The sequence below is a fragment of the Protopterus annectens genome, chromosome 3.part1 (assembly GCF_019279795.1).
Source record: "Protopterus annectens isolate FY-2018-M chromosome 3.part1, PAN1.0, whole genome shotgun sequence".
Taxonomy (NCBI): domain Eukaryota; kingdom Metazoa; phylum Chordata; order Ceratodontiformes; family Protopteridae; genus Protopterus; species Protopterus annectens.
The window spans coordinates 531,813,449-531,885,537 of record NC_056732.1 but is presented as its reverse complement, the minus strand read 5'-3'; positions in this window follow the sequence as shown (position 1 = coordinate 531,885,537).

The following is a 72,089-nucleotide window of genomic DNA, read 5'->3' as shown; positions in this document are numbered from 1 at the left end:
AGACTCATACAAGACAGATCTCCTATAGTGGCTTTGGTCTGACCATGTGATCGGACGACCTTTTGTGCCACAACAAACTGTAGCTACACTGACCACGGATGCCTCCCAGGTAGGGGGAAGCATTATCTGGGAAGGACTGTACAAGGCACATGGCAAGAACAAGAGGCCCATCTGCACATGAATGTTCTAGAGATTAGAGCAGTGCTTCTCGCATTGCAGGCACTCCAGGACTCTCTTCCATTAGGAACAGTTACTATCCAGTCAAACAATATGTCGGTAGTCTGGTACATAAACAAACAAGGAAGAACCAGATCATACCCCCTTTGTTGAGAGGTGCTGAGAGTATGGAAATGGGCAATATCTTCCCAACGTTTTCTAGTAGCAATGCATATCCTGGGGAAATCCAACGTGATAGCGGGCAAGTTCAGCAGGGCGATTTTAATGCCTCATGAGTGGTCTCTGAACCAAAACATAATGGAGGAGATTTTCTGAAAAATAGTGCCAGCCTTTCTGTGATCTTTTTGCCACTCCCATGAATACCTAATGCAGGAACTACTTTACCCTAACCCCCCCTCTGGGTTAGATACCGAGAGACACACTTGTTCACAATTGGCCCTCGGGACATCTGTATGCATTTCCCTCCTTTCCCCTCATACCCAAAGTCATCCAGAAAACAAAATCCTTGGGAAGCAGGCTGATTCTCATTGCCCCACACTGGCCTTGTCAGATTTGGTTCCTCTTTCTCTGGCCTTACCTACAGGAGAAACTGTGGGTAATGGACCCAGTTCCAGACCTTCTGACTCACATGTCAAGAACTCTTCATCCTGCTCTCCAAACCCTCAGTTTGACAGCATGGCTACTCCACTTCCAAACTTAGGCTTCAAGACTTCACACCAGCAGTAATACACATTTTGGTATCCCACAATGCTTCTACCAGAAAGTTATGTGCTAGTAAATGGTAGGGGTTCTCCTACTGGGCACAAGCAATAAACATTGATCCCTTCTCTGCCCCAGTCAGTTCAGTTTTGAAATTTCTTGCAGAACTTTTTCAGCAAGGCACCACAGCAGCTGCAATTTCAGTCCAACTAGCTACAATATCTAATTTCCACATTGGTGAATATACTCCTAACCTTATGTCACACAAATTGTGTAAAGCATTTTTAAAAGGCACTTGTTTATTGAGACCTCCCATAAAAGAACCTCTCTCTCCATGGGATTTGAATGTTGTCCTGACTCACCCAACATTACCTCCTTTTGAGCTCTCATCTTGTGATATGAAGTTCCTCTCTTGGAAAACTATTCTCCTAATAGCCATTACATCTGCAAGAAGAGTCTCAGAGTTGCAAGCTCCATCAATCAAGCCACTATATTTGATTTTCCATAAGGATAGCATATCTCTATGTACTAATTCATCCTTTGTGCCAAAAGTATGTTCAAAGACCAATCTAAATCAGTCTATTGAGCTTTCAGTGTTTCTTCCCAATCATAGCAACAAGGCAGAGTACAAACTTCACCAACTGGATGTGCATAGACAACTGAGATTTTATCTGCATAGAACTAAAGATTTCAGGAAAACAGATCAATTGTTCATTTCCTTTTCTGAAGCAAAAAAGGGCATGCCAGTTTAAAAAATTACGCTTTCAAATTGGCTCTCAAATTCCATTACCTTGATATACACCTCAGATAACAGGAATTTACTATTCAAAGTTAGAGGCAACTCGACTAGAGCATTAGCAACATCCTCTGCTTACCTAGCCAGATTGTCAATGGACAGTATTTGTGCCGCTGCTATGTGTGCAAGCCCCCATACATTTATTACTCATTAGAAAGTTGATTTGGCCTCCAGGGACAGGGCTTCCTTTGGTTCCACTGTGCTCAAAGATATACTCCTGTGAGACACCCACGGAAATGGTGCTAGGGACCCTGTCCCATCCAGTAAGAATGGAGGCGAGATAGGACAACATAACAAAGAAGTTATGTACTCACCATAACGTTCCATGTTTGTTGTCCATCTCAACATTCATTCTTATGACCCTCCCACCTTCCCCCAGCTAAGGACTCCTAGAAGACCTAGAGGTGAGTTTTTCCTTCCTTACTAAAGGAGCTCCTTTGAATTTTCCTTGTTATTTCTATACCTGATGTCACATTATTAATTTAGATGGATTGTTATGATTGGCAGCAAACAAGGTCTGGGGGATTACACCACTGCATCATGGGATACCTATTCTGCCACGAGCCAAGTTAAAGACTTCGAGCTAGTGTATTCGGCAGAGTCGAAGTCAAGGACTGGCTCTGAACATATCCAGTAAGAATGAATGGCGAGATGGACAACAAACATGGAATGTTATGGTGAGTACATAACTTCTTTTTACACTGGCTCAAAAAAGAATCCTAGAATTATTTGTACTCACTGGTTTCTCCACAGAGGAGTACTAGAGTCAAAATCATTGGTACCCGAGCTGAAAAAAGTACTAGACGAGAATGTCACGGTTGTCAGTTATATAAAAAGCAGGCCATTACGATCAAGATAGTTTGTAGCACTATGTTCCCCAATCAAAGCTTCTTACACGCAGTTGCTATTCCATACAGAAGTTAACAACATTACATACAATATTAACAAAAATGAAATAACAGACCTAGATTACAGTATTATACAAAAAGACAGGAAATCTATCTAGAAAGGGTGGAGGAATAGCTATATTATTTAAAAATCACCACGTAGACCACGTAGACAAACATTCCTGACTTTAACAACGCAGAAGTTATCTTTACCAAAATAAAAATTAATCCCAAAAAACACATTAATATTATTGGTGGTTATATCCCACCAAGAAACAATATCTCCACTTTGGAAAACATACTACTCTGGATATCCATTTCTCTCCCACAAGAACCAATTCTGTTGCGAGACTTCAATATAGATTCTCTTAATTGCTCCTCAAAAAGATCCATCTTCCCACATAAACCTCAATGGGTTTACTCAACTTATCACCTCCTCTACAAGGACTGATAAATCTTCCAAAAGACAGTTGATTCTTGACTGGATTTTAGTTAGCAACCCCTATCAAGCATCTCAATCATTTTATCTGCCAGACAGTCTAAGTGACCATCAGTCAACCTTCCTTCTTAACACTCGGACTCACCAAATCATCCAACCCACCTTCCACTTAATCAGAAACAAAAAAAAAATTCAACTTAAATATCTTCATCACCACTCTAAATATTTGCAACTGGGAATCTCTCAGTTACCTCTTGACGATGCAGTTAAGTCAATCAGCAACACATTCTTAGACATACTAAACTCCCATACACCCCCTAGAACTATTAGAGTAAAATCTAAGTATGCACCCTGGCTAAAGAATGTAGATCCCTACTCAAGGCTAGAAACAAAGTCTGGCAACAATTTAAAAAAAACAAAACACAAACAACTAAGTAAACATATCTAGAACTTCAGAATAAAACAAAAAAAAAATAAAGTTAGATAAAATCAACTATTATAAAAACATCCAAAATAAACATACACCCCCCAAAAGAATTCTAGGCAGCAGTTAATAACATACTTCAATCAGGTAAATCCACCCCTGTCCCAACAATAACCAACAATTCTGATAATATTACAAACCAATTTAATAAATTCTTCACAGAAACTATTCAATCCTTAGCAAACTCTCAAGGCTTTGACAGTAACCCTACCTCTCTTGCCCCCCCCCGAACAGCACCAAATCCCAAGACTCCATCTCCCACTTCAACCTACACCCAGTATTTGTAATAACTGTAAAAACTACTTCAAAAACTTAAACCAACAACTCTAGCCACTGATAAGTGCAGCTGAAGCAATAGCCTACCCGGTAGCCATATTCATAAACCATTCAATATTTGAAAGCCAGGTACCCGCAATATGGAAAACCTCCTCCATTCTACCACTCCACAAGGGAGATGATTCCACTGAACTCACCAATTATCATCCAATTGCCATTCTATCTCCCTTATCCAAAATACTAGAAAGAGTCATGTACACCCAACTAATGGACTAACTAGTCTCACACTGTCAAAAACCCACCATGGCGTCCGTCTCTTTCACAGCACCATGAGCTCACTACTATCCTTTACTAATGCTGTTAATCACCATAGAAACAATGAAGAATTTGTATCAGCCATATTTTCAGACTTATCCAAGGCCTGTCACAATAACTCATCAATATTCTCTCCACTCTAAACCTCAGCAATTCCACCATTACATGATATGAAAGCTATCTAACAGGATGACTGCAAGCTGTCCAATGGCAACACCAACTCTCTCCTCTTCTTCCAGATTCCTCAGGGGTTCTACAAGGCTCAGTCCTTGGACCACTACTATTCTCTGTATTCACTAACCACCTCAGGACCTCAGTACCACAAGCCTTTGTAGTACAATACTAAAACACTGACGACTGCTGCCCCCCCCACTGGAAATCCCCCACACCAAAACCTACGATTTCTTTCTGTCAGTAGAAACCTAGCTCACTAACTTCCAGCTAATTCTAAATCCTAACAGAACTAACCTCATACTGTTTGGCGCAACCAGATTCCCCTCATCTCCCCAGTCCTTTAATATCTTCTCTAGGAACAAAACTATGATCACCCCAAGCACTCGCATTAAACTGCTCGTGGTAGAAATTGATAACCTGAAATTCGATAGTCACATAGCCCAAACTATCAAAAAGGTTCACAAGAAAATAGGTCTCCTATATAGACAAACAATTTCTTACAACTAACACAAAAGTTACCATAGCCTGCACATACGCCCTATCAACCCTCCTCTAAGCAGCCCCAGTATTAATCAGTCTCTGCAAAATGGACCTAAACCAACTGGAATCTTGCTATTATAAAATAGCAAGATTTGCCACTGGAGCTTTACATAGATCACATCACTGTACAGCACTAAAACAGCTTAATTGTTTCAAATTCCCACAGCTTCTACACTTTAATCAACTAACCTTTGCCCACAAAATTCTCCGCCAACCTGATAAAATCCCTTCTCTCCAAAAACCCATTCAACCAAACACCTCAGCCCGATCTCTCACTCCAGTAACCAACACCTTCTAGATACCACCAAAGCCAACAACTCAGCTGGGAAATAGCTCTTCTGAAACTATATTCCTAAAATTTGGAATAAGCTGCCAACCCCAATAACTTTTAACAGCTCTCTTTCACAATTCAGAAAGCTCCTCACATCACACCTAGTGGACACCTGCCTATGTTCTTATTACTCCCCTGATTAGGCCTTCCTGATTTCCCAAACAATCTTCTACCTTCTTTACTTAAATAACAGGATGTAATAACTTCACCTGTTAAGTTTATAATCCTCTTTATCCTTTCAATCACATCTGTAGCAACTACATCTGTATGTGTATAAGCCTCTCGGTCATTTCAACTGAAGCTGCAGCAATATGAGCTACGATGGGACTTTTTTCAATGAAATTAAATGTATGTCTTCTACTTTTGCATTACTTGTCATTGATATAGTATCCTGTACATTTGTTAAAATGCTGAAATGTCTGTAACTGGAACTCTGTGTATGCTAGTATATGTTGACATTATCCTTGTAACTAGAGCTTTTCTACCCGGGTCTCCACTGAAAAATGACCTGTGTCCAGTCGGACTGTCCCAGTAAACAAATGTAAAATAAATAATAAAAAGAAGGTGGTTATCTTGTTGTGAAGTTCTATTAAGATTTTGTGAACTAAAAGAGGAAGTTCTAACTTTTTTGGCAAGTCAACAATCTCACTTAGCTGATTTTCTCAGTAATGAGCTTTGATTCAATAAGGTTGCATTTCTTTCTGCTTTGTTTCAGTCTTTGAACACAAAATATTCTTACTTCCACTGACAAAATTAATATTTTAAAAGAAAAACTAATACACTGGGAAGAATGAATCAGAAAAGAAAATGCAGTAGAAATGTTTGAACTAACAAAAAGATGGAAACTGGATGGAAGTCTCAGAGATCAAATTTTACAAACTTTAAGATTACTTAGTATAAATACTGAAAAATATTTTCCCCTCAATTGACATATCATCCTTGGATTGGATAAGAGATCCATTTGTCTTAAATGTGTGTAAACTGGCAAATTTAAATATTACAGAAGAGGACAAGTTGAAAGAGATAAATGACAGAGGATTAAAACGTAAACATTCAACAACAGATGCTACTTCATTTTTGTTATCGCTTAAAAGTAAATTTCCCAATATTACAAAAAAAAAAAAAAAAGCACTTCTTCCTTTCTCCACATCATATCTGTGCAACTTAAGCTTTTCTGCAATGAATAATATTAAGAACAAAAAATAGATCGCTGCTGGAAACCATGGAAGACGATTTAACAGTATGCTTGTCCAAGATTCAGCCTCACACAAAAAACATTCTAAAACATCAAGCTCAGATATCTCATTAAATATTAAATGCAAGTAAAAAAAGAGGAAAAGATTTTCTAAATCAATCAAAATTATACATATTTTTTTCAGGCAAAAAAATTTTTTTGGAGTGCCACAAGATTTTTGCATTTAGTTTGCGTGTGCCACAAGATGAAAAAGGTTGAAAATCTCTGCTTTAGATGATGGTAAAAATGTGAGGTGAATGTAGAAGCTATTTTAGATGAGTCCATTTGTAAGGGATAGTCAGGAATTTTGCATAGGTCTTCTACAAGTTGAAGTAGATCTGTCCTGGAGAAACCCTTAAAGATGGTTTTATTTGGTGTGGGTGTGGTACCATTAAACCTGACAGTGAAGGTAACTGATGTATGGTCAGACTTAGCTAGAGATGTGGAGATGTGTGATGGGGTACAGGCGGGGACTAGGTTGATAAGGACCAAGTCAAGGATACTAATGCCTCTAGTGGGTAGTTTAACAATTTTCTCTAGTGCATTGGTATCAATAAAGTCTAAGAAACACTGATCATATCCATTTTGGAGATGTAAGTGTGCTAGTCAATGCTTGGGCACTTAAAATCCCCTAACAAGAAGATATTTGGTTTAATATATAACCATTCAATAGTATTGAGGTAACTTTCATGAGCTTTGTTGGGGTCTGTACCTAGTAATGAGGTAATAATTGGGTTTATTAAGGTTGTCAAGGGATATTAGGATTGTTTGGATCTCCATGAGCACCAGGTTAGGGTTGTAGGTGATCTGATGTGGCATGATGGTGCTTATACTCCTACAAGTTACCTCTGGGCCAGAAGGTCTGACAGATGCTAAACCCTGATATAGTGAGAGGCCTGCTATCACATTAACAGGCTAAATGTGCTTTGGGAGAGAGCTTGGACAACTAAATGTTGAAGCATCCACACATGTGGAAGCTAATTAACCTTGAGAAAAATAGGAATATGAACAAAGAAGGTAAGTGCAACATTTTTCCTTGCACTTCCCTGCCTGCAGTAGACACTGATATTTTCTTCATGGTAATAGTGCATGTAGGAAAGTTATCAGTGAATGTTAACTGTTTTGACAAGATTAAAGTACTTGGGGAAAGCACATAGCTTGTACACAAAGTGTTTCTGAAACGCAGCATTTAAAGGTGCCGGGTCAACACAGTCTTGTGATATGTAGAAACACACAGTAGTATCTTGCCAAAGTATCAGGGGTGGGCTCAGCTTTTATTTTCAAGTGTTTCTCATTGTACATGACACTGTTATACAGTCATGCTGGACATTTTATGTAAATTAGCCTTCATGTGTCAATACACATGATGTGTGCTGTTACCATGCTTGCATTCCGCAAGGTTCTACTATCTGTTCACATCCATAGACACACACAAAGGACGTCAACTGTACTTAGATAGTTTCAAGTACATATCTTGTCAAGTCAGGCTGCCCACTCTCTGACAGTATACTTTTACAACTTCAGCTGATGTCCCTATTGTGCTTGTGAATAGCTGTGACTGTATAAATGGGGAAGCCAGCAGGTATAACACTGGGAATTACCTACCAAAAAGTTCATGATGCACAGTGTATACTGCACTGCAATTAGTATTGTGGGTGGCAGACATAAAGTTGGCTGTGAGGTGTGGGTAATTCACTTGGTTGCTTTGATGGCTTAGTGGTTAACTACTCTGACTATAGTGTACAGGGTCCTGGGTTCAAGCCCTGCAAGGGTTGTTTATTTGGGTTGGAGTCTGCCGTAATGGTTAAGTTTGCATGTAAATGCAGGGGCTGTGTCAGGTGGTAATGTAAGTAAAGCTTACTTTTATGCATACATATTAGTTCCCAATAAACTGTACAGGATGGGTGGCACACTGTAGATAGTCAACTCTGATATACAGTATTTAGTGGCATGCTTAAACTGTCAATTCTTTCTCCAAACAACACTATGCTTGGCAAAGGAAATGCAATAGCAAGCATGTCCTCCCAAATGCAGAATAAAGTGTTGGTGGAGGTCCTCCATTTTCATGGCCAGCAGCTCATGGGGTAAAAGACTACTTACTGGCCTTATTGTGACAATGCTTGACAGGATATTGCAGAAGTTATGAATGCTGTCTGTGGCCACAGCTACAGCTATCAGCAGGACAGATGTAGGGCAACTGACATATTTTTTTAACAAGGACATTTTTATTAAATTATCACAAATGGCACAGGCAATAATACATTTATATAAATAAAAACAAACCATATTAACATAATTTTAGTTGCAAACAGTATAGATCACAAACCATACTGACATAATTTTAGTTACAAAAATTATAATTACTTATACTCTATCTGGTCATTGTCAGTCAAACATTACATAGCTCATTCAAATCCTGCCTCCTCTGCATGCATTGTTCCTACAATTCCCATTTTTCTCTATGTAAATTTTCTGACTCTTTTCTAAATATCTGAATTCCAGTAGTTTTATCTCTCTTAGTATATTCACTACTTCTAGTACAGTTGGTTTAGACTTTGATTTCCGTTTTCTAGCAACTGCCAACCACTATAATTAGACTCAGCAAGGCCTTACCGTGATTAGGCAAGTCTGATTATGTACCGTAGCTCAAAAAATAATTTCCTTAATTACACCAATCTGCTCACCCAGTATCTCTCACAGAGTAGTCTGCATGGAATCTTTAAAGTATGCCAACTCATTAAACTCCTAGAAAATATGTTCCCAATTACCTCTTTCTTCCCCATCACACCTCCAACATTTGCTGTCTACCTGAGCAAAAATTCTTTGGAGTATTCCTGGAGTAGAATAGTACCTATGTAAACACTTCCAAGCAAAGATCCTAAATTTATTTTATTTTTATTTTATTTTACATTTGTTGACCGGGCTAGTCCAACTGGATACATGTCCATTTTCAGTAGAGGCCCAGAGAGAAAAGCTCCAAGCATAGACAGTGACATAACATTCATTTTATGCAATAGTAACATGATTTGCAATACATTATTTAGATTATATATAAAAAAACTTATACAGGGTTATACATAAAAAACTTATACAGAGTCCTTTAGTAAGGCTTAGGCTAAGATCTGATACAGAAAATAAACATAATATAAAAGTATTTAATTTTTTTTTTTTGCCTGGTTTACAGATGTACAAACTTATGTTTACATCTAGTGTAGATGAGGGCTAGCACTTTTAGAGTAAGCAAACTGTTAGAGTTCTAGGAAGGAAATCTCGTTAAATACTATTTAGAGGTTAGCTTACTAGTTAACACCGGTAGGCGTCAGACCGACAGCACAGAGAAGTATGGGAAGAGCAGGATGGGGAATGAGATATTAGTCAGGGTTAGAGCAGGGACATAGCCAGTGTGTTTTAAGATATTCTTTAAGGTATTTTTTGAAAAGCAGTGTGGAAGAAAGAGTTGAGAGTTCATTTGGAAGCTGGTTCCAGGTTTTGCCCACTGTGTTAATGAATAGTGAGTCCCCAGACTTGTTGTTTGATTTAATAGTAGAAACTAGGAGCTTATTAGCTGAGCATAGTGCTGCAAGATTTTTGTATGGGGTAATCAGATTAGTGAGGATAGGTGTATTCTTAGGGTGGTAAAGGATCTTTTGGGTGATAATAAGTTGTTGACAAAGTAGTTGGTTCTGCAGTTCTAACCATCCCAGTTGTTTGAGGTTGTGGCAGTGGTGGGTTCTAAATGGGGCACCAGTGGCAAATCTGGCAATGTTGTTATAGCTGGTTGCGAGTTTGCTAAGGTTATTTTTAGATAGATTGGTATAAATGGCAGAGTCATAGAACAGGGTAGAGATAAGGTGGGTCTGGGCAATAGTAGATCTAGCTAATGGCGTAAGGAAGGGTTTGATTCTATAAAGGGAGCCTAGTTTTTTGTTGACAGATTTTATAGTAATATTAATATAATCATCATAACTGAAGTTGTGGTCTATTGTACTTCCTAGGAGTCAGTTTGTAGTGTCTGGAGATATGCTAGTTCCATTGTTAGAGGTTACTGTGAAGTGAATTTGTGGTGGCTTTTGGGTAGGAGCAAAAAGCAATAATTTAGTTTTTTTGGGGTTCAGGAGGAGGCAATGTTGCATGAACCAGCTTTTAACAATATTAAATACTGTTTGGGTGAGGGTCTGGAGTGAAGTTATAGACTTAGCAGCACATATTAAAGAAGAATCATCTGCATATTGTATGCAGGTGGCTTGTGGAATTTTAGCATTTAGATCGTTAATAAAAAATGAAAAGAGAAGAGGGCTAAAATAGAGCCTTGAGGTACTCTAATGTTAACAGTGAGGGGTGTAGATAGATTATTATCCCAGAGCACTGCTTGCTGTCTGTTTTCTAAATAGGATTTAAACCAAAGTACTGCCTGTGGGTCAAGTGATAGGACTTTTAGCATATCAATAAGTAGGTGATGGTTAACCATGTCAAAGGCTTTTGAAAGATCAATAAATAGTGCAGAGGAAAGAGAGTTATTGTTACGATTTTTGTTTATACAGTCAGAAAAAGATAGTAGGGCAGTAGTGGTACTATGGAATGGCCTAAATCCATGCTGACAGTTAGCAAGTAAATTATTGTGGGGGAGGTGGTCATGTAGTTGTTGGTGAATGCATATTTCCAATATTTTAGCTATTGGAGAGAGTATGGCTAGAGAGTAAATCTTCTAGACTTTGTTGCATTTTGGGAGACATACATATATCCCCATTGTTCATTGTGACTTACTTATCTAATCTCTCTTCCCAATCATTTCTAACCTCCTCTAACTGATTCTTATAGCTAGCATGCAATATTTTATATGCTTTACTAATTATTCAATTGTTAACAGCAGCTTCTGTTCTAGATTGTACTAGAAACTCTACCAGTGCTGGTCTTTTACTTAGGATCCCTCTATTTCTTTCTCTTTGCCTATACTCTGATATCAGTCCTTGATAGGGAAGGCAATATCTAGCCTGCAGTTCAAATAAGTTCTTAGTGTCTTCCCATCCCATTATCTTTTCCCATCCCATGATCTTTCCCTCTCTAGTTATTTGCTCCCAATGCTTTGGTTCTTTTGCCATTATTTTCCAATAAATTCCATCCCCCCACTTGCCTGTTGTCTGTATCCCTAATTGCAATCATCCTTATTGGCAGAATCTCATTTCTACATTTCTGTGTTGGCTTAGTTCTTAGAATACTTTCTGCTACTTTATTCTCCTTAAGGATCTGCATCCAAAATCCCAGTCTCTCTTATTTATTGAGCTTCCCCCCTGTTTCATCATCATCCCTTTCCACTTTAAATTATAGTTTTCTGCTTGTGCTATGTATAGGAGCCTTAACTGTGTAGCTCTGAAATACTCCTTCAAATCGGGTAATCCCAAACTGCCCTATTCTATTAGAAGAATCAGCTTATCTCACTTGACTCTTGCTGTCTTCTCCTCCCAGAGAAAATCCTTCAGCTCTTTATTAATTGCTACCCACAGCTCCTCTATTTGATAGAAATATGCCTACCCTGTGTATAAAACTAAAGGGACTAACAAGATTTTAACTGCTTGTGTCTTGCTGTCCCTATTAATATCCATATAACAGAGCTCCCAATATCTTAGTTTCTGAATTATCTTTTATTTGGTTTGTTCCCACATATCCACAGCTGCTACACCAGAATCCTTCTTAATCCATACTCCTAAGTATTTCATTTTGTCATGTCCTCATAAATAAGGATATTGCTGAACCAATTTGTTTGTGGGGACATAATGTACAGCTATTGCCTTTGTTTTAGCTTCATTAATTTTGTATCCCAAAACGATTTGAAACTGCCTCGAAATGTTCCACAACACTGAAATGTTCTTTTCTGGTTTTATCAGGTATAAAATAATATCATCTGCAAATAGAGCTAGCTTTTCTTGACTACTATACCAATTAACCCTAGAATCTCTTATTTTCTTTGCAATGGTTCTAATTATAATGCAAATAACAAAGGGGAAACAGGACACTCCTGCTTTTTTGTGATACAGACTATCATGTTATCTGCCTTGTATGAGAAGGTAGGGTAATGAGAGGCAGGCTACCACACTAACCAGCACTGGTGGAGATGGAGGAGTTTCTGGCATCCCTGAGTGGGGAGATTAGACTCATTACATTCTCATGGTAGAGTGTTAGATCTCAGAGATGAGCTGTAATGTGCCCTTAGATTATCAGTTTGAGATACCCTAGGTATGTAGCACACTTTCTCTATTAAGACTTGAATGATGTTGTTTAATTCATTAAATGCTGAACATGCCACTGGTATTGTATGTTTCCTGTACCTTAGAAACATCATACATCTAAGCTACAAGGACATCTGCACAAGGTAAGGTTATATTACCCATTATTACTGCTATTCACCATGTCCATTAATTCTGCAGTTTGTGAAAAAGTGAGGGATTATAATTATGCTGGGTCTTGAGCTTTGGTGTTTTCACATGTGGTGGCTATCTGGCTCCCTCAATATGAAGCATCCACTTCCTGATGTTAGAGTGAGGTCTGACTCTGACAATGATGAGCTGAATAGCTGACATGGTCAGGGAGTATGGTGTCAGAGTTGGACACAGAGAGTGTGCAAACAAGAACCCCTACCCAGTCCATGGACACAGCCTGTGTGCCTGTGAAATCCACCCAAGACACACACACACACACACACACACACACACACACACACACACACACACACACACACACACACACACACACACACACACACACACCACACACACACACACACACACACACACACACACACACACACACACACACACACACACACACACACACACACACACATATGCACACACATGCACATACACACCACACACTAAATACAGGTTGGTGCACACATGCAGTCAGAGCAGTGTGGCAATCCCTGTGGTCCAGCCATTGATGTCTGTCATATTCTCCATAGATCATGGATGTAACCTATGTGTATGACTACTGGTGGACCCTCCACCTGAAATCACCATTACCCAGTGTATGTGGAGTCGCAGGTTGAACACCTCAGCTTTTGCAGGCATGATACAGGTTGTACGTGATGATCTGTATGTGTGGAATTTTTGACTGACTTGATCAGCAACTAGTACATGATAGGTCCTCACATGCTCCAGTGCCATATACCACATGTCACATGCCAATTGTGGTACATGCAGCTGCTCTATCCTTACCTCTGCTGAAGGTAGCCATCCTGAACTGGAAGGTAAAGGTTACAGTCATGCAGTACCACTACTTCCACAGCAACACTGAGTGTGGAGGTGCATATGGGCAGGATAGGGCATCCCCAAATCCTCAGTACTTGTGCTATTGCCAGATCTCGTATCAGACATCACTCAAATTCACAGAACACACCTACGTCTGACTAAAGCCATGTTACTACCCCAGATACTCCCGGAAGAGGCATTTCCCATGGATGGAGGTGGGCATGGGATGTCTGCACATCCTCCATGCATGTTCAGAATTTGTCTTTGAGATCAAGCCACAGTGCTGCAACTATTACAGTGCATATGCTTTGCTAAGGGCCAAAGCTATATGCAAGCCATTGCCTCATAGCCAGTGTTATGTCATACTGCTGATGCTGCATCCAGCAAGTTCATCTCCTACTGCTGCTTCCTCCACTGAAACTTCATCTTGGTGCTTGGTGCACTGGGAAATGCTCCTTCTGTATATGGCCTCCCTCCTCTCTCATTAGCATGTTGTGTGAAATTGCACACATACTGACAATATCTTAGCATGGGTACCAGGTCATACTAACACCACCAGATACATCCAGGCAGTGAAAGCATACCTTCTGCAGCCAAACATGTGCTCCATTATGACCCCTGTTTGGGATACAGCATAGTGTATCCATTATCTATCACAGGCTGTGGATTTTGGACAGCTGTTATCAACATTGCTCCAGGGCATATCTGACATCACTAATAAGATGACCCTGGGAAAGTCATCCCTTAGAAACCATTGATAAAGGTTGCATGTGTGCCATATGTGAGAATTATGGTAACTGCTTGGGTGGCCTGCATACACTTTATATATTATACCCTCTGATTACAGACTTCCAGGCAGTTAATAGAGTGATATCCAGTTTACAGTTTACATACCTTCTTCCTAGCTCATCACATTGGACCTTGATTTCAATGTGGGAGTTGCCTATGGCTCATAATATCTCAGGGGAACAGGCTATATCATAAAAGTCTCACATAGTGGACTCTCTCTCCTCTGTGGCATGTGGGAATCACATCTGCTCTCCCATATGCTGAAGCATGGCATTGAGAAACTGATTGAGTATTCTTAAAGCATATGTCTGGGTCCCCACTGTGTCCCCTGTTAATTAATGAAATATCTTAGTAGCTGGTATTACTATCCAGGTAGATACATAATCCATGACACTCATAAGCCTGCTGATATAGCTGACACATCTTCCATGTCTTGCATGGTGTCCTGTATGGTACTACCTATAATGTCAATATTGTGAAGGCCATGAAATGTTAATTGTGCTCAAATTACACTGCACTTTGAGAGCAACACTGAGCACCATTGTGTGTACTAGTGGCAATAATAGCCTGTTATATACACCCATTGACTAAAGGTGTGTGACCCCTAATATATTTCCACTACACCCTTGCATGTAGACTGAGATCTCACTGCAGTCATTAACACTGGTGACTGCATCACATTGCACTCTTTATATATTTCTGAATCACATTGCCATCTTGTTTTGCCACATTTACATACAACGAGCTACTCATTCTAACATTGTTGCTCATTACAGCTTCATTATACCACTATTAGCATATACTTCAAGCAACTAAACTGCTTGGTCTTCATCCCTTATACTCATTGTGTATCTGACGCAAACTGGAGCAGCCCAGGCAAAACTCTGTTCATGGAATAAAATATTCTTACTGTTCTCACTGATTGAGTTCACGTTCTGTTTTTATGGCAGTATTTTTTCACTGCAGTATTTCTTTAAATATTTTACTGTGTGATTGAGCTGTTTAATTATTTTATTGCTCACCCAATGACATTTGTCTCCTGGAATATTTAAATCTTGTCAGTTGACTATGTGTTTATTCTGATGAAGTCTTCCCGTGGAGAGACAAACATGCTAAATCTGCTTTTTAAAGTTTAATAAACTAGTGAAAGAAATAGCCATTTTGGTCTTTTGTATGGCTGCCTACCTGGGCATTTTGGTTTTGGTTTCAGTGTGTATCTGAATTGAACATCCTGTGTATTTTCGTTTGCTAGGCACAATAGCTAACTGCAATGAATCCCAAGGTATAATTAAATTGTAATTTTGAGTTATAGTCTGATTATTGATGAAGTAATGGGTGTATACTAGAACAAATGCTCAACTATTACTTTGTAGAGAGTTGTGCACACACCATTTTTATTAGACATGTATAGTTCATCCACTGTAGTTGCTCATTATGGTATACATAAGGATATGGAGCATCACATAGTAAGACTGCATGGATTACAGTACTGCGGAAAACGTATAAAGCCATGTGGGACACCTTAGCATAAAATAGAGTAACATCAAAATAAATTTGTATTGTTAGGAATATTAAAAAGATGAACTGATCCATTAATACACAAAAACATTGGTGGAAATAAGCAGATTAGTTAAAGACAGCTTGAAGTAATATATTATCAGTGAATCAGCATTGTTGGGATTCCATTTTATCATGAGCAGCATACTTTTTGATTTTATACTGTGGTATTCTTTGGAATGTTTTTGACTTTACTATAAGTATACCTTTGTCTGATTTCCTTTAAAACTGCCACTTTTTTCCTGAGATCTGATAGATTTTTTTCTTGGTAGCTGTGTACATTTAGTTTTATTTCAGCCAAGATCCACAGATGTAGTATGGGTATGGGATGGCTTGTATATAATAATGTTTCCCAACAGTTGTGTGCCTCAGGAATTGATATGTAAGATGAGATTTAAGGGGCATTTGGCTCTTTTTTTTTCATGCTCTACACTTTTCTATATTTTGAATATAATTATAGTGGATTTCTATTTTTTGTTTCAAATAATTAATTTGACACATTATTCAATTACAGCATTTACTTTTTTTCATTACCTGATTCTTTGATGCCTACATTCCCTCTCTTTTAATGAGAACTTCACTGCTGTATAATGCATATGGGCCCATTATATCTGACCGCAGATAAGAACCGTAAATTTTACCTGCATCTAGTTAGCTACTTGGCGACGCATTAAATTTGAATTCTTACTAGACAATCCTCGAAATACAAATCTTTATATTGTAGATTTTTCTCTCTTTTAGGTTCTCTTAGAAAGCTGTATTTATTTTCTGTTTACCTATTAAAGTTTTAGTATATTCGACCATCAAGGTATTTGGAAGGCTAGTCCATGATTGTATTAGCCTACAAATGAAGACACACCCCCGGATTCACTAATCCTCTGTGTAAGACTTAATAAGTCTTACTCGGCGGCTGCAGTTGAACGGTTTGATGTAAGCGTGCCATGAATATTCATGAGGGCACGCTGACTCAACCATAAATCTTACACGGACTGAGTAGGAAAGCAGGGGGCATGTCCGACTGCTGAGCAGTCTAAATGTGCACGCCCCTGCAAGGTTATAAAAAGCATAATGTCAACACACAAGAGCGAGTTCGCTCAAATGTACTTGCACCCAACACCACACTCCCTGACACTGTAAACCCCCATCATGCTTATATAAAGTAAATAATTATATATATTTTTTTAAATCCATGATATAGCTGCCCGCATTTGCGCGTGTGCGCGCGGGTGTGCCCATTGCTTAGCTAGAGTTAGCAATTCTGACATGGAACAGCATAAGAAAGAATGTTTATGCAAATCACACCAAATTGCAATAGCATAATTGTAGAGCATATGCACAAAGAGAAGGCATTCACGGTTCGAGTCCCACCACTTCCCTTCTTATTTATGTTTTAAATCAGTATTTGAAATAATACCAGACATATATGATTAAAATTTTATTAAAAGCAGTGACATGGCTAATGTATCAGTGAACAAGCAAAATATTTTTAAAGGACCCAGATATATAATAGCCTGCTGTTAAGCAATGCTTTACACAGCTAAACACAGGTGCCCATAGTTTAATAGAACTTTACCCAGCTAAACAGAGGTGCCCATAGTGTAATAGCACTTTACCCAGCTAAACAGAGTTGCCCATAGTTTAATAGCTTTTTACCCAGCTAAACAGAGTTGCCCATAGTTTAATAGTGCTTTACCCAGCTAAACAGAGTTGCCCATAGTTTAATAGTGCTTTACCCAGCTAAACAGAGTTGCCCATAGTTTAATAGCGCTTTACCCAGCGCAATAGAGTTGCCCAAAGGTTAAAAGCACTTTACCCAGCGCAATGTGTTTGTGCGGACGTGTGCACCATGCCAACCAGGGCACCGTAGAACACCATGGAGCAATGTAGAGCTAAGTTGCTTAAACGCAGCCACACCCCCTAGCCTGTCTAGATAGCATTAAAATAAAAGAATGACAAGGTTCGAACCCTTGACCCTGTTCATCATAATCAAAGTACAGAACCACTAAGCCATGACAACATAGGGGAAGCAGCCACTATTAACATTCATATACTTACGAATGGTGGTTTAACCATTACTAAGAAGGTCTGCAGTCAGCTGAGAATTTTACAAAATGGCCAATCACAAAAAAGTGTGGGAAATGCGGCATATTTAAGCCCCATAGGCGGGGATACTCGCCATAACTGATTGTAGCTCACATTTGCAGTCAGAATGGCAGGTGCAGGAGAGGGTTCACGCTTCAGAGCGCAATGTTGGGGCATCGAGAAGTCCATATACATGGTTTGGCTCCTTGTCCACCATCACGAGTCAAGACTCCTGCAGGGCCATTTCCAAGGGATGGAGTACAAGGCAGAGGCTTGGAACTGTTTAGCTCGTGACCTCACCAGTGCCACAGGTGTTCCTCGGACTGCTGAGCAGGTCCGTCACCACCATGCAGACCTGAAGAGATGAAAGCAGGACCACCTGAACCAGTGGATACAAGAGGGCCGTGGGATGCAGAATGCCCTACAACTGAGTATGTAGCCATGGAATGCAGTATGTAAGAATTGATTATGGAGTATGTATAATGGATAGGTATGTCTCAATATCCCTTCATTTACTTTACAGCTGCAGGTGACCGTGCTATGAATCAGCAAGCCTATGCTGATAGGCTGCTAAGGCTACGCCACCAGGCAGGTTAGTGATTATTCTGCATGTATTGTTATATAAAATATGGGAGAGAGCATGAAAGAAAGTGTTTTAGTCCAATAAAATAGCCATAGAATTGCCTGAATAAGTCCTCTGCATGTACTGTCAGATAAAAACGTCAGAGAGGCAGAAAAAGAGTGTAGTAACCCATTAAGAAAGGTAACATATGTCTGGAATAATATCTCTGCAGGCACTGTCATATAACATAAGTGAGTGAGCCTGAAAAAAGATTGTTCTACCCTATTAATAAAGGTATAATATGTCTTGAACATGTCTGCTATAAACACTGTTAAAACAAATAAAGGAGTGAGCCTGTGGAAAAGTGTGCAATGTCATTAATAAATGTCTAAAACCCAGAGTGTGTCTGTGTCACAGAGTCTGAAATGTTGTTGTACCTTTGCATTATACAAACAGTACTGTTTGAAAATGTGCTGGCAACCCAGAGTTATGCAGTCCCATATAAAGTGGGTGATGGAAGTGCTAGTAGCTGTGAAACATATATACAGTCCACAATATTCAGTTATTGGCTGGCATGAATAAGTAAACCTGGCACACATGCAGCATGTTATTATTCACCAGAAATGTGAGTGTGTGTCAAGAAATGCAGGGTTCTGTACAAATCGAAGTGAAAATGTCATGTGAAAACATCCCAGATATGTAGATAAAGAAATATAAATGCAAACAAGAAATATGTAGCAGTAACATCTGAATCCTGGACAGTTAGTGTGTCAGATATAGGTCAGGCATATATTGAACTAGCCAAACCCATGACACAAGCTAATGTATGGTGGCAAGTGTAATAATACAGGTAGGGGATATACACTTGCAGTCACTGGGAATGTAGTGTAGACTAAAAGGTCATTATAAGATGTTAACCAAGGTTTTTGCTACACCCTGCCGTATGTGCATAAACCATGCAATTCCACACCTCAGTGGGTATGTGTAACCTTAAATATTTGTTGGGACATATGTCCTATTGTTTTATAAATATTTGTATTGATGTTGATGCATGTGCCCTGTTCAAACACCATGTTCATGGTGGTCTGTTGCTACCAAACATCCCTGCATGCTGTTGGAATATCCACTGTCGTTCAATATATGCATGTGTTATGCTTGCTGTTCAACTGTTGGAACCTTGGTGTGTTGGGTTAATGGGAATATTACTGCATACTTTTACAACTAATCTGGAATGCTGTTGTTTATGTTGTAATTAAACACACCTAATCACAGAACGTATGGGAAGGCCAGTCCCAGCAGACCCACCTGTCCCTCCTCAGTTGGCGAGTGCACCTGGCACCAGGGGCTCTGGTGCCCAGCCTGGGCTCCCCTCCTCCGTTGGTCCTGTGCCACCTTCGGGTGGAAGCGCTGCAGGGGATGGGACTTGTCCCCCCCATGCAAGCATGGGTGGAGGAGGGCCACCTGTCACCCTTGCTAGGGTCCGGGCTATGGTGCATAGGGAGATTCAGCATTCAGTTGCTGATCCCCTATGCCAGCTCGAGGCGAGAGTGGCAGAGTGGCGCATCTCTCAGGTGAACCTGCCTGTTCTACACAGCCCTCAGCACAGCCACTCTCGGGGCTGTGAAGGTGCAGTGGTGACTGCCCATGGGTGGGGATCTCAGTTCCACTGTTAGCATCTGTGGGCTCATGGGCTTGCGATTTCCAAACATCCTTCCCCGTCAATTGTGTTCACCCACCCCATGTGTCAAATTCCGCCCCTGTATGCATCTTATTTGTCTTGTCTGTTTACCTCCCCAACCTATCTTCCCAAATATACCTACTTCCGCTACCTCACATTCCACTCTCACCTGAAAAAAAAAAATTAAAAAAAGGGCAATCTGTTCCCACAAAAAAATTACGCCCCATACATAGCTGCTCAATTCGCACACATGTCCACTGGACACGTAAACTGATAATTCTAATTGGCAGTACAACATATTTTGTTGTTCTCACCCCTCTCTCAGGGGTGGAATGTTTCAAATTTCACACCAAATTTCAAACATATGCACAGCTGTTGCTGGTAAAGAAATTGGCAGCTATGGACCTTCCCTACACCCATCCTGCTTATCCCGAGCTGGTTTCCCTACTGTCTTTCCCTCTTTGTGCCCCCTTTTTCACCACTTTCCTATCTCCCCATTTTCTTTTCTTTAAAAGAAATTAGCGCGGGGGTTAGCAGGAGTAAGCACTTTTAAGCAGTAGTTAGCGGGGGTGCACGAGCGTGAGCTTGTGTGCGCTTAGCTAAGCATTACTAAGCATCATGCAAACTTGCGCAAACCCACTTACAACTGCTTAAAGTGCCTTAGTCACTCTGTATGACAAGGCCATTATACTGCTCAGCAGCAAAATAAAAAACCTTGTCAGTCTCAAACCCAGGACCTTGGACTCACCAGTCCATATGAAGTACCACTACACCACAGCAGATATACAATAACTTGGTGCTGAAAGAAATATAACATGCATTACAATGAGTGAATGTAAAGGGAAAATAGGAAAGCCATAGGAACACATTGCAATAACTACTGCTGTATGCCAGTTAATTCTCTAATTTGAAAAGAAAGTACATACTCCCATGTATCCAATGTTAGCATTAGGAGTTGTGAGTAAACTTACACACTGAGAAGAGTGCACTGGAAGAAGCAACAGTCAGGTTTCAGTACAACATGCATTACACTGGCTACAACCCAGCTTCAGATATGAGACATATACCAACCTTCTGACTGAGACAACAGTGTCCACAGCAAACAAGCATGGTCCCCACCTTGCAAAACTGAAAGGGCTACGCCTACCTAACCTATCATTTTATAGCAGTGTCCTTAAATCACAGTGAGAACTGCAATTACCACACAGCAGGCTGTATGCAATTACTAAACGGTGGGCACCAATTGGTGTAGAGGCCATCACATGCACATGTGCAGATACTTAGAAAAGCAACCTGTATCTGCTGTCCACACATGCAATAATATCATTGCAACAACTGGGAGAGAGAGAGAGAGCATGAGTGAGAGAGACAGACAGAGACAGGCAGACACAAAGAGGCAGAAGGAGACAGACACTGAAAACAAACAGCAACACACAGAGGAAACAAAACAACAAAAAAAAAAAATAAACAATAAATAAAAAACAACACCTACAACAGACGGAGGTGAGGAATACAAAGGTAAGGTATGTAACAGATATGTATTTGGTGACATCTGAAAAATGTGTCTGAAGAGTACTCTAGATACTGTGAATCATCCATATGTGGCAGCAGTCCGTATCTATATGTACATGCACATTTGCATAGGGCAAGGGACAAACTGCAACTGTTAGTGAAGGCTGGACATAAGTATGTTGTTGAAGGCTGCTATGTGCACATATGTATGTAGGTTGTAGTGTGTGGCATTGCAGAAAGCAAACAGTGCCGGTATATGTCATGTGGTGTTAAACGCTGTGGGACTGAGCTACAGGCAGTGAGGCCTGCAACAGCTATACGGCCTGAGGACAGCAGAATGCATTCTGCACAACATTGTGCAATAGTATTATATAACCGTATGTCTCACAACTGTTGCATAATTGACATCCTCACCATGAAAGGTGGGCAGTATATGTGCATATATGTGCAGCTATATGTACAGCAATGGATGTTTGCATGTATGTGTATATATACATGTATATATACATATATATATATATATATATATATGTGTGTGTGTGTAGATATATATATATATATATATATATATATATATATATATATGGATATATTTAGACATATATGGATATATATGGATAAATATAGATATATATGGATATATATGGATATATATAGAGATATATATATAGATATATATGGATATATGTAGGTATATATAGATATATATAGATATGTATGGATATGTATAGATATGGATAGATATGGATAGATATGGATAGATACGGATAGATATGGATAGATATGTATATATGTATGTATGTGTATATATATATATATATATATATATATATATATATATATATACATGAGAGAGTGAGGGAGACAAGGGGTCATATGTACTGCAACAGGTGCCTGTTGTCCAAGGCATGGACTGAACACCAGTGTTGATACCGCAGTGCCATACCCCATTCCAAAACACCTTATGCAATAACTGCCACATAGGTGGAAGCCTGCCTAACACTGATGGTGTCAGAAGGGTACACGGGACACAGGTGGACATTAGGCTCCCCTTTGATAATCACAGTGACAACAGTAGTAATGTAATCTGTCTATGTGGTACATGTCATCACAAAAGGTGCGTCATCTAGGGAAATATAGGTCGGTGTTCCCCTCTACTCATCACAATGCCCCATGTGGTATGTACCTCACATGACAACTACAGCAAGTGGAAAGGCCACAGACATACCTAACAAAGAGTAATACTGCCTTCAAACACATGCCCTATGCAGACTGACTCACAAACCACAGCTAGAGTGCATTGCATACCACCCACCCAGAGGTTACCACTGTCGGACATACAGAGGTATGTCACACCCATAGCAATCAGCCAACCACCATGACAACACCTCACAATCCCTCCAGGCTACATGACCTAGGGCCCTAATCCTTGTCACCTCACTAAACAGCATATGCTGGAGGTACAGGTTCCTATCCACAAATATGCCATACTCTGGACTAAACCACCCAGCATGAACAAACAAGGTTCCTCATTAGCAGATGTCATATATACCCCTGATGATTGTTTTGGAGATAGGTAATATGCCCTGGCAGTCACCTCTGTGTATCCGGTTGGCATGAGCAAGTGAAATCACATTACATGTGTGTCAAAGGCCAGGGTAGCATATGGCTAGGCTGCTCTAGGCTCTAGGGCCAATAGCGTATTACCTACCTATGACACAATGCACACACACATGTACTCAGTGCAATACCTGCTATGTGAGGTGGAATGAGTGTGACAGTGACTGTGAGCAAGGTTTGTAAAGGTGTGATAGCTTAGTGTGAGGTTGTGTCTGTCATGGTAGTTTGTGCCCTAGGTGTGAGGCCGGAGAAAGATGTGTCAGTTATTGGGATGCAGACATAGTAGGATGGCATATGTTGTGACGTAGTTCCTTGGGTACTACTGTGGTGTCCCAATGTAGGCTGAAGCAATACATGTATGCTCAGTAAGTGGTACTGCTGGTGACTCCAGCTCACATATGAACTGTTGTACTACCTGAAGCTGTAGGCCTAAACAGCACAGTATGGTGTATGTTCACAGTCCCTGGTAACACTGTCTTGTGTGTTTCCTGTAGTCTGCACAGATTACATACCCAGGCATAGGTATCTGTAAGTAGGGGCACACAGTACTATAGGGTACACAGGTAATGCTCATCTGTGTCGGCATACATCTGTGTGTTGTATGTATGTCTGATGTGTGTTTAGTGATGCCTGTACCATGTCCGCAATGACATGTGTGTTACAGGGTATGTGTGTGTACCTAGCAACATGTATACTCTGTTGCAGCAGTATGCCAGCTATATTAACAACCATGCACATATGTTAGGTAGGGGTATGGCATCAAAGACTAGGGTGGTTTACTGGTAATACTGTAAATGTACATGACATTCAGTGCATTGGATGACATATTTCTTCATGCATTAGCTTGATATATACCCCCGGGGTGAGGTTGTGCATTGTATCCCAAACAGTGTGCCGACTATTGGTATATGCTGGTGTGTTATATGGAGTGTTGCAGGCACTGTCAGCCAGTTGTGGGCTGAGCACTGATATGTGGTATTGAATGTGTGTATCCTCTGATAGACAGATAGATGCTATATATGGCAGTTAAGTGATATCTGTACTTCATAATGTTAAGTGTGCCACATGACACACTCACACATATCATTTAATTGTCTTCCAGGGTTATGGCTCATCAACGTAATCCATTGTATTCAGCTGCAGAGGAGCAGGAAATTCTGAACAGCCTGGTGCAGCACTATAACCTGCTTTTTTCCAGGGCCAACCAGCACCAGCATGACAGTACTGCACTGTGGCAAGACCTTGTTCGCCGGGTAAATGACATAGGCATGCATAACCGGACATATGAGCAGGTAAGCCATCACTGCAGTGATTTAATTAGACATGTCCAGTGGTATGCATCTGATATCCATAGGCAACAGCTTGCCACAGGTGGTGGGGTGGCCATACATCCCCCCTCACCAGAGTGGAGGAGCTGCTCCTAAGCATGGTGGCTCCTGGCCTACAGCAGCAACAGCGTCACACATGTGTCATCATGGAGGCCAGAGCCACCCAGCAGGATGACATGGAGCGTGCAGGTAATACGCCCTAGCTGTAGACTACTGTTACCTGTATTGCTAGAATATGCATATGTGAGATGTGTACTGTGTGTTTAGCAGTTGTGCTGCCTAACTTGTGCAATACTGATATTTGGAATAGTATTCGTACACCTGTGACTGTTGACTGTTGTTCCACTGTTGTTTAGCACACTCACAGTAGCAATGCCACAGTTGTGGCCACTGACAAACTGTGTCATATTCTTCTAGGTCCCTCTGGTGTGACAGCAGGGCAGACAATGCATGCTGGTGAGTGTGTTAACACTTTAATATTGGTAATGAAATGTGCGTGTCATAAGTGAGGTGTAGGCCATGTACACGTAACACACCTACGCATAATGCATGCTGTTCATGTTTGCTGTGAGACATCAATCATCTCAGTAAAGTCAGTAGCTGCCTCAATCACATGCAATGCACAGTGCAGCAGACACAATTGTGGCAACATTGTACTGCACATTGGATATGCATAGTTGCTACAGCTGTACACAACAGCACATGTTTATCATACACAGTACACGAAAACATGCTACATTTGGCATTACCACACACCCGCTGTAAGGTCACACTTCAGTATCCCACATGTCATGCACACACACATGATGTACCTCAGGGGTAGAGGCTTATCATGGGGCTGTGCAACACTCAGCAACACATAACACAGCCATGTTAGGCAATGCTCCCTACTGGGCACCTCACACACCCATGTACAAGGTGGCTGTGTAATTGTGAACGTAGCCACGGCACTGCAGTTCAGGTACAGCATGCTAGGTGGTCATCTTGCACACATTAGTAGCTGTGAGTGACCACAAGATGCATGTTGATGATGGCACAGGGTACTACACCCCATCCAGTTACAGTGACCACATTACTACTCATAGCAGTCATTGCTTTGCACCTCAGTGTTGTGTGTGTGCAAACATATGCACCTATACACAATATGCATAGCATGTTGTCTGTGTGCTTGCATATGCCAGTATACACAATATGCACAGCAGTCACCATCCACACAAAGTGTCACAAATATGTCCTGGAATGCTAGCGGGTGTATAGGTCACTTGACATACATTGGGTATGTGTGGTGTTTAATTTTGTAGTTGTGTAGCATGCCATGCCATGTCTGGCACCCACATATCTGCAATATGTCCCACAGTCACCATAACCACTGTACACTGGCCATGTCGAGCATTGGGATTCCTTCATGTCAACATGCACCGCACATCCTGTGTGTGTACATAGCATGCATGTGCTACACCCGTGCCCACTATTATCTGCTATGGACACAGATACTGCACTCAGACATGGATATCTATGTGTCACACAGATAACACACGCAGCCATGGCATGTATACTTGTGAGTGATGGTGCACAGGGCATTGCAGAGCTGATAATACCTGCACAGCAATATTGTGTCCATTTACACATTGTGTTCCAGGGTGTAGCCAATCACTGAACAACTACACAGTTGCATCAAAGCCATGTATACTGCCAATTAATAGGGGCATCTACACTTGCACTGCATGGTCTTGTGCAACACATATTCTGCATGCTGACACGTGTGTGGTGACTGTCTACCTTGTGATACTGACACCCACCTTCACCCACTATAGAGTATGTGTTGGATTGCTGGTATGTGTATGTATGTGCTGTAGTGAAGTGTGTATTAGTGTTCATGTGTGCATGTGTGCATGTGTGCATGTGTGCATGTGTTCATGTGTGCATGTGTGCATGTGTGCATGTGTTCATGTGTGCATGTGTGCATGTGTGCATGCGTGCATGTGTGCATGTGTGCATGTGTGCATGTGCAGACTGTAAAGTGTGTTTCCTGTCTTCCTCTCACAGGTGCTGAGTTAGGGGTTGGCGGAAGCAGCAGGCAACCTGAAGCCACTACCACGAATAGTGGTGATGATGACACATGTATTTTGGCACAGGAAGATTTGACAGGGTCTGTCGTTGGTATGCCAATCGACAGTACACAGCGTTCAACCCCATCTATGCGCACACTCATACTGTCAATACATCCCTCACCACCAATGTCCATATGCGAGGGACAGCATACAGTTGGCATTGACCAGGAGAATGTGGTACCCATGGCACTTGCATCCCCTCACAGCAGCCATAGCCGTAGACCCGGAACGGTACCACATAGGTGGAGGTCCAGGGGTTCTCATGGGAGCACTACTGGTCATATTGCCCCTGGCAGGTGTGCCCTCACAGGTCTTACGACGACCAGTATGTTCCGGGCTGTAATGCAGGCTCAGGCACGTATGGAATGGTACACCAGGCAGGGACTTAAGGCACAGAGGGCACATTACACCGCTATCAATGACAGCATCCGTGACCTTGCCAGTGCCATCCGGACTTACACCGAGGTCATTGATAGACATTGGGGGGAGACATTAGATGCCCTCCACAACATGTCTTCCATGAGCCAGGACCATGCAGGATGGTTGCGACATCGAAGCGGACGCATGCCAGCAACAGCTGGCCGTGGTCGCGGATGGCCCACAGTTCACAGCTGCTCCCATAGTGGCAGTACCAGCCCCAGCAATGCTGGGGCTGGCCTGTCCATTGACCATCCCAGTAGACCATGTGCACGTGGCTCTGGCCAGTCCCAGCAGGGACATGGGTCCAGTCATCATACCTCTGCCTCTGATGACAGTACCCAGTCAGGGTTGGTACCCGATACTGTCCATAGCTCCCCTGCCAGGCACAGCTACTGTGTCCGTGGTCAGAGACAGTGATTTGTACAGCCTAGCAGGTACAGTCTGTGGCTGTCCCACAAACTACCATATATGGCAGCCACATGGTGGAGCTGTGTGCATGCAGACACACACACATTAACCAAACAACTAGGGCTCACACATACACACACACACATTACATCAACATTGGCCCATGCTGTACTGTTGTCCCACACACACACACACACACACACACACACACACACACACACACACACACACACATGTCGATTGAATGGGTCAATGTCAGGCTCTGGCAAACAACAAAATGCCCTGTGCATATGATGATACCTGTGTCGCCTCCTGTCCTCTGCAATATTGATGGAGGGACAGGCTAACATGGTGCTGATGCACAGGGTGACACTATAGCAGTGTAGCAATAATAGCAAGTTGTCAACAAGGAAGTGTAACGACATCCTTTTAGTTATATCTGAGGTAGACATTATGTATCAAAGCTCTGATTGTCAATGTAGCACTGTTTACACCACTGTTAGGTCTGAGTATGTATTGTCCACCCATGTGCCACTTGGCTGAAGTGTACTGTGTTGCCAGCATGTGTTAGTGAGTGGACAGTATGTGTGTGATGTGTGCAGTACAGATTAGCAAGTGTACATCTGTGAACATGGTGGGTGCACACTGTCTGGATGTACGTGCATAGTGGACACATGGGACGTGTGGCATACCCTGTCGTACACATTGTTAACATCTCATAGTATCTTTCAATGGCCAGTATGCATTCTACTACAGTTATGTACTAACATGGGTAGACGTCTGTATGACATGGGTTGACACTATGCTGTGGGTGATACCATTAATATCTGTCAATGATTTGTGGTCTGGTAGTATACACAATCTCAACAGCATGACTATAAGCAATCATTGGATGATGTCCTGACAAATGGCACACAGTAGTAGGGAACCCAGTAACAATTGGATCCTTCCAGTGCTACACTATAACACTGACCAGTGGTAATGACCGTCACCCATTCCTGTGACCACACCTGTTTGGCATATAGCCCCCTTAGGTACATGCAGACACACTAGGGATGTGTCCATCCAAATCCGGAAATGCATGGATTGGCCTACAATGCATTCCCTGGATGGGACTGATATCCTACACAAGGGTATCATACAGACAGATACCTGTTGTCTGATACATGCTGTATAGCAGTAAGCTGACTATGGCATAGTCATCCTCATGTACTATACATACTATCCCATCAGTACCACATAGGTGGTAGCCCTCAACATGTATGTTGGGTACCAATGTGTACATACAGCCTCATGTTATGTCATGTGTCCCTTGGTATCCACATATCCATAGGTATTGTGGAGTCCCAAGGTGTATCACATAAGACATTAGAGGCCTGAATGCATATCCACAAGGCAGTCATACACCTATAAAGACTGTCCATTCTTGGCAGTCTTTGTTGTGTATGACCATGTCTGACATATACCCCGGGCATATACCCTCACTCACACTACTCTTAAGTAACTGTCATGGGTGTGTGTGCCACAGATGACCTTGGCCACAGAACACGACAGTGGATGGCCTTGTCACATGCATACATATATATGTGACCTACGATCTGAGAAGCAGCGGCACAACCTGTCAATGGAAATAAAATGTACTCATGTAGTATGCAGGCTTCACACCTATGTACTGATTGAGGGGACATGTACACATATATATTTGCCATGCAAATACCTGATGTGTGCAATGCACTTACTGTTGTAATCATACTATGTCAAACCATAGTAAAAGCAAAACCCACACCGCATTGACAAACAGTGACACACACACACAGTCAACATTTGCAGGATTCAAACCCCTACCTAGCTATGTTATGATACTAGAGAGCGATGCATTAACATGGTGTGCTTTCTGCTTTACTGGGTGGTTTCCCTTCTCCGGCTGTATTTGTAGGATGGTGACATCATCAGTCTTTCCAAAGCTGAATGTACCTCTTTTAGTGTGTTTTCCCAGTCTCCAAAAGGGGCACTCCTTTCAAAGACAACTGCACACATACACACATCCCACTCACACTACTCTTAAGTAACTGTCATGGGTGTGTGTGCCACATATGACCTTGGCCACAGAACACGACAGTGAATGGCCTTGTCACATACATACATATGTGACCTACGATCTGAGAAGCAGCGGCATAACCTGTCAATGGAAACAAATGTATTCATGTAGTATGCAGGCTTCACACCTATGTACTGATTGAGGGGACATGTACACATATATATTTGCCACACAGATACCTGATGTGTGCAGTGCACTTACTGTTGTAATCATACTATGTCATATCATAGTAAAAGCAAAACCCACACTGCATGGACCAACAGTGACACACTCACACAGTCAACATTTTCAGGATTCAAGCCCCTACCTAGCTATGTTATGATACTAGAGAGTGATGCATTAACATGGCATGCTTTCTGCTTTACTGGGTGGTTTCCCTTCTCCGGCTGTATTTGTAGGATGGTGACATCATCAGTCTTTCCAAAGAGGAATGTACCTCTTTTACTGTGTTTCCCAGTCTCCAAAAAGGAACACCTCTCAAAGGAAACTGCACACATACACACACCCCTCACTCACACTACTCTTAAGTAACTGTCATGGGTGTGTGTGCCACAGATGACCTTGGTCACAGAACACGACAGTGGATGGCCATGTCACATACATACATATGTGACCTACGATCTGAGTAGCAGCGGCACAACCTGTCAATGGAAACAAATGTATTCATGTAGTATGCAGGCTTCACACCTATGTACTGATTGAGGGGACATGTACACATATATATTTGCCACGCAGATACCTGATGTCTGCAATGCACTTACTGTTGTCATCATACTATGTCATACCATAGTAAAAGCAAAACCCACACCGCATTGACCAACAGTGACACAAACACAGTCAACATTTGCGGGATTCACACCCCTACCTAGCTATGTTATGATACTAGAGAGTGATGCATTAACACGGCACGCCTTCTGCTTTACTGGGTGGTTTCCCTTCTCCGGCTGTATTTTTAGGATGGTGACATCATCAGTCTTTCCAAAGAGGAATGTACCTCTTTTAGTGTGTTTTCCCAGTCTCCAAAAAGGGCACTCCTTTCAAAGGCAACTGCACACATACACACACCCCACTCACACTACTCTTAAGTAACTGTCATGGGTGTGTGTGCCACAGAACACGACAGTGGACGGCCTTGTCACATACATACATATGTGACCTACGATCTGAGAAGCAACGGCACAACCTGTCAATGGAAACAAATGTATTCATGTAGTATGCAGGCTTCACACCTATGTACTGATTGAGGGGACATGTACACATATATATTTGCCACACAGTTACCTGATGTGTGCAGTGCAGTTACTGTTGTAATCATACTATGTCATACCATAGTAAAAGCAAAACCCACACCGCATTGACCAACAGTGACACACACACACAGTCAATGCTTGCAGGATTCAAGCCCCTACCTAGCTATGTTATGATACTAGAGAGAGATGCATTAAAATGACGCACTTTCTGCTTTACTGGGTGGTTTCCCTTCTCCGGCTGTATTTTTAGGATGGTGACATCATCAGTCTTTCCAAAGAGGAATGTACCTCTTTTAGTGTGTTTTCCCAGTCTCCAAAAGGGGCACTCCTTTCAAAGACAACTGCACACATACACACTATGTCATACCATAGTAAAACAAAACCCACACTGCATTGACCAACAGTGACACACACACAGTCAACATTTGCAGGATTCAAACCTCTACCTAGCTATGTTATGATACTAGAAAATGATGCATTAACACGGCGAGCTTTCTGCTTTACTGGGTGGTTTCCCTTCTCCGGCTGTATTTGTAGGATGGTGACATCATCAGTCTTTTCAAAGTGGAATGTACCCTTTTAGTGTGTTTTCCAAGTCTCCAAAAAGGGCACTCCTTTCAAAGACAACTGCACACATACACACCCCCCCACCACCACCACAAGACAACTGTACACATACACACTTTGTCATACCATAGTAAAAGCAAAACCCACACCGCTTTGACCAACAGTGACACACACACACAGTCAACATTTGCAGGATTCAAACCCCTGCCTAGCTAGAGAGTGATGCATTAACATGGCGCCCTTTCTGCTTTACTGGGTGGTTTCCCTTCTCTGGCTGTATTTGTAGGATGGTGACACCTTCTATGTGGGCCGCCTTATCCCATATGGTTTCACATCTAGATCGAGTGAGGTCATTGTGCCTCTATACTCATCACATCCATGCTTGGTTACAATGCCACATTTTGGGTGTACCTTACCCGACACCTGCAGCAACTGTACTGGCCATGGAAGTTCCTCACCAAGTAGATCTAGGGACTCACACAGATGCCCAGTACAATTCAGATGCAGTAACTCCAGCTCTACGCAGTTGCTTACCACCTACTCAGATATGATGTGGGCCTGTTGTTTACAGATATACCCAACCCAGAATTACTGGACATGCTCCACCTCAGGATATCCGACTCCCTTGGAGCTACACACTTCAGGGACGTATACCTCAGCACAGATGTTAATAGGACATTGTGGAGGGACAGATTCTTATCCCAGAGGCTCCACTCACTCCAGAATGTAATCCCAGTTTCACATAGACAGAGCCAGCCACTGACCACCTACAGGGGACATCTTGACGACTGTATGGGTGATCGTATGTTTACCCCTGGGATATCTTCTGTGTCCCTGCTAGACAGAGGCACACTAGCCTAAAAGTACATGGGCTATCTTGTGTGACCTACTATTCACACACACAGTGTAGTAATCTGACAGGTTTGCGAATGCCAAACACATACTGGCTAGGCTTGTACATGCCCTAGGGCAGATAGCCTAGTATCGACCTCTGAACCTATGCTAATGTTCAAGATGCACAATGTTTATTGCTGATACTGTTTGCAGGTCTTTATCATCTTTGCTTTACCAGTTTTTATGAACAACTTCAGTATCTGCAGAACATATTTGATTATGACAGGGTTCCACTATATTATAGATGTGTCTGTTGTCATATAACTGTGTGCACAGGGCGGATTGCTGTATAGTGACAGCTTCCTGGGTTAACACATGCAACTGCCAGATATGAGTGGCCCACTGCTGTACTCAGACATGGCCTAAGTGTGTGAGCATGCCCCGTTCTGACATTCCGTGTTTTGTTGCCTGACATTTGTCTCATTTATTCAAGTATGTGAGCATGCCCAGTGTGACCTTTCTGTATGTTGCTCTCTGAGGTCCACTACATTTGTTGATGTGTGCGAACATGACCGATATTAACATTTATACTGCGTGTGTTGGAAGTCAGGTTCTGTTCTCACTGCAGGACTCACCTTTGTGTCATAACTCAACAGGGATTATGCTGTGCCTGCAGGGTTTCCATGAAATACTTTGCATAGACTTATCAACATTCCTTCATACAGGCTGACCACTGCAATACTGTCATGGTTTAGTGGTTCAGTACTTTGGCTATAGTGCACAGTATCATGGGTTCGAGGCCCATCACTGCTTTATATTTTCATACTGAGCAGACCAGACTGCTTACGGGCCAGTTAAGCAAATATGAGCATGTTGGCTTTGTTCAGCTATGCCCTACTTAGACCAGGCTTGTCTGACATTGCTCAATATTCACCAACATTGCTGGACGTTGCCCAATATTACTGAACATTGACCACAGTTGTGCTAGTTGGTGTGTGCAATTTTGTTTGCATATACTACATGGTGGTAAATGCTGTTTAGCACTGCTTTATATTACTTAACACATGGCAATCATGCCTTAGGTGGTGCTGCAGGGCTGCCTATGTCAGATGCACATACTACACTCCCTGTACATGTTTGAAAGCAGGTAGTGTCAGCTTAGGCGTCCCTTTTACTATATGTGCAAGTCAGAGAGAGGTAGCATTTCCAGAGTTCCTACTGAGCCAGTGTATGTGCTATGCATTGCCTCTTTGCCAAGGCCAAAGCATACTGGGCATGCCTCCTTCTGCCTACTGGGGCAGGCTCAGGTTGTTCCTCCTCTGAGTCATGCTCTGCCTGTGATGGCCTTGGCAATGGTGGGGGGCTGTTTGGCCCAGGCCTATGCTGGTCCTGCTGCAGCTGTTTTTGCAGGATCATATTATGTAGCATAGCATATACCATGACAATTTAGGTACATGTAGTTGGTGAGTACTGCAAGGCTCCACCAGATGTGTCCAGGCACCGGAAACGTGAATTGAGCAGCCCAAACACATGCTCTATTACATTACGTGTTTGTGCATGTGCCTCATTATGGCATTCCTGTTCAGGTGTGTGTGCATTTCTGATGGGTGTCATCAGCCATGACTCCAGTGCATAGCCAGCATCCCCCACTAGGTGACCATGTGTGATGTCCCCACTGACAAATGTCTGGTACAGCTGCATCAGATGCCAGCTATGGAAATCATGGTAGCTTCAAGGGCAGCCTGCACACACATTCAGTATTATGCCCTGGGCATCACACATGACCTGGCAGTTGATGGAGGGGAAGCCCTTGTGGTTGAAGTAGACCCTACCCCGCTCATCGGCTGGTGCTTTGATGCATATGTGCGTGCAGTATATTGCACCCACTACCTCAGGGTATTCCGCTATTTGCTGGAAGAGATGCATATTGCTGTCCAATACCTCATGGGAATTGGGGAAATATACATGATCATTGACATGTGCTGACATGGCATCCAGGAACTGGTGTAGTACCCTGGATGCTGATGCCTGTGATATCCCCATCATATCACCAGTTGGTCTCTGGAAGGTACCTGTTGCTAATATTCTTAGGCCAACACATACCTTGGTTTCCACTGGGATGGGTTCCCCTCTGTTGTTTCTGTGTGTGAGGCGTGGCCTGCACAGCTCAACAATTTGCTGCAGGAGGTCTCTGTCCACTCTATAGTGCTCCACTATCTACAGCTCATGTAGCCCCTGGTAGGTTACCCTGGGCCTGTACACTCTTCTCCATCTCCTCGCTGTGGGTTGTCCAGCAGTATTTCCATTGTCATCACCCTCAGCATGTTGCATATGTCGCCTTATAACAGCAATGGCAGTCCCTAACATTTCTTTGTCTCAGTAAAGCTTTTTCAGTTTTCACTTCTATTAGCTTACTGCAGTGTTTGTTGTGAGAAACATAATGGACTGTTGTTTGCAGAGTTTTAAGTGCTAGGCTGGGCTGGGCTAGTGTACTGCCTGTGTAATTGCCTGATTCTGATTGTTTTCACCTGCTAGCTCTGCTAGTACTCCCTGGTAGCTTCATACTATTTGTAGTGCTTCCTTTTTTCTTTCTGTTTCCTCAGGGGGGAAGCGCCGCGCACACAAGCGCAAACACGCACACAGCAGCTAACACATGCGCACACATGCTTACATGGACTAAAACTTGCTTATTCGGGTTAAAACGCATGCACACCAGTGCAAATGCGCTTACAACTCTTTAAACAGCCTTATACATGCTTACTCTGGCTTACACACGCGCACTCACGCTTACACGGGCGCACTCTGTTTTACTCGGGTTTACAATCGTGCACAAGCGCGCATACCCGCTCAGCAAGAAACTTTGGTGTTATCCACAGCATACACCTGCCATTTCTTGCCTTTCCCTAGCCTACCTGTTGACACACCTCTTTCCATAATGTGTGAATGACAGCTGACACATGCCACTCTGCTCCAATGAGCTTCACTTCTTTCATTCATACTCCCCTCATGATGTCACCTATCTTCTACTCTGTTACTCCCCATATCCTACTCCTACACTCCACTGACTGTGTTCATTTGCTATGTAAACTTGCGATTCACTATCCTAAAGCTCATTTACATAGGATTGCCTACTAATGCTTGGTTACATGTCTTAGACTGACCTTCCCCTCTTAGCAACCGCTACTCGGTGGCCATGTTGTCTTCAGCCTGCCATTCCCTTGCATTGTACATTATCAATTTCAATAAAATCCACATTTGTGGGTTTTAATTTTTAATATTCTGGGTTTTAGAGCGCATCCCATTTGCGCGGTGCTGCACTATGCTTAAACATTGGAAATCGGCGAAAAAAAATAAAATATTATTATTTTCATATTGCATCAGGAAACATTTCACATGGCCGTATATTTGGCCATTGGCATGCTTCCTGCACTGGATGCAACCTTTATTTGGAGCTGTCACGGCTTTGTTTTGCTATTTGTAGAATGGTACTCAGTTGTCAACTGAGTACATTTCTGCAAATTACACTGCTCTTACTCGGACAGGTTCGGGTTTCCTGAATCGCAAATCCACCACATTTGCATGCCTTTCGCCTGCAATTGAGGTAATTTGCATATCCCAGCCCTGTCCGTGTAAGAGCCGTTTTAGATGCTCTCTTACACACCCCTACAGGCTGTTCCTGGATCGCTCGTCGGACATGATGGCTGCATGGAATCTTACTCTACTCTAAGACTCCGTGCAAGCCTTTGTAAATCCGGCCCATACTCTTTACATCTTTCTTGAATTCCCTTAATGTCTCTGTTGCCATACCTTCTTTTTCTATTATTTTTTTTCATTACAGTCAAAATTAATATATGATATTTGATTCTTGTTAGGAAGTAATGTATTTTATTCATGCCTGTAATACATCTCTTAAATAATGTGCTGGTTTACTGATTGCCAAAAATCTGTCATTCTTAAATTATTTGGTGCATACCTCTCAACATCTTTGTGCAAGAATTCTAAACAAAGCCAAAAACAATGGGGGGCACAGACCCAAGATCAAGGGCAGATTTTAAATGTTGCTATTATTAACTTAGAAAATAGCCTGAATAACATGTTTTGCACTAACATGCATTTTCTGAATGAAAATATAGTCTGAATTTCAAATGCCTGTCATTATTTGTACTGACTTATCTTCAATGACTAGCCAGAAAATCAAAAAATGTTTGAGGAACTGGCCAAATATATGATGTAAAAATCTGAACATGCTACAAAATTCTGAGCAGTTAAGAGCTATGCTCTGGTGTAAAGTGTGTACATTTGAAAGCCATCATAGATCTACTTCATTTTCTGTCCCTGACACTGCAGACAAAACATAAAGCACTGCCTATAATGTCTCTGGGGGGGGGGGGGTAAATGGCAGTCTGGATAGTGGTGTAATAACTGTTCTTCTTGCTGCTCATTTGTGTATGCATTCATTTCAGCCTTATATTTTGATCATGTGTGACTAGATTCTACATTCTATTTTGTTATTGGTATCTATTACATTGAATATTTTGTTTTAAAGGTAAGCTATTCTGCTTTTAATCACTGATCCATTACTCTACTGTTATAAACTCCATATGAGATCATTCACTTTCTGTCCTCAGTCAGCTCTTTTTCTGATTTGGACATCACCTATGATGAGACACGTTTTTGCCTCAGTTGTAATTGATTTCAGCTAGTCTGAAATGGATCATTCCTGGCACTAGAGCATAAAGCTGTGTACTAGAAGACATGTGGTATGTATTGTCAACCTGTGAACTTATATGGAAGTCACTGTCATTAGTCCAACTTCATTTGTGAGTTCATTCCTAGCACAGCTCACTGATGAGTCTTCATAGGGCTGATGTTGCAGAATTCTGACATCAATCCTTGTGAGTTGGATTTAGACACATCAGATGCATACTGGTAGCTGCTGCAATCTTGAGTCTAACCTCATGGTATTAAACTTCAAGAAGCCTGATAAGAACAATACAATTGTATATGTTTCCTGTATGATATTTTGGCTTTGTTTGATATATCCTGTACATATTTGGGCAAGCTGTGTGACACACTTGTGTGGGAGGTTACAGAATTTTATGCTCCTGCATCCTAGTCGCTAACAGTATTTAAGCTGTGATTGACTTTTCCCATTGGAGCAGAACTCAGCTTGCTGCAGCACTGAAGATGCCCCTTATATTTCAGTCTGGTAGACTGGCACTGACCAGTTCCATGCACTTCTTAGCAAGATAGACTAAAGCATACAGAAACAAAGATAATGTTTTTATTCTGAAGTGATGTGCAATAAATTCTATCACATAACTATGTCAGTGAGAGACATTCAGCCTTGCAGAGAAACTGTAATATTTGTATGTTTCCCTGAGACCATTTTTATGAAGACTAGCAGTCAACCAACATGGAGCATAAATAAAGGGGGAACTTGTCAAGGCACAAGTTGGTACATTGTTGGTGAATTTTAGGTGTGCCCAGTTTTCTGGGACAGTGACAAATTCTGGATGTTGATCTGTTGGTGGGTGAATGAATGATCATAAATATGCATGAAATAAAAGATGGGCTTCTTATAGAAGAGCATTGTGTAGTCATTGTATTCTGTATTGCTACTAAAGTTATTTAGAAGACATTAGTCTGACACAGTAAAATAAATCAAAATTTCTTTTTAACCATTCTATAATATTTTAATAGCTGAGGCACATGATACATTCTTGTTATTTTTACAGTATGTCTGTATGAGATGTTTGATAGCAATTATTGTTTTATTGTATGCAGTGATTTATGTACTTTTCTATTAATCATAAGTAATTCTATATTATAGTTTTCACTGTATGGCAGACGTACATCGAAATTTTAATTTACACTTAGAATTAAATTATATAAGGCCACTGTATTTGTAAGGGGTAAGGGTCATAGCTGATAATGAATATTTTTTATTGATTACAGATACTTTGAATCTTACAGATATGGCAACGTAATATATTGTATGTGTTAGAATTCAGAAAATAGATTGATTCAGAATGCTTAGCTATCACTAGATGGTTAATTATGAATGCAGTGCATAGTAGTATCATCTTCATTGCTAAGTATATATATTAGAGTGTGACAAATTTCCCAGAATGTTTTAAGTTTGCCAATTTGGCTATCTGTTTCATATATAGGAAAGCAAATTAGTACATGGTTTACCATTATTGCCAGTCATCTGAAAGTGTGAATAGAATTAAAACTTATAATCACATTCTGAAAGTACAAATTAAGCGCCGGTGCTGATAAGAATTAAGACAGTAGTCTATAGGAGTCACAATATCTTTTCAGTATTAAAGAGCTCAGAGCACAGTTCCATGGCAGTAATATCCCAAAACTGGCAGGTATACCTTTCAACATTTAGATATAAAAATTGGGGATAGCCATTAAAAATCAGGGATATCCAACCAAAATGAGTGTCTCCTAGTTAGCATACAGTTTGCATACTAATACAGTACTACGTCTATTTGCATTAGAGTCATGAACATGTTCATAAGTATAGGTGCACAAAGTAACAGATTATGTCATTATGCCCATTATATTAGCAACAAAGAAGTATATCTTTAAATGTGTTTTCATACTATAGAGTGTAGAGAGACATTTGACCTTATATATTGAGTTGTTTAGTATAATATCTTGAAGCATGTACATCATGACTTATGTATCCTGACTTAACTATCTTGAGATCTTCACGAATGTACATAATGACATAAGCATCTTGATATCTTTACTTTGTACTTTTCTGTTTGCATATAACACATCAGAATTAAGGAACTGTATGAACAGTCTGCATTAGTTGTTGTATATATATATATATATATATATATATATGTATACACAATTTTATTTTGCTCTAACTGAATCTTCAGAAGACTTTCTATTTGTCCAGTAGCTTTCCTCAAATTAGGTTTAGAAAAAATGTTTTTCAGTTGCTTGGAATACATGACCTGACTTGTTAAATGCTTCCAAATAGATACGTAAACGTATAAAAAATAAAACAAACCACCAGGAAATAAATGCTCCTTGGCCAGTCACAGTGATAAATACTAGTAAAATAAAAGACGTAGCAAAGGAGCAAACCTAGGCAGAGTAACGTCATACACATCAACAGGATAAAATCTGTAATGGCTAGTTAGATAGATCCAGTAACAAAGCGTTTCATAAAAGTCCAAAACGTTTATTCTTAATACAAAGCAGGTAAGTGCTTTCGCCAGCAGGCTTCCTCAGACCATTAACAAAAAATGCATCTATCACATCTCCTTATATATCCTGTTAATTAATTATGTAAATGATCAATGACATCATTTCCTACGTTAAAATAATATGCTCTAAAACATAAGTATAACTTCTAAACAAATATATATATATATATGGTGTGGACATACAGCAAACAGGTACAGAACCTGAAGATATGGAGTAAAATAACTAAAGCCATAGTGTGCAGCATGCCTTGGATATACTTAATGCTGAATATAGTGCAGTGATGGAGTTTAAGCCAAGAAACTCGCTCCTCGTGTCATGAAGACTTACAAATATGAAACTGTCAATAAAAAGAACAAAAATAACTGTGGCTGTCTTATCCTTCCACATGAAAAAAAGTCTTCCTGTAAATGAGAACACAACAAGTGAACCAGTAATTGAGATGCAACTTATGAAACAAAATGGTAAAAGTGCGGAATAACCTAATGTTGTACCAACTGCCTTATGTGTAAGGAAGTGGAAAGCATAGCCAAGTGTACAGCAACTATAGAAGCCTTATGCTACAGTGGAGACTGTACCATGGTGACATTTGAAATGGAGAATAAAAATGAAAATGTGGATCTAAATTGATTTAAGGACATATACAAATAGCTTTTGTTATCCAGGTCTGAGAGAACATATCTCTCAATTTGCAGATATTGAAAATAAGAGCAAAGGTCCTTGAAAAGTAAGTACAGGGGTGTGGCCATGATTCTGAAAGGTTGACAGCACTTTTCTCAGCTCTCTTATCTAAGTTCTAAGTTATATTTTTGAGAGAAATATTTAAAAACCCGGGACTCCTAAACTTCTTAAACTTACCCAGTAACTTCTACTACAGTCTTTGGAAGTCTACAATGGACTATTTTAAGTTCTATGAAGAAGGAACTACAAATTTTATTATCTACCGTGCAGGATTTATCTTTGAAGTTTCGCAAAATGGACAAAAAAATGACTCTTTTAATGAAAAACATGCAAAACAAATGGAGCAGTTACAATAATGAATTGTGTAGCATAAGACTCAGATTTCTGACATAGAAGAAACATTAAATGACATGGCAGGCAGACTCATGGAACAAGAACATCAGCTTAAGTCTTTGTCAAAACAAAATACTTTTCTAACAAACAAACTAGATGACCTAGAAAATAGGTCAAGGAGAAACAACGTGGGCATTGATGGACTATCAGAAAAGACTGAAGGAGACAATATGGTAAATGTTTTCACGACCTGGCTTCCAAATGTTCTGATTTTACCTGGGTCTTTTTCTTATGGAATTGAAAGAGCCCATAGGTCACTGACAGTTCCTTCATCTTCCAGCAAAGCAAATAAAAGTCCAAAATCAACAATAGTAAGATTTATATCATCTCAGGACAAGGAACTGTTGCTAAAAAAAACTGTATGGTAAAACTCTCCTGTCAAATGCCAAGATAATATTATATGATTTGACAATGATTTCTCATCGGAGGTGAACTCTAAAAGAAAGGAATGTTTACCTTTAACAAAAGAATTAAAGAAGACACAATTCAAGTTTCATCTTTTTCTCAAATGGAGCAAATACTTTTGACACCTTGGATGCAGCTGTGTCTTTTTAAACATCTAACAAAACTTTAAATCAAGTGGAAGAAATGGATTGGATTGGTTTTACCTTAAAATGCCAGGCAGAGTGGAATGAATGCAAAAAAAAAAAAAAAGAAAACACTAAATAACAAGTAACTTTTAAATAATTATTTTACATATTTGTTTCCTTTTATACCACACTCAAATTACTTAAAGGAAACTTAATTTTATTCAGATGGCTAATCTACACAGTTCCCTAAAATGTACAACAAAAATAATGCCTGTTAACTGAAGACTACAATCCCAAAAGGAAAAAAGGTAAAAACATTTTATTCTTGTTTATTAACTTCCTAGGTTACTAACTTAACATCTTGATAATGCTTGTATAAAGCTGCATAAAACTAATATCTCTTAAAGTATAGTAAATAACAATAGCATAATACATGAAACAAAACAATGCTTTAATTGCTTATACCTTTTGTTAGAGTGTATAAGTGTCATAGCCTCAGACAAGTTACTTTTAAAAAAGAAAGGGGAAAAGAGAAGCTTAAAGAAAATGAAAACTTTTAAGTAACACATCATACTGCATGCATTTCTGTGTAGTATAGACATATAAAGTTATTTACACCTTAAAAAGACACTTACATGAACATTTAAAATGTTTATTTGAACTTACAGTTTAAATATAGATTTCTTAATAGGTTTTAAACTTTAATAAACAGAAGATATATGCCTGTTTTTTAAATGTCTATGAATGGTTCATGGCTAAACTGATTTAATGATTAATACATGCTTAAACAAGAAAATAAATGCTTTTTTCTTTTTTTTTTATATGAAATGAACAAGGTTTATTACAGTTAAAACAAAACTTCTCTCAGGTAAATGTAAACTTGATTGTAACTACAGAGACATGTTTGGGCTTTACAAACAGCTATTTAGAAGGGAAATCTCTCAAGCACTCCTCAAGTACGGGTCTTGTTTAGAATTACTCACATTGCTTACTTACTTGTTTCTCAGCTTTCTGCCAAGGCCACAAGCTGAAAAGCTTGTTTTCTTGTTCCTAAGATTTTTTTTTACATTGGTAGCATATTTGCAACCTGTAAATTCCTTTGCAACTGTGCAAGTGCATGAAAATGAAAGTAAAAGGCTCAGGCATCATGTAAGTACTTGGGTTAAAGGTTAACAATGAGCTGTTTGAAATTTTCAGCTTCTTAAAAGTTATTTACCTAATAACATACAAATCTGTACAATATGAGTAAGAGTAAAAACAATGAGATTTATTAACAAGTAATTTATTGAACTTATAAAAGAGGCAGCATGTTTGATTTTAAAGCAAACAGTCAGGAAATTATTGTAATTAGATCATATATAATAAAGAGATTGATGTGAAGCAGACTGTGCTACTGCACAATATAATAGCAGCTTCACTGGATTTAATTAGAGTGATGGAACCTTGTTATGCAATTTTATAAATCTGAACTGCTGATTCATTAGACTAGTCTGAATGACAAATATTAATCCATTCTTATGAAAAAAAGTTTGACTAATGGACAACTGTTATATATTATAAGAAAACACAACAAAGTCATTGTAACTTGCATTATTTTAATATTAAATAAATATGCTTAAAATAATATGGTTATATTAAGTGTTTTTTTCTTGGATTTAAAACCAAATTTTATGAAAAATGTCTTATATGAGTAAAATATAAGATATAGCAAGCTTCTTTCTGTTAGACAAAATGTTTAGATAATTGGACTGAGAAATGATTCTGGGGGGTGTTAGAGGGTATGCTTGAATGGCTAGTCTATGCAAATCTGAAGTTTGTTTCCCCATAGGAGGGTTAGTTTTTTTTTTGTCTCAATCTTTAAGGTTTTATTGCTTAATTATTTTTTATTGGGTGTTTATGAGTTGTAACTACTTTGCTACATCAAATGAAAATAAGTCATTCTCTTTAGTTAAATCTGTATGCTTTTTAGTTGAAATATATGCACATGACTATTGGTTTGAGTGGTACTAATTTAACTATGAAATGTATTTCCATTAATGTAAATGGTCTGAATAATAATTGTAAAAGTCTCTTAAAATATTTGAAAATGTTTAATTCACAGATTATTTTTTTTGCAAGAAACACATCTTATAGAAGAAAAGGTAAATAAAATTAACACAAATAACTATACAGTTTGCACTATAAACAAAAGAAGAGAGGAGTAGCAGTCTTATGGAAAAACTCAATCTTAACGCCAGAAATTTTAAATACATATTATGACAAAACAGGGATGTTCTGTTAAGTAACGATATCCATAAATGGGAAGATATACATTCTAGTAAGCATTTATTGGATAACTGAATTAGGTGTCAAAGTAACCAATCAGCATTTAGAAGGCATTGTACACCATTTTAGAGGGGAAATAATCAAAGCAGAGGGTTTTAATTGTATAATGAATGATGAGGACACTAATGCTAGAAACACAAAAAAGAAAACAGAAATTTCTAAGGTGGTATCTGATTTTACAGAAACTTTTAATATCATAAACATTAATGAATATGATCATCCTAATACATTATTCTTTACACATTATTCTCATTGACATGGCACACATTCAAAAATAGATATACTGTATATATCAAAAGATCTAACTACAAAGTTGGATAAAGTCAAAGTAGTCATATGCCCATTGTCATGACCATAATGCAATTACTTTTGATTTAGATTTAAATACAAAACAAAGAATAACTGTAACTAGAATTCCTTCATACATAACAAAAGATTTTAAGTAATTTTATGTTAAAGAGATGCAAACATTTTTAGACATAAGTCTTACTGAAGATGTGTCAGAGATATATATTTGGGGCTCTTTGAAGTCATATTTATATGGTAAAGCATTAACATAGTCTAAAAATGGCTATGGGATAAAGACTTACTGGCATTCCAAGCAAGAATTGATACACTAAAGCTAGAGATTCAGAAAGGAAAGACAAATTTAATATGCAAATTAGATGACATGAATAAAAAATATTTAGAGATACTACATCATAAGACAATGATAAATTTAGAGAAAATCAAACTATGTTCTTATTCAATGAACACCAGAAATCAGAAAAGAATAGCAAATAGAACTAAAAATATCATAAAAGCTAATCAAATAAAGGAAATATACATTCCAGTCACCAGAAAGAAAGTATCAGACTTAGAAGGGATACTAGAAGCACTTAAATTATACTTTCATAAAGTTAAGACCCAAAAGGAAATAATAGAACCTCAAAACGTGTTAAAGTCTTTCTTTAGAAAACATATCAAAACCAAGCTAACAGATGATTATATAAAATTAATAGAATGACATATAACTATGACTGAACTTAAATCCCAAATTAAAAAAAATAAAGCCAAACAAAGCACTTGGCATAGATAATATGATCCTAGAAATGTTTAAATTATTATCCAAAGAAATTGTGGCATTACTATTAAAAGTGTTTACATTAGTAAAGGAAAGCAAAAATATTTCTCCTTCTTGGATATATACAATAATATCACTTATTTTGAAACCAGATAAAGATGCAAAGGAATGTTCATTGTACAGACCTATATATTTATTAAATGTTGATTGTAAAATGTTTATGGCAATACATGCAGCTAAGATTAAACATCTACTTCCATTATTAATAGACAAAGATCAAACTGGCTTTATAAAAGACAGAAATACATATGATAACATTAAATGTATTATATCTTTGATTAGAATAATCATACAAAAATTAACATGAATATAGTCAGTTTAGACATAAATAGTACTGTTGATTTTGTCCACTGGGATTATCTATGGTCAATACTAGAAGAATATGGATTTTTTCAAAAATTCACAATATTAATTAAATCACTTTATGAAAAATCCTTAGCATATATAAAGATTGGATCATGCTTTTATAAATCTTTAGAAATTACTAAAGGTCTAAAATAAGGATGCCCTTTGTCTCTATTGTTATTTTCCTTGGTATTCAAATGTTTTTGCAAATTATATTCAATTGGATAAGAATATTAAGGGTATACAAAATGAAAACAGTCTGAAAATGAAGGTTCAGTTGTTTGCAGATGATATTTTGTTAACCTTAAAGGATGATACCACTTCTCTAAACAACTCTATTAAATTTAATTGAATGCTTTCAAAAACTTCTGGGCCTTAAATTTATTGAAAATAAAACACAGGTATTACTTATAAATTCTAATAAAGAAAGACATAGATCAGGATTTTTCTAAATATATAACTGCTGACAATAACATAAAATACTTAGGGGTTATATTATCAGATAAACTATATAAGACAATAACAATAAACTACTCTAATATTCTAAATAACTTTAAAACATTAATTCTAAAATTGAATAAATACGTCTTTACAATGGAGGATAAGCATTATATAATTAAAATGATTTTTCCCCAAAATATTATACTTGATCCAAGTTTTTTCTATACCTCCTCCTAAATCATACATAAAACAATTTAATAAACTAATGCTAAACTTCTTATGGTATCCCAATAAACCCAGAATAGCTCTGAATCATCACTTCAATGACTGGGAAGCAGGAGGAATCAGTCTTCCAAATATAAAAATATATACACTCTCATCTAATATAAAAACTATTTCATTATGTGTAAATAATGCTTATGCTGCCAGACAGAAACATATACATGAAAATATATGGCTAAAATTAGGTCTTACATTTCCATCACAATATACTGATAAAAATTTTCTGTGAGAAGGTTTTACAGAAAACAAACAGAAGCACATACGTTCTAAGCTTGTAAAAACATATTAAAATGATATAAAACCCTTATGAATAGGAATCCCAACATAAAAGCTTGGCCATTCTTACTATATCATATTGCACACGCACAGAATAACATTAAATCTTTTGATATAGATAAAATCAAGACTCTTAGAAAGACTTATTGACGTCAGTTACTAGACTCTGGAAAAATTTTAACAATGAAACATATAAGAAACAGATTTGATTTAGGTAATGATCTGTGGATAAGCATACAGGATATAAGGCAGTAGATTTTAAACAGAATAGAGACAATGCAATTAACAATCAGACAAAATATACCAAAATTTGTAGAACACTCAGTCTTTTCAACAACACAAGCTGCTCATGGAAAAGGTTAGTTATCAAACATTAAGAAAATTAAATTATATCATACAGAGAATCTTTGGGACTGCTATAAAACAAAAAATAATCAAATGCCAAATGACAATTGTGAGAAACTAATACTTCTCTCCACAAAGCAAACATCTCTTTCATTGCAAGGGAAATTTATTCATAGGTGCTTTATAACTCCACATAAAATGGAAATAATATTTAAACAAAATATAGGATATTGGAGATGTAAAAGGAACTTAAGAGCAGATTGGATGCACATGTTTTATGATTATCATTTATTTAAATCGTTTTGGGATAAAGTACATTTTGTCTTGCAAATAGTTTATGATAATTTCCATTTGTCTAAATCTTTGATTTTGTTTAATGCTCCCATGCCCCAATGTATTGCTATAACAAAGTTTTCAATTTTATGGACACTTCTGGCTATAGCATGCAAAACCATAACTACAAATTGAAAAAGTGAGACTTTACCCGCATTTAAAGAATACAGAACATTGTATTGAATATATCACAAATGGAAATGTGAAAAATTAGAATGAGAACAGAAAGAACCACATCTTATTGCAAATCACTGAAGAAAGTGAATGAAATAATGGAGAGAGATGACTGTAATAACTCATGAAATGAAGTTTTAAATGTAAAAATGTGTCATTTTTTTAATTAGACACTTTTTTAAATAGTTTGTTTAGATTTTATACTAGCTGACTATATATATAGTTATTAAACTATGTAAATTATGTTTTATATTGCAAAGTTATGAAATTACATTCATTTTATAAAATCAATAAAAACATTTATGCAAAAAAGAAAAGTAAGCACATCAAGCTAAAAATATGTTTATTTAATTAGCACATGGTTTTACTTCCTTTCTCCAGTAGGAATGTAGGATACTACTGAAAAACACATTAAAAAGATTGACAGAATTATGGAAAAATATAGGTACATTATCAAAGAGACAGTGCAAAATCTGTAGATTTTAATGAACTGCATTGCAACATTCTACCACACAAGATAATTTATTTTTGCATCAGAAAAAAGGAGAATGTACAATGTGTGTTCTCTTTCTTTTAATTATTGTCGACACTAGTATGTTGGCCATATAGTGTGGTTTGCTGTGTAATAGCTTCAAAAGCCATGTGTGATGAAGGGGATTCAGAAATTGTGTGAATGTTTATGCAAGCCTGAAAACAGATTAATTCCTGCAAAATAGGGACATCCTGAACAGGGATAAATTAGGCCTGAAAATAACAGCCTTCCTATAAAATAGGGATAATCGAGAAGTCTGCCAGGTAAAGATCAGAACAATGAAGGCATGCTACAGAAGATGTCTGCTGATGGACATTTTTTCCAAGATGAGTCCCAAACTGCAGTTTCTAAACTTAGTGAAATGAAAGAATATGTGACAGAGCAAATAGAGCAATAAAATAAACATGACATCCAGATGGGCTGCTTTAAGAACAAGTTACGACGAGCTGTACTTTTTCTAACAAGAGAAATCATATGTCTAGACAGAGATTCAAGAGACTCAAGCTCAGGTCAGTCTAAAAGCAATTTAATAGAACATTCACTGCAATCAGAAAAGGGACAATTTCATGAATTCATTACTCAAGTATTAATTTGTGAAAACATTGCTGAAGTCACAAGTGAAAGTTTACTATTTCTCCATCTACTGGGAAAACCCCAAACAAAGGGGAATGGGCAAGGGGGAAACAGGAATTCTGAGTTTTCTACAAGAGGGACTTACTGACTTAAAGACATTCTTAATGTCTAAAGTTTCATTAGATATGGCTATGAGTAATCACAGTAGCCTATAAAAGTAGTTGAAAATAATGCAAGTAACATGTATTCACCTGCTAATGAAAGAATGTATCTGACAATGAATGAAGTACAAAAAAAAAATCAAGGTTGAAAACTATGAGCAGAAGTTGTTATGTTGTATTTGGGAAAATAATGTTCTAAAGATGACTTTATAGATTGACAAGGGAGCTGAAGGGGAGGCAGATTTTCCACCCACAGGAGGATAGTTTAAAGGCAATGCAGGTGAGAGTTGCTACTTACTGTAAAGTGCTCTGAGGAGTTACAGGCCCCAAGAGGACACATAGGAAAGAAGAGACTGCAATAACACAGATTCAGCAAATACATCAACAGGCAGAAACTAGATTGGGGCGTGACATAATGGTTAAGGTGTTCACCTTCTAGACACAAGGTGCAAGGTTTGATTCTCACCTTTTAGGGAAATTCACTTGGTTTAAAATGGCCCACAACTGCATCCTTACCTATGTATTTAAGAAAGAAAAGTCTGTGTTGATTAAAACTATATAAACTCACACACATGAAAACTGTCAGGCAAGCCGACCTGTAGTACACCAACACCGTACGCAAGTCGAATAAGTCCAAAATGCATTTAATATATTGTAACGTAAAATTAAACACATACAAAAGCTTTTCGTTGAGTTCAATAAATCAACTTCCTCAGAAAAAAGCCTGTACAGGAAGCAGGGGTTTAAATTCCCCTCCACCTTGTTACATGATTGCTAAACATAGATTAAGAGGTTGACAATGCAGTGAAACACTCACAAGCCCCTCCCCAGCTTTACAAACTTTAAAAAGATACATTCTTAATGTTACAGTTTCGCAGCATAAAATAAATGAATGGGGAGCCCATGGCCACACCTATCTTTTGAAGGAAATATTTGTTATCAAAGGTCACATAATCGTGAGACAGAATTATGTCTGATAATTCCTTTATGAGTTGAATTTCTGAACAAGCGGCCCCTTTTACTCTCATCATAAAAGTCACTCACTCCACTGCTTCTAAGTGAGGGATAGAAGAATAAAGGTCCTTAACGTCAACTGTGAGGAAATTATACTCCTCACTAAAAGGTATTTTGTTGACATTTTCCAAGAAGGACCACAAATCCTTAGAAATCTGAGTTTCACTTTTGACATATTTTTTCAAAATGTTGTCAACCACTTCAGCACTAGCGTACGTGATGCTATTCCTCGTGTTCACTAGGGGATGCATAGGGGGATTGTGTAGGTCCTTGTGGACCTTAGGGATTCCAAATAGAATAGGAATCCTGGCGGCCGGCATGGTAAGATAGTTGTATAATTCAATGTCTATTCTTGCTTCAATAAACATGTATTGAATGTAAGACCTAATTCTAGAGTAGCCCACATTGAGTTTGTGTCTTGTCACTTCTTCATAGGTGTCGGTGGAAACTATTTCTGTCATCTTAATGGTGTAATCTTCATTAGTCATTACTGCTAAACCTCAACCCTTATCAGGTTGCATAATTCTCACTGGTAAACTACACAGGGACTCCAGTAGAAATTGTTCCTCTTTACTGATGTTAAAAGAATGAGAGGTATGTAAATGGGAATTACCCAAAGCACGGCGTAAATCTAACTCCCATAATTTGTCAAAAAGAGCTATTGTTGGGTGTAAAGGGGGGGTGATAGGTACTGGATATATAATAATCACCACTGGTTCCAGTATAGTCACCCAACAATACATGCAGATTAAGTTTTCTCATGAATATTTTAAATTCAATGAGAGTCTTAGCAATGTCTGCCCATCTAGAAGGGACAAAATAAGAACCCTTCACCAACAATTCTACTAAATCAGAAGGAAAAACAGTCCCTGAATAGTTGAAAATTTTAAAGTCAGAATTGTTGTTGTAAATAACCTCACAAAGAGGAGGCTGATCTACTGTACCAGTGCTACAATCCATACCTAATTCCACCGATTCTTGGTTTTGTTCTGGGCTTTTCGGCCCTGGAGAGGGGCATGGTTGGAGCCTTGGTTCTGAAAATCCACCTGAGATGACTGATTTTGGTTAGAATTGTTGGCCAATCACTCACTCCGTCGTACCTGTTCAGGTAATGGTTCCTCGACATTCTGATTGTTGTTATCCATATTCCTAATGTTGTCTCTATGAGGCACCATCCCTATAGAACCATTGGGGATGGCTAAAAAGTTTCTTTGTGCAGGACCTGACCTTGGGTAGGCTGTACCATCCCTGTAGGCCCTCAAGTCATGGTTTAATTTCTTAATTTTGGCTGTATTGATTTTGGTAACATATTGATCTATGCTACTAAAAATCCGCTCATAGTCTAAATGATATCTGTGGAAGTCTGTGTTCTTTTTAATGTCATCATCCAATGAACTAGTCTCCCCAACCAAACTATTGGCTGCCTCCTGGTAATGTTTACACATTAACTCTAGCAGCTCAAACCTGTTTGTCAAACAAATTGATAAGGTCTGAATGGAAAGAAGACCCTTCAGCTAGGCCCGTTGGATATTGCTATGACCTTAAACCTTTAGGAATTACCTTCAGCCATTTGCATTCTTGGAAATAAGCTATTTCCAATTGAATTTTCCACAGCTTGACCAATTTTTGGTCAAACAGATGTAACTTCGTCGATAAGTCCACGCCAGTCTCAACTGGTACCTCTGGTGAATTGTTGAGTAATGGTTGAGAAAAAGTAAAAGATCTTTCAAGCCAAGTGTTCAGACCTAGAGCCCCAGTGAAACTGGTAGTATTAGACCGGTAATTATGCTGTTGATCAGTTCCATTATTTAGTGTCGATGTGACCATATTGACCAAAAAGGTCCCATCACTGGGTTCAATACCCTGAATCTGTTCTGACTGAATGGTTGTAGTAATGCCCAAACCTGTTGGAAATAGACTAGAAGTGTTCATCTCTGTGTTGCTAGGTAAACCAGCACCATTTAAATTAGCTGGAGTTTGGCTAAGCAAAACCTGCTGTGACTCGGTCACCTGGTCTAATCTGGTTGATAAACTGTCCACCTTCTGTGTGAGCATTTGAATTAACAGCGATAAATTGTTCACTCCGTCCACTTCTGAAGGCACTGGTGCCGACCCCAAAGCTGTCTCCATGTCCATAAACTCCAAAACACGAACTCAAGAAAAAGCGAAAAACTTGTATAAACTCACACACATGGAAACTGCCAGGCAAGCCGACCAATAGTACACCAACACCGTACACAAGTCGAATAAGTCCAAAATGCGTTTAATATATTGTAACATAAAATTAAGCACATAAAAAAGATTTTCATTGAGTTCAATAAATCCTCAGAAAAAAGCCTGTACAAGAACCAGGGGTTTAAATTCCCCTCCACCTTGTCACATCCTTGCTAAACATAGATTAAGAGGATGACAGTGCAGTGAAACACTTGAAAGCCCCTCCCCAGTTTTACAAACTTTAAAAAGATACATTCTTAATGTTACAGTTTTGTAGCATCAAATAAACGCTACAAACCACTTAGTAAATGAATCTTGTGTTAAAAACAGTTGAACATCAACAAAGTAAATACATCAGAATAATGCATATAATTTACTACTTTAAAAACATTTAAACATCAATAAAATAAGTAATAAATAAAAAATAAATCAAATTAATGTGTCTAATATACTTAACACATTGCTTTAAAGATGAAGCAAAGAATTATCACAAGTTGAAAGCTAAAAATTGAATTACACTTTGAAAATTAATAACTTATTAAATCATATGTATATTTATATAAACAGTGTTACTAAACCGCAATATTTTGATGTCAACAAACCTGTTTAAAAATATTAAATATGGTAAAATTAATTTATAATAAACTTGATGTAGCAAGTTCCTGTTCTAGCGTTGTTATACAAAGGAAACTATATGTTTAAATGTTCATACAAATTTCTATGAAACTAAACCACTACAAGTAAAGGGACATAAAGTCCACATTGTTTACCTACTTAAACGTTTTAGTTTCAGGATACACATAATGGAACTCGATTCATTAATGCCTGGATAGCGACAAGCATCTAATCTTAATTGCTAAATTAATTCACAACGTTCAAGGATTAAGGACTCAGGGCCCCCCCTACTATCTGCAGGGACTTGATATATAACCCAAAAGGTAAAACAGTGGGATGGGTGGTCCATTATGTGTCTAGCAAGTGCGTTCTCTCCTTTACGTCTCCCTTTAGCATATATATGCTCATACACTCATTCTCTCAGTTTTCTGTCGGTCTTTCCAATATAGAAGACCGGACAGTGAGCGCACCTTGCTAGATAGACCATCTGTTTACTCTGAAAGTTAAATTTACCCTCTGTTTTATATCTCCTACCTCTCACCTCAAAGGTGTGTCCTGTTTCCATGTGTTTACAATACCGACACATGTTACACTTAGACATACCTAACAAACTTCCAAACTTCCTCAGTTTCCTCTCCAGTAACTGTTTTAGATTGGGTCCCCATTTATAGACTATAGCGGGGTAACCCTGAAATTTGTTCCTCAATGCTATATTGTTCGTGAACAAGTTCCAATTTTTCTGAACTACAGCTGTCACAGATTAAAACTATGTGTTAATTATAGAAACTTGATACCATTCCTGCTCTCAATTTGATCATTTTGCTAGGAGCCGTCATAAATGCAGCTGTTTGGCCCAAAGAAATGTTTGGTGGGAATGCTTGGCTGTAAAAGTAAAGGCTACAGTTAATTCCTCCAGTAAAATACTTCAGTGTATATGTATACGCATCTGTATATGTATATGTGTATATATATATATATATATATATATATATATATATATATATATATATATACATACATATATATATATATATATATATATATATATATACACACACACACACACACACACATATATATATATATATATATATATATATATATATATATATATATATATGCACATCTATCCTATATTAATATAGCTAGTTATGCTATGTTCACAATGTAGCAATAATGGTGAATAACAGGTATTATAGTGATTCAGAAAATGAGATTATGCCTAGGGATAGTGATGTGTACATTGTAATGCTCTGTGGTATAATTTGATATACTTTCTTGGTATTATACTAAGGATAGTGATGTGTACATTGTATTGCTCTGTGGTATAATTTGCTATACTTTCTTGGTATTATACTAGGGATAGTGATCTGTATATTGTAATGCTCTGTGGTATAATTTGATATACTTTCTTGGTATTATACTAGGGATAGTGATGTGTACATTGTATTGCTCTGTGGTATAATTTGCTATACTTTCTTGGTATTATACTAGGGATAGTGATCTGTATATTGTAATGCTCTGTGGTATAATTTGATATACTTTCTTGGTATTATACTAGGGATAGTGATGTGTACATTGTATTGCTCTGTGGTATCATTTGCTATACTTTCTTGGTATTATACTAGGGATAGTGATCTGTATATTGTATTGCTCTGTGGTATAATTTGACATACTTTCTTGGTATTATACTAGGGATAGTGATGTGTACATTGTATTGCTCTGTGGTATAATTTGCTATACTTTCTTGGTATTATACTAGGGATAGTGATCTGTATATTGTAATGCTCTGTGGTATAATCTGATATACTTTCTCTGTATTATACTAGGGATAGTGATGTGTACATTGTATTGCTCTGTGGTATAATTTGATATACTTTCTTGGTATTATACTAGGGTTAGTGATGTGTACATTGTATTGCTCTGTGGTATAATCTGATATACTTTCTTGGTATTATACCTGGGATATTGATTTGTACATTGTATTGCTCTGTGGTATAATCTGATATACTTTCTTGGTATTATACTAGGGATATTGATTTGTACATTGTATTGCTCTGTGGTATAATTTGCTATACTTTCTTGGTATTAAACTAGGGATAGTGATTTGTACATTGTATTGCTCTGTGGTATAATTTGATATACTTTCTTGGTATTATACTAGAGATAGTGATGTGTACATTGTATTGCAGTGTGGTATAATCTGATATACTTTCTCTGTATTATACTAGGGATAGTGATGTGTACATTGTATTGCTCTGTGGTATAATCTGATATACTTTCTTGGTATTATACTAGGGATAGTGATTTGTACATTGTATTGCTCTGTGGTATAATTTGATATACTTTCTTGGTATTATACTCCATGGTGCTTATGGACTCTAGTATGAACAATAGCAATAAAGCATAATATGACCTTGCTCTTTAAGAAGAACGTATTCAAATCACCATTAAGCCTGTAGGGCAGTTATTTGCAAATAGCCAATGTTACGAGCACAACAGTAAAGCAGATATTTAAATGGCAACCATTTAACTCATTGGCAGCCCATCTTACTGGCCTACAGCTCATTGAAAATTATTCCCTTTTGTCCACTGAAGTAAGACCTCAAAGAACATTTATAATGCAGAAAGGAGTGAAGGGATGAATCCCTGCATATTTTGATTTTAGAGGACCCCTCCACCTAAACATTTAATTTTACAGTATTTTCAAGCTCATTCTTAATGTGTTGTATCTAGATAAGATGAGATTGTGATTAATAAATCCCCTTAGTACACTTTTGTAAAGAAGCATGAAGTATCACGAGGGTGTTACATTTAGATATGCTTTCTGGTAATACAAATGTGATTTATTCTCTGCAGAATAATTAATCCTGTTATAATATTTTTGATATAACACAACTACAGCATTAAAACCACAGCAAAAATTTCAGTAATGCTAAGGCAACAGATTAGCCCTAAAGTATGTTTATTGTAGTATGGCATAACTGTGTGGATTGTGGTGTTTTATTCAGTAAAGCTGTAAGTACATTTAATTACATTAAAGTAGACAAAAGAATGATAATTTAATATGATGTGTAATATAGCTCAAAAGAAACAACAAAGTGGGTATTGTGGATTCTAGCATTAAGGCAAAAGAAGCTTAAATACCACAAGACCAGTGGGGGATTCATTGAGGTTAACACTAGATGTACACTAGGTGTACACTTTGAAGTAACGTTTTTGAATTCAAGAACAATACTACCTCAATGGTTTTACTGTCTGTTTATTCAGAAAGGTTACTCAAAGTGTAAACATAGTGTACACCTTGTGGTAAACATTATGAATCCTCCCACAATTTTTTTCAGCAATGACTGAATGGTGACTTTAAAGGCATCTTGCAAGTTGATTACCAACTGGACATGGAAAAATGTTGAAAAATGTTAGTGGTATTGATAATATGTTTGCTATAGCAGTTGTTACTGGTGGCTGACATGGGAACATAATCAGGAACATAGTCAGATTAATAGCAATACTTACAAAAGGATGTAATAATGGCAGAGTGATTGATACGATCTCACCCACACCATGTGAGCTACAATTTAGGAAAGGATTTTGAACAAAATCAAACTTCAATCCTTAAATCAGTGAATGCTTGTCTCTGCAATCCTGGGAGAAATCTATGAGAAAAGATCAGAGCATATAAACAGCCATGAGGGCACAAGCTTTGTGACTTGCCATGGGCATAGCACTAAAAGAAATCACTCTGTCACTAGGAGAACTGAATGTCCTACTTTTCTACTGGTGGGTGATATTTCAAATGCCCTGGGGAACATGGTGAGTATTCCTCTGTAAATGCACATGAACTCAATCTGTTCAAGAAACTGTTTTGCAACAGTATCTTAAGCTGAATTTAAAGAACTCTGGGTGAGTAAAGCTGGCTAACTTTATAAGATTGACTTTTGGGATGTGAGACTTAATTAAATGATCTTGTGGTGACAACTGTTGTTATATTAACTCATATCTTTATTATTAAGGGATGCATAGACATTATTAAGGACATTTTGCAATCTATAAACTATAATTGTGTGTTTTGTGTCAGTATAGTGGGAAAAAGAAGTGGTAAGGGAAATTATAGCTATAAATTCCTTGGTTTAATATCAAGAAAGACACACACACACAAAGTTTTCTTCTTGGGAGAGTACTATTGGGTGAATAAGGGCAGCAAGGTGCTATAAAACAAATGGATATCTGAGAAACATTTTTTAAATACTATACATTATCAAACATCTGTTATTCATAAGGCAGACATGAACTATGTCAATGAAACTGTCTATTATGGGTGATAGAATGGATAATAAAGGAGCCACTGACAAGAAAGAGAAAATATTTGCTGATAGAAACAAGATACAAGATTGCAATATCCTCACAAATTATCCAGGGGTACAGGGACTTCATGTAGGCACTGAAGAAGGAGGTAGAAATTCAGAAATAGCTATTATTGAGCGTGGTGATACCAATAGGATATAGAATTTGTTAGCTGTAGAAAGTATGGGTATACTAGATAAAAAGACAGTATGAGATGTATTTCATACACATTGAGGCTGTCTCATAATACTCATTGTAGATACATAAGTAATTGACAGATCATTACATTAGAGGATTCTGATACCAAAGAGGAAAATGTCAATACAATATTATTCAACTAACAGTGACATTCACAGAATTAGCAGCGGTCAAATACCCCCTCCCATCTGGTAACTACTATCCGCTTTAACTTTAGGTATTTAGAAGGTTGTGAGCTCCACTTTTTATACAATAGATATATGATCCATATAGAAGTACCCAAAATAAATAACATGGAAAAAGCTTAAGAGATGCATGAGCAGTGGAACTTGTCTGTGTCCAGCTGCTACACAATGAAACAACAGTTAAACTAAACGATTTTTAAACGTGGCATTTTCACACTTTTCTGCTATGCAAGTAGTAACATTCGACTCTATACAGAATCAAAAAGTTCTGCAATTTGATTAATAAACTAAAAACATAGCCTAAATACACATTAGTGTCCTAGGTACGGATAACACAGAGCTCAACAATTCCTGTTTATGTTAAGCAGAATGAGACTTTATATCAAAACATGGGAGATGATAAGGAAATGTATGTAGGCTACACATGAATGAAGAGATTTAGGTGATTCCAAATGAAGGTGTATGGACATAATAACTAAGAAGGTGGTATTGCCTTATGATTTAGAAATCAGGAACTAGTGGGAACCTATAATATTGCAGGATACAATGTAAAACAGGACAACGTTGATTTTAGTTGCTTGGCTATTGGAATAAATTCAGATATGAACACAAAGAAAAGACATACAGTAAAACCCAGTGAACTTTTATTGCTGAATTTAATTGGAAAATTTTTAATCAGCTGCATAATTGCTCAAGATCATTTTTCCATCAGTCAGTTTTGGCAGTTGTCAGAAGGTTCTGTATCTTAATAGGTTGTGCTTGCTTTCACCTTGGAGAAACATGCAGGGTAGAAGACCATATATAGGACAAATTTAATAGGACACTGGTAGATATATCTGATATTACTGTGGATGGTATAATACACATTGGGAAATTTGAGTACTTGAGTCTAATACTGGGATAAAGTACACAAAAGCATATTCTACTACAGTGAGGAAATGCAACTGATCACACTAGACTTTCTGTAGACAAGGTTACAAACATCAGGGTAGAAATGCTGAATCCTTTTTTATGAAACACAACTTTTTTCCCTATTTAAATATTTCTAGCAGTCTGGGGAAATGTTCTAGAATAGAAGTCCCCTATATTCTAGGGTAACTGTCCAGGAAAACATTAAAGAGACAGGAATAATTTTTCTGTGTGCGTGTGTGTGTGTGTGTGTGTGTGTGTGTGTGTGTGTGTGTGTGTGTGTGTGTGTGTGTATATGTGTGTGTGTGTGTGTGTGTGTGTGTGTGTGTGTGTGTGTGTGTGTGTGTGTGTGTGTGTGTGGGGTCTCATACTCACAACGATATATGGGTAGTTTATTAGTTAATGTACTCTGTCTATATCTGGTATTAATTCACTGGGTCAATATTACCATGTCAAAAGACATATTCGCCGAGCACGTCTTAATCGACATGGAAATATTGACCTGTTAAAATCCCAAATGGCTGCATCAGGAAATTTTTTCCCAGGGGAAAACATTGCTCAGCCATACACAAAAAAAAAAAAAAAACTTTCAAACCCTACAAAGTGGGGGGCTTAGCCCCCCACACCCCCTGATATGGGGGCTATCCCCCCACAGCTCCCCTAACTAAATATACCAACTCTGAGATCACATTACCGTGGGTAAATGGGCAAATCCCCTATGGCTGAGTGATTTTTTCCCCTGGGCAAAAACTCACTGAAGTGGCTGTTTGCGATTTTAACAGGTCAATATTTTCCTGTTGATTAAGACATGTTCAGCAAACATGTCCTTCGACATGATAATATAGACCCAATTCATTTATATGCACTTCTGCACTTTACAGAGCTTTTGTCCGTGTCATCAAAGTGCCCTGCCTAGTTATACATCTCAGTGGACCAACACAAGAAGATGATGCAAATTATTGATATTTGGCAGCTATACTATTATTCCAGTACATTTGGCTTAATTTTTCATACCCTATGGGATTGTGTCAGAAATCATGGGGCTTTATTTTAAAACAAACCAAAAGCAAGTCTGTTTTTATGTAAGAAGAATAATAGGCTGTACTGTGGACCATCTTCTTGGAATTTATTGCTTTACAAATAAAGAAATGTTATTTGTCTCATTTCTTTCAGGTTTCACCTTGCCAGTTTTTTTTTACTGAGCACTGTCTGCAGCTGTTATTCTTTATTTTTACATTTGTATTTAGAGTTCAATTAATCAGTTTACAATTAACTTATTTACACTGATATATGTAACATATTCTCAAGACACTTATTGTACTGCTTTGTTTACATCTTCCTTTCTGTATTGCCTACTTAATTGCTTACAGTATAATTTTATTTTACAGTAGGGTATAATTCTTCTGTAGTTTTTCATTAGACATCCTTAATTTATGACATTTTCTTGTACCATGCATGTCTAGTTTTCTTGTTTATGTTGCCTTGAATCTTCCTTTTGTGGTTACTTATTACATTGTTGTTTCCAATGACTAGCATCAGGTTTGAAAAGAGACTATTGCACTAGTTTGTTTATGCATTTAATAAATTAATGAATACATGAATACTTACATACATAAATCCTGGAAGAATGGAAAGAGGGGGTGAAAGAGAAAATAGTTCAATAATAAATCTAGACGGGTAACATACGAAACACAAAAGGATCACACATGTAAGACAGCAGGAGATTATCTCAGAGATGACGGAGACTTTTTTAAATGGAGGATTAGTCGAATACATATAGACCAGCATGCCTGAGGGAACTGTGAAATCAAAAACAGAGGTAAAGTTCAATAATTTTAAAGCATTCTACATTTATTTACAGTAGACAGCAAGACACTTCAGCAAAGCGTTCATTTGAACTGCTATTGAATATGACCTGCTGATTATAACCTTGGATTATTTTCTGTAACTGTAGTTGCTTAGAAGTGGGTATTCAACAAAACTGATCATTTAATGGTTCTGCCCCCCCCACCAGTTTGCAGCATTGCCATGCCCCATTGTTAAAGGCAAATATGCTTCATGTCTGCCAAAGCATAATAAAGTTGCTTTTCCTACACTGAGCTTGAATATTGTGCAAAATAACTTTGCCCCCTCAGTCCTTGTTGAAGATAAAAACAAATGTACTGGCTTTATAGTTCTATTCAAACTCTTTGACCTTAAAGTTACTAGTATAATCAATGAAAAGTTTCATTAAAACAAGACCTACAATTATCAAATTCATTAGTAATTTGAACTCAGACATTAACTTTTTTCTTCTAGTTTAATGGCTGGCTGGTTATATACTATCAGGCTTTATTTTCATATAGGTACTAGTATTAAATATCAAGGTACTAATATTAAATATCAAGGTACTAGTATTAAATATCAAGGTACTAATATTAAATATCAAGGTACTAGTATTAAATATCAAGGTACTAATATTAAATATCAAGGTACTAGTATTAAATATCAAGGTACTAATAGTAAATATCAAGGTACTAGTATTAAATATCAAGGTACTAGTATTAAATATCAAGGTACTAATATTACATATCATTCTTCACGTTCTACCGTATTGGGTTACTATATCACTCAAGTTTATTTATTTAGGCTTTGACTATCATCTTTTTACTATGTGGCCAGCTGTTGTAGTAACTCTTTTTACATTTATTTATTCTTGTTATAAATATTTGAATGAATATTACTATAAATTTCTACAACAGTTTGTAGCTGAAAAGGAAAAAAAAAAACGGTGGACCCACTGTACTTAAATAAATTAAATAAATTTAAACAAACAGATAAACAATAGTTATCCAATAAGTATATAAGAGTTACAGAGGGAGAGAGAAAGAGTGAGAGACACACAAAGAAACTTACACAGAGATGGCAAAATGGATTAGTAAGATAAATGAGTATTCCTTGCATGGTAGAGACGTGTATGATTATTCCAAAAATGGGATGCTTCATTATTAAGCTCACTACAAATGACTGCTGCTTAAGATGTGCTCAGTGTAATATCACATTCCAAGTAGGATATTTTTTTTCCAAATTCTTTATTATTTTATTACTGCAAACATTACTCCACTAATAGGTAATATTTTGCATTTATAATACAAACATATCAGTAAAAGTACTGTATTTGAGGAAACATCAAAGCATTATCATACATCTGTGACAGGGCACACACTATGTTTTTGATAAGGGACTTTATTCTACTGTTGTATTTAATAATGGTTTGTGTGCAAACTTGTTCTTTTTGAAATGCCATCCCTTAACCTAATTTGTCTAATGGCATGTGTGTTTTGAACAGGTATTCTTTCATTAATAAATAGAATGCTATTAAGCTAAAGTTGGGTTTATACTCTTCCTCTTATTCTAGACTACTGAACTGCAAAAGTAATAAAAGGCTATTAGTGCCTTTCTAACAAAGAACAACATATTATTATTAAGCCAATCAGTATTTAATGAACATTTCTTTTCCCTTGTGCTCATAATCTCTGACTAAAAGAGGACAAAGAATAAAGTTGTAGACTAAAGAAGAATCATATGGCTGCCCTACTAAGATGATAAATGTTCACTTACCTTAGATGAAACTATAGTTATGATGCTTCTAAAATGATAGACTGTCATATTTGGATCTGCAGACAGTACAATGACCTTCCTGAGGACAGAAAAGGCACAGCACATATGCATTTTATATGATGAAGTAAGGTAGTTATTGTCTGTAATACTTAAATTGTGCTGTCAGAGCAACTCAGTTTTAGGTCAAAGTGATTTATATACCTTTTTATTATCAAGTCATGTAGCAAGCACATGCATCATCTGATTAAATGACATTGTTTTTAGCTGTCTACTTTAAACTATAATGTTTGCTTCAATTAAAAAATCATGCTTTTGTATACAGCATTCAGAATGTGAATTTACTCAGGCAATGCTTCAGCTCACCCCTCTTTGGTTACACTGATGCTGGCAATCTTATTCACAAGTGATCTGGAAATAAATAATGATTTGCCTGTGAAAACAAACTGCAACTGTCTAAGCTGAATCACTAACTTATGAAGAGATAAAAAATCTTTTGTTGCCAGCCTATTCAGTGCTATACCTGCTGCCTTTTTGAGAAATGAAGGCTTTATTCAATTTAAACATAATAAGAAGTCTTAATTATAATACATAGTCATCACCAGGTCATGATAATTACCATATGGGATCCATACCAATTCATCAGAGCCCAACCTTTCAGTAAATCAATTAAAAGCAAAGTCACTGACTTTTTTTTTTGAATATATTTCCCTGTGATGGGTAAACTCACACTTCCTTCATACTTAAAACTTTGTCTCCTGTTCCCCCGGGCTTAATATCATCAAGTCAGAGGTTAGTGCAGCTCAAAGGAAGTAGTGACTCAAAATACACTGATCATATTTGATAAGGTAAACATTATCCTTAAACATATTCAAAACACAGATATTATAATAAAAAATATTAAAGCAGCTACAAGCCATCTTTGTTTTAATGTTATTACAAAATGGCTGCACTAAAATGCAATGCTTTCAGTGATTCCCTCATCCATTTCATAAAGGATATTTCTTCATGGTTGACAGGTTATTGTACTGTTGTTTTAGTCAGTGGTGCACGATTATACTGTAACATTGTTGCAAACCAGAAACAAAGAAATGACACATTGTATCTTCATAGCAGCATGAATGCAGACCACTACATCTCAATGTCAATGCATGGACTCAAGTAAAGAAACAATCTTACAGGTCTAAAATCAAGATCATTTCATCTATAAACATTGAAAATCATGGGTTTAAGATTAATTTCATAGACTAATATTTTATTAACTGGGGATTACTGCCTCAGAATTGCATGGCATTTCTTCTTCTAGATTATAGAATAAGTTTATCACGGTCAACTACAATAATGACATGACCACAATTCTTTTTGTGAAGTGAAATGAAAATGGCAGTATTGCTATAGTTATAGCTAGTGTAGCATATCTCAGAACTAAACTATTGCAAAGCGTAATTTGAGCTGAACTGTAGGCATGTCTATATTTTAGTACTACCTCATTGCTAACAATAAAATGTTTTATTCAGTTTCAGATTTCCTGTGCTCTGCAGAGATTTTTGTCAAATTCTGATTCAGTGGTTGGAAGAATAATATTGAGTTTAATCAAGGAGATATATAATGATTTGCATAATATGTCTACAAGTAAGTTTTGATTTTAATTCCATTTTAATTCTTCTTTAATAATATAAGTTAGAATGGGTAAATGGAGTAAATAATGGATCACATCTTTTATTTGTTTAACAAAATCATTGTTCAGTTGCAGACAATATTTTCTACTTAAAAATAATAACATTCAATCAAGCATACACATTAAGTGTTCATCATTAGAGCCCTGACTAGCAAGCATAGTCGATCACTAGCCCAGTTGTGACTTAATATGATTGTACTTCCACGGTGGTGCAGCGGTAGCGTTGTTGCCTCACAGCAAGAGGTTCTCCCATTCAATTCTCAGTTTGGGTTGGGAGTGCCTTCTGTGTGGAGTCTGCATGTCGTCCTTGCGGTCGAGTGAGCATTCGAAAGACATGCGTTGAATGGGCACGCCTTCGTTGAAGGTTGGGCGTTGGGCTGGCAACTTGACACCATAAAAAAACAACTGCCAATCATTAGCAGACCGGAGTTCCGCTGAGGTGACCCCTAACCGGGAAAACCCAAAAGACAAACAACAACAACTATCATTTGTAGTTTCAGAAAACCAAATTCATTATAAATTATATTACCTTTCTTACATGTCTTATTTGGATTCTTTCAATAAATCAGTTTATTTGTGCTAAAGAGAACTGCATTTTCTAAACAATAACTCAAATTATGAAATATCAAAATGTAGTAGATGGAACAAAGACAACTTGCCTATTGCCCATGGTAGTTTGGCAACTACTGATGCAGTTTACTCCTGAGGGCTACACTGTCAACAGGAAATAGTGATGAACACTGGTGGCACTGCTCAATACAAGACTTATTTATAAAAGATGATTCTTACCTCTTGTAAATGATCCATTTGAATAATATACTTCTTGTAGAGGTACTCTTGCATTGGAAGGATTCAGTGACAATCTCAGACTAATGTGCAGTGAATAACTTCATTCTAGTACATGTTTGCTAATATGCAGTAAAGGTTTTTTTTATTTTTTGGGGCTTCTTGGTGGCTTTTTGCTGACCATCAGCTCCTTGACTCTGTCATTGCTCCAGCCTCCTCTTGGCATTACCTGATAGTGGGAGGGGGTGAGGACTGTGATATCCAGGATGCTACTAGCATCATCTCCTACTTTGGGTGGTGTTAGTGGTCTGGGAAGGCAACACAGAGTAGATTAGAGCTGGCATAGCCATATGTGGAGACAGGAATGCCAAGGCTTTTTCCTCTAAGCCCTACTCAGTACATACTGACATTGTGCTTTTACTCTGAATGGGCAATGATGTATGGCCTGAGAGTGGGCCTGCTCTAAGCCTGCTGACTGCAATGAGCCCTGGTTTCACCAAGGCACAATGGGAGATTCACTCCACTAGCACATGGTTCCTCCCAAATGACCATTCCAATCTGCCCTGTCAGCTCCTTCATATGTCCAAGTCATTAATTGATCTAAGGTCATCTGATCCATAGTCAGGTCTTTATCCTTCTGTACCAGTGAACTGGTACAAACATGCAACATAGTACAAGTATTTGCATTGTATCACTGATATCTTGGCACTGAGAGTATGCATGCTGCTATGTTTTATTTTTATTTATGTCAGATTCTCAATTCTTTTTCAAATGAACAGACAGTAATAAAGAAAGATAAATGACATCACAGTGACTGTCAAAGAACATGATCCATAATTATTTAACTACATGATGTCTTGGAAATTGGCACTAGATATAAAATGGTTGTGTGTTCACCTGTGCTTTCTTCCTGAATAAACAAACCTTTCTGCAGCAATAATTGCATTCTACCACCACTAAAAATATTCTGTTAACCAGTCAGGTACTCAAGAATGTTCAGTCTATATAGAAGAAGATAACAACTGAATTTTATCACTTTATTGTGCATGCAGTTGAAAATAGTATAAATTTCTTTCGATCTTTGTAGCTTGTTCACAAGGAATCATCAAGCATTGTCAAATCAGTGTTAGTGGAATGGAAAACACAGATTACCTTGGGTTTGAGTAGTCATCATAGGTTTTAGACCTAACTTTGAAAAGCACAAAGGTTTAAACTGATAGTAGTTAAGTACTTTACTTACAGTCAACGAGATTATTTACACTCAGGTAGTCAGAAAGTATTGCTATCTAACCTGATTAATATCCACGGTCTACACATCCACACGAAAATAAGTTATCAGTCTTCTATACTCTTCATGGGTGAGTCTAATTATAGAATATAATTTCACTTTTAATATGCATCTGTCCAAACACATCATGCAGCTATAAGAGCCCCTGTGGTTCTCACCTAAAACATCACTGGAATAAAGACTATCAGCTACCATGGCAGGCTTGAAGTTCTATCCCTATCTCTTTTAGACTACTCTACAATAAGTTATGTCTTACATTCCATGTTGTTAAGAACCCAGCCTTCATTGATCTCATACACATCTACAAAACACATCTACAAACACATCTACATACACATCTACAAACACATCTACAAACACATCTACATACACATCTACAAACACATCTACAAACACGTCCACAAAGACATCTACAAACACATCTACATACACATCTACAAACAAATCTACAAACACATCTACAAACCCATCTACAAACACATCTACAAACACATCTACAAACACATCTACAAACAAATCTACAAACCCATCTACAAACACATCTACAAACACATCTACAAAACACATCTACAAACACATCTACAAACACTTCTACAAACACATCTACAAACACATCTACATACACATCTACAAACACATCTACAAACACATCTACAAACAAATCTACAAACCCATTTACAAACATATCTACAAACACATCTACAAACACATCTACAAACACATCTATATACACATCTACAAACCCATCTACAAACACGTCTACAAACACATCTACAAAACACATCTACAAACACATCTACAAACCCATCTACAAACACGTCTACAAACATATCTACAAACACATCTACATACACATCTACAAACACATCTACAAACACAAACACATCTACAAACAAATCTACAAACCCATTTACAAACATATCTACAAGCACATCTACAAACACATCTATATACACATCTACATACACATCTACAAACACATCTACGAACACATCTACATACACATCTACAAACATATCTACAAATAAATCTACAAACACATCTACAAACACATCTACATACACATCTACAAACACATCTACAAACATGTCTACAAAGACATCTACAAACACATCTACATACACATCTACAAACACATCTACAAAACACGTCTACAAACACATCTACATACACATCTACAAACAAATCTACAAACGCATCTACAAACACATCTACATACACATCTACAAACACATCTGCAAACATGTCTACAAAGACATCTACAAACACATCTACATACACATCTACAAACAAATCTACAAACACATCTACAAACCCATCTACAAACACATCTACAAACACATCTACAAACACATCTACATACACATCTACAAACACATCTACAAACACATCTACATACACATCTACAAACACATCTACAAACACGTCTACAAAGACATCTACAAACACATCTACATACACATCTACAAACACATCTACAAACACATCTACATACACATCTACAAACACATCTGCAAACATGTCTACAAAGACATCTACAAACACATCTACATACACATCTACAAACAAATCTACAAACACATCTACAAACCCATCTACAAACACGTCTACAAACATATCTACAAACACATCTACATACACATCTACAAACACATCTACGAACACATCTACATACACATCTACAAACATATCTACAAATAAATCTACAAACATATCTACAAACACATCTACAAAACATATGGAGCCACAAACATTCAATCTAAAGAGCTGAATCTCCATCAAATAAGACATACTGGAGTGCCAGATGTGTTACTCAGTGCTTCCCCATCTCTGCAATTACATTTCCTACAAAACAGAGTGAGATCCTCCCTTCTCTTAAGGTAAGTCTTGATGATTAGTTGGGCACCCAAAGATTCATCCCAGGCCTGACTATGGTCTGTGGACTGACTCTGCTCTGTAAACTCTAAGAATCTATGACTCTATGATATGATGCAGGAACTATAGCTCATTCACCCTGGACTTGTGTTATGCCAGCGTTGCATTATTTCACTCATATTGATAGTTACTCATGATGGTGCCAATTAAGTTTATAGTCATTTAGAAGAAAACTCAGTCCTGGCAGTAAAATACAAGGGTAACAAAAGAAAGCCATATAGAACAAAAGATCATTTGTGGCTAAATAAAGTCATAATAGAGAACTGTAAAAAGGGAATGAATTTAAGTAGAGCATGAATAGCTTACAAAAAGCATTTGACAGCATCTCACATTCCTGGATAAAGAGTGCTTACAGATGTATAAGGCGCACTCTACATTTATCAATTACTTTAGTGTCCATGAAACGGCGGTAAATTACTTTGCAATTAAAACTTGACAAAGAGCAAATAATTTTTCCAGTGATAGATGTTCAAACATGGATATTCCAGGACGATTCTTTGTCACTACTGTTGTTTTGTCTTGCCGTTAAACCATTAACCGTTAACACTACAATATAGCTGCGAATCATTGAAAACATGAACCACAAAGCATTATAGAGAATGTTGAGATGTACCTTATGTGGGATCACTCATTACCAACAATTCAAAAAATAGATTGGAGAAAACCAGATATAGTAGTCCATGAAAAAAGACAAATGGAGCATTGATCATTGAAATTGCTACAACAAGAGATTGCAATATTTGATGTATAGAGATATACTGTATAGACATCCATGGGTTCTGTTCAAGCAGTGCTATTACACTTAAAACACATCAGCAATGAGGCTTTGTAATGTAAACTTAAACTTATAAACAGACTGACTGCCACACTCATATATGTTAACACTCTGGCTGTTCTCTCAAAATGGCACTGCTGTCTGCACATGCTCAGTATTTATATGCATATGCTACATCTGGAAATGCTTCTTAAAGGTACATCCATACACTCTGATCTACATTCTCCCTCTTTGAGAAATAGTCATTATACAAAATGACAGTATTCAATGATGTGCAATTTGCAGAAATGATCTTTTGACATACAGTTATACAGAACTAGTTGTCTGACATGCAATCATATAAAATTAGACACATATAAAACAATTATGTCCAAGTTGCTGTGTATTTTATACTAGCTCTGGAAATACGACCTGAACATGTAACATAAAAGTTAGAATTGGATTTAGCAATGGGGACTGTCTTCAAGGAATGTTCAACTTTGGGGGGTATCTGGAACATCATCAGAAATGGGAATGGATACTGCGACATGTTCTTCGGTACAAACATTGTTTGGGTTGCTCTGAGATCTAGAGACTGTATCACAGGTATGCTGCTGCTATATCATTTCTGTTACAGGAAGAAGATGTCTGCAGTTTATCCTGTATTCTATACCCTCAGATTCCAATAAGTAGGATCTTGACTCAGTACATATTCCTCTCACTTGACCAATTCGATCAAAGCCTTTCGCCGTTTGCATCCTCACTGTCTCTACTTCATTTAATGGATGAGAAAATTTGGTCATTTTTATTGTAGCTGGACCTCTGAGAAGAACACTTCTTAAAATTTTGAGCTGTGATTGCTCTGTTGTTTTTAGCGTTAGGCACCAACAAACAAGAACTAATAGGCAAGATTTTTCTGGTTTGCCTAGATAGAAGTCTCTGAGCAGGTGAGTCAAGTAGGTTGTCACAGGGTATATTTCTGAAACAGTAAATTCAAGAAGATATCAGTATTGTCATGCTTTGCCCTTTCCAGTCATTGCTTTTCACTCTGTACTGCATGTTCAGCAAGACCGTTTGACTGGATATTCAAGACTGCTAGTAACATGGATAAAGTCCCTCTCTTTAGCAAATCTCTGAAACAATTGACTGGTAAACTGAGAACCATTGTCAGAAATAACTTTGTGTGGACTACCATGGACTGAGAAATGATGTTTCATCTTTGTAATAACAGCACTGGACATTAGGTTAGGTAGCAAATCGATCTCAAACCAGTTTGAATAAGAGTCTGCCAACACAAAGTAATGTTGACTATTCCACTGAAATATGTCATTTGGTACTGTTGACCAAGGTAGTTCAGGAATTTAGCTTAGCTGAAGTGGCTGTTTTTACAAATGTGGCTTAGTACTGTTGCACACTTTATCAATGTCTTTTGGTGGAGAATGCCAAAATGCTAGTTTTCTCGCCCTTCTTTTGGTAGACTCAGAACCTGGGTATTCACAATGTAAAATCTGAATATATTTATGCTGTAAGGAAGTATGAACAACAATGTTTGGATCTTTGAAAATGATACCATCTTTCACCTGCATCTCATCTCTGTATGGAAAGTAAGGTTGTACTTCTGGTGGTACAAAGGATTGCTTTTAAGGCCATCCTACATCAATGAAGTGGTTGAGCTTCTGCAAAATTGGATCAGTCTTTGTATGATCTCTCAGTTCATCAAGTTTCATGGTAATTATGCACGTCCATGATATCAAAGTCAAAATTCTTTGCATTAATCTGTGCCGTGGTATTTTTGGGCAATCTACATAAGGTATCAGCCAGGTAAAGATGTTCACCTTTTGTATAGACCATTTTGAAATTATACTTTTGCTATCTGAGCATCCTTTTTTGTAGTCTTTCTTGAGCAGAATGCAAAGGCATCCTTAAAATAGTGACTAGAGTATGATGGTCAATTTCTATCTGGGTTGCTCGTCCATAAGTATAGTCATGGAACTTCAAACATGCAAACACAATTGCCAGAGGTTCTGCCTCAATTTTAGCACACTGCATCTCAGTTTGGGTAAGAGGTCTAGATGCATAGGCAACAGGTCTGCCTTGTTGAAGAATAAATGTGCCAAGACTGAACTTTGAAGCATCACAGGAAAGAACTACTGGTTTGTGGACATCATAGTACCTTAATGTAGGTGGGTTGGCAATTTACTGTTTGAGATTATCAAATACTCTCTGGTGTTGTTCTAACCATGACCATGTAACATTTTTGCAAGTCAGCTCTCTTAAAGGTGCTGATAACTCACTAAAGTCAGGGATAAATTTGCTCAAATAGTTAACCATACCAAGGAAATGCTTTAGGGCTTGTACTTTGTCTGTAGCTGGCATCTCAAGAATGGCTCCTTGCTTAGAAAGATCTGGTCATAAATCTGTATAGGTACATAAATGACATACATAGTAAAACAGCAAAACCTCTTGTGTAGTTCCACAGAGTCATGTTGATTCCATGCTTCCAAAATGCAAAACTTTAAATCCAGGTCATTTGAACTGCTGAGTTTATTGACTACAACACAGAGAATAAAAAGACTGTTAAGCGCTGTCATCCCTCAACAACAAGCAAGGGGACTTCATCAGAACAACCATTGCACTTCAGAACCTTCCTTTTATACTGAATCAATTAACTGGTTGTTGGTTTTATTTGCTGGTATGATGTACTTCTTGACTTACATAAGTAACTTCTGGTAGTCTGAATTTGTACTTCAGAGGATGGAGCTTTAAATTCACTTCAGACTCTCTGTCCAGAACTTTCCTGAGGTTTCTGTCATGCTCTGCTTCACCATTACCGCCAACCAGTAAATCATCAACTATTATTGCACAGGGGTAGCCTGAAAAATTTTCTCCATTGCACGCTGAAAGACTTCACTGGCAGAATTTATTCCAAAAGGCATCCTGAGGACTCTGTATCTACTTAATAGGGTATTGAATGTAGTCAGTAATGAAGATTTGCAATTAAGCATTACTTGCCAAAATTAACTCTAAGACAGAAAAAACAGTGGCATTTGGCATGAGACTTGCAATCTCCTTGACTGTACGCATATGGTGATGAGGTGATGAGGTCTTTTTAATGCCTTGTTCAAGTCTCCTGGGTCAATGCATATTCTGATTTCATCTGAATTTTTCTTATTAGCAACCACCATGGAAGATATCCACTCAGTTGGTTCTGTGACTGGACAAATCACACCTTGCTGCACAATTTTGTCTAACTGGACCTTGTCTGATCAATGGACAGACCTCTGGGTCTAACTTCATGAAGTACAGAACTGGAAGTTTGTCTTGTTTGTCTTCAAACACATCAGCATACTCTGAGAAAATAGTATCAGTAAAGCTGGAACTGGAACATGTGCTCACATGATGGGCTTCTTTGGTAAAAGAAAGCAGTTTCATTCTCAAACTGTCTCTGAGACCTAATAATGACTGCACAGGTCTTCGGGCTACATAAAATTGCAAGCTGTAACTGTTCCCAGCCAAATAGCATGAAAGTACTACTGAACCTTCGGTTTCTATCTCTTAACCTCCATAAGCAACAAGCTTCACACAAAATAAGTTGCTCACCAGCTCTCACGTTAGCAAATATGTTTGCTGACATTATATTACACTTTGAACCTGGGTCTACTTTGAGCTCTTTGGGTTTACTATTGATCAGGATAGTACAAAATACTTAATTCTTTGCCATAAAATCTACTGTATTATCCTTTTCACTGACCACTGATACACCATGTACATAAAAAGTAAGGTTGCAGCTGTCTTTGTGGTCAGCATGCTTTTTGAGTGACCTTTCTTAATAACTGAATGAGGCTTGCTTGATTTATAAAACTTTTGAAAATTATTCCATTTTATACAGTTGTGGCATTGCTGACCAAATGCTAAACACTTCTCTCTTTTAGACTCATGATTAGCACCACAATTACGACAGTTAACAATAAGATTTGACCGGGGTTTTGCTGACCCATCCTTATATTGCACTGAGCATGCCGTTTTTATTGAGCTAGTCTTGGAACTTGCTAGAAAGCTATGGGTCTTCCCTGCCACACCCACAGGGGTTGCTTCTGCCATGTGCTTAGGTCTGTTTCTGGTTGCCACATGTTGTATACTGCCTGCGTTTGCTCTATAGGCTGCTGAAACCATGGTCTTATCACTTGTACATACATACATACATACATACATACAAATGTTTCAAGCAGGGGCATTAATGCCCTTCTAGCTTGCCAGTATATCAAAACACTTGTTCCCATAATAAATGCCCAGGCGGTTCTTAAAAATATCTAAACTAGTACTTGCTTTAATGTAATTTGGTAGTCTGTTCCTATATAGGTTGCCTGATGATTCTCTAGTACTTTTTGATAACCGCAAACATTCCCAGAG